Consider the following 66,333-nt stretch of genomic DNA (forward strand, 5'->3'; position numbering starts at 1 on the left):
CATCTACACCTTACACCTAACCCAATCATTCTTCAAAGATGCAGACCAACATCTAGGGTTCCTCTTACATGAGCCTGCTCATCAGCTCACGGCCCAGTCCGTGGTCACTAGATCATCCTTCTGGAAGCTCACAGCTTTCTGATCATGAACTAGTGTAGCGTTCAGAAAATTTTAGCATAACTTTAAAAGAAAAATATTGCAATCGAACTTGAGCTCCCATAAATGAACTGCTTTTTCTGTTAGTGAAGAGGCAGACCTTTGAAGTACTCAGTCTGAGGTTGGCATGGCTACCAGGCTCCAAAATGACTCATAACCAACTCAAGTTCTTGGTTTCAGCTAAGTCCACTGAGATTGGCAGACACTGTCTCATCAGCCACACTCCTCCTCCCGATGAACACTGGAGCATCTGCCTCCAGTAATGTCTGCTGCCCTTACTTAAGAGCCTTCCTCCAGTCCAGTGGTTCTCAACCATCCTAATGATGTGACATTTTAATACAGTTCTTCATATTGTGGTGACCCCCAACTATACAATTATTTTGTTGCTACTTCACAACTGCAATTTTGCTACTATTATGAATCTTAATATAAATATCTGATATGCAAAACCTGTGGAAGAGTCATTCAATCCCCCCGCAAAGGGGTCAGGACACATAGGTTGAGAACTACTACTCCGCTCATTGTCACTGCCCCCATGGAGACAAGATAAAGCTATCCAGTTCTCCCTCAATTACAGATTCTGAACTGAAAGTGATTCAAACCTTCTGACTGTTCCTAATGGCTGGAGACAGACAGAGCATATTCACCAGCCCATGGACCAATATTCTAACAAGCAAATAGATTAGAAGCAGGGAGAATAAGTTCTATGGGTTATCAAGGACAGAATATATTCTTCAAATTCATTATTAAGTACTTACACACTCATATATTAGAATTTTACTATATTTGAGAACACCGTCTTCTGAGAAATAAATCAAAATGAGGCTATCTGTATGGGCCCCATCTGAAACAACAAGAACAACAGGCAGGGACCTGAGGTAGGCAGGGGGCAAATCATATGAAGCCAGAGGAAGCAATGGTCACCTAGAGTCCTCAGAGAAACAAGAAGTGCCAGAATCACAAAGACAAAGACCTTGTTGGGCATCCCTCTGTGGTGCATTGCTATGGCAGAGTTGCACACTCAAATTCTGGTAGACCAGAAGACTGGAACAGTACAGCTTCACAAAAACACTGGGTTTGCTTTGAGAGAATTCTAGACAAACTACAACGTAGAGTCAAGGAAAAACCACAGGCAAGCTAACAAGGTCCTGGTAAGTTCCTATTCACCATCCCAAATGTGAGTACTCAAAGACAGGTCCACCTTAGTGAAGCCATTCTAGACTCTTTCAGACTGACAGATAAAGCCTAACCAGAGAGACTAGGCTGTTTCAGGTCTGACAGTCATGTTGTCATCCCAATGGTGAGAGTGAGTCTGTAGGTTTTCTGTGTGTTTCCCCATCACAATATCCAAACAGCAGAATTCAAGGCTCTGAGTTTTCTGACAGCCATTACAACTGTCCTGCCTCTATGTGAGTGACATCTATAGGCAGCACAAGCTTCAAAGGTATTGTAAATCAGAAACCCAAAATGATCTCTAGACACATATCCAAGGTTTACGAAACTGGGCTGGGAGGCCAGAAGAATTAACGGTCAGGACTGTGCAGTTACAACATCAGCGCTTGGGGTGTGCACACCTCTGTGTGATTTCAAAAGCATCTAGTAGAAACCTGGCTGACTACCCCAACTTTTAGCATGAAGGTTTCCAGTAACCCCAAGAAAAGGACAAAGTCTGTGTTTATGCTAATGTTCAGGATACCAGAGCACATGGAGGAAGTTCCTGAACCTGTGGAATCCTTGGCCATTTCTGAAGATGCCTCAGCTCTGGGAAGCTGGTGCCTAAAGCACACAAATGGCAGAAGTGGACTTTGCTGCTTGCTTGGTATGCAGGAAATGGGCCCACATTTCACAACAGGCCAGACCTTTGAAACTTAATTAGGCAGTGGCTTTTCTTTTTCACTATCATTGTATATTTTACTTTCACAGTGTAACAAAGTTTTTGAGTATTTATATTGATATAATTAACACAGTGTATAATTCACCTTGAAAAGGTGAGAAAGTACAATAAATTAGGGATTTTCTCCAGAAGTTCTGCTGTCATTGTCACAGTTGAGGGAAGATATCTTCATCCTGGGGTGGAGGCTGCCAGACAGTATTACAGGTGGTGCTTTCAAAATGGATGGCACACTGTGAAAAGACCAAATCTGGGAATCATGGGTAGAAAAGGGGGAAAAATTCATTCTAAAGAAAGAGAAAATATTTTTAGTAAAGTCACATCCGTAAGTTTTCTCACATTTGGAAAGTGATAGTTAAGCAAGAGAGGAGTATGAAAACATCAAACAATACCAAACCAACAAAATGATCAATACAAAATCAATACAAAATGATCAGTACAAAATAAATGCATGCCTTTCAGTAATTCCTCTTAATACCAGGGTTCTGAAGTAACCATATTTTAAAAATAGCAATCTCTCCAGTTGGGATAAAGTGGGTTCATAATTTTGCTACCTCAGAGAACATGCATCTTTCAGAAAAAAAAATGGACTCTGCTTTTAGAATGGAAGCATGGAAAGGATGTTCTGGTGTGGGAGGTCCTTCTGTCTATATATTGCTTTTATTGGCTAATGAATAACGAAGCTGCTTTGGGCCAATGTCTTAACAGAATATAGCCAGGCTGGAAAAGACATCTAGAGAGAGCAGGCTGAGTCAGGAGACACCATAAAGCCACCACAGACAGATGTGCTGCAACCTTGCCAGTAAGCCACATCCATATAGCTATACACAGATTAATAGGAATGGGTTACCCAAAGATATAAGAACTAGCTAGCAATGTGCTTAAGTGATTGGCCAAGCAGTGATTTAAATAATATAGTTCCTGTGTGATTATTTTGGAGATGATTAGCTGGGAACAAACTAACAACCTCCCGCCAACAAATTGGTGCCCAACATGTGGTTGACTAAATCCACATAAAACTTGATAAAGCTTGAAAAGAAATTCTAGACACACACACACAAAAAAAAAAAAAACAAACAAACAAACAAAAAACAGAGTTTGATACAGCTTCTTGCTCTGTTTGCTGGCAGCCTGCCACAGCACCTTTAAGAGATGTCTTTAAGATTCAGCGCTAACTAAAAAAGCAACAGCAACAAAAAAAACTGCACAGTTTCTAAACACCAGCTTCCTGGTCCGTGCTGCCAGCACAAACACTGCCTCCATAAGGAGGCCAAACATTTAAATGGGGTTTGTGAGCAGAGTGCTACAACTTGTTTAATGGCAACCGAGACCTGCTGTGTGCCTGAAAATGAAGCTGTGAACATGGCTCACACTGAACAGACCTCCACCATGTTATACTGGGTGGAGTCAAAAGGCAAAGCAGCCTAAGTCCTAGTAAGTATGCTTAGCATTATAAAAAGTGCTCCTGGACAGAAAATTAATTTCAGATATACAATAGGACAGATTCAGACATCAAAGACCTCTAAATGAGACACGGTGTGTTTTTTTTAAAAATGTATGTAGTCTTGGAAGAGAAAAAAAAGAATAAAGTAACATTAAATGTAATATAAAAAGGAAAAAGTAATAGAGCATAAAAATTAAGCCACATAAAGATGGAATATAGCAGAGAGTCTGGATTATGTATGTTATTGTGTTTTCTTTGAATTTTTTTACGCTGAAGGAGCTAAGTACAGAGAGACAATTCATTGTATGGGCTGCTAAGATAAACTGACATATATATTTTTTAAAGGTACCTTGGACTTCAAAATTTGAGTCTAAGGATATGTTGCTTTAGAAAAGGGGGTCTTCTTCTGTTTCTACAGAGGATGAGAATCTGTGAATTGGTCAGGGGACCAAGACCCCCTGACAGGTAACTTTGAACAACCCCCAAAATACTTCACCCAACAAAAAGCAGGAAGCAGTTTGGAGAGAACAATGCCCAAATTCCCCAAATATTGTTTATAAAAGTTTGTTTAGACTTAAAGGGGGATATTATGTAGAGATCAATACTTTGCATTGGTATGAATCTTGTTTTATTGATACAAATTTTAGGTCAGTTGGTTATATGTATATTTCTGCTCTTGATTAATGTATTGTGTTTGTGTAGCTCATTTAAAAATGCAATGTATAATTAAGAAATATAGGTTAATAGATAATCATCTATAATAGTCAAGCTTGTAGTCATGTTAGTTAGCTTTTCTGGATATATAGAGATATATTTTAGTTAGATAATCTTGAAATCTTTCAAAGATTAACAGAATATGACATTTAAAATGTTTTAAGAACTTAGGACGTTTCATTACATTGAGACATATCTACTCCTGGCAATACCAGTCTACTTCAGAGGATGATGGGCATTGAAGAGGCTCCTTACAGAGTATGTTAGGCAATAAGCTGCTGTTGCCTGGACTGCTTCATGTTATACTGTATGAACTGGACATGCAAGAACCACAGAGAGATGACTGCTGAACCTGCCTAAAGTTGAGACTGTCCTTTGGGGTTTCGGCTCCATGAAAGAGTCTGTCAAACAATCTGCAGGACACAGAAGAAAACAACTGATGAACTTTGCCAATACAAGGCATAAGAGATCTTCAAATTTCCTGCTTCACGAAAATGTCTGCTGGATACTATGAGCCTATAGGCTGAAGATGAGTGCCCCAATGTTACAGAAGAACACTGGGTGACTGTCTAGGCAGCAAGATATCTCTGTTGATTCAGGAGTTTTGGAAGTTGCTTATAATGCACTTCTGGTTTAGTTAAGTAATATTATATCCTTCTGGAGATTGTGATGGAGTTGAAAAATAGTCATAATTGTAGTTTTGTTGTGTTATGATAACAGATAAAGCAGATATAACTATTGTAACCATAATTTTGGCTTGATACATGTTAGATGCAATTTTACTATGTTAAAGTTAAAACCTTTCTTTTTATTTACACAAAAATGGGGAAATGGTATGGGGAGTTCTGTCTATGTGTTGCTTTTACTGGCTAATGAATAAAGAAGCTGCTTTTGGCCAATGACTTAACAGACTATAGCCAGCCTGGGAAAGATATATATAGAAAGACCAGCTGAGTCAGGACGTGTCATGTAGCCGCTATCACAGACAGATATGCTGCAATCTTGCCAGTAAGCCACAGCCACGTGGCTATGCACAGATTAATAGAAATTGGTTACCCAAAGATGTAAGAACTAGCTAGCAATGAACTTCAGTTATTGGCCAAGCAGTGATTTAAATAATAAACTTTCTGTGTGATTATTTTGGGGCTGATCAGCTGGAAATGAATAACCAGCCTTCCCTAAAAAATGTTTCGGGCAAATGGAGCTAGGAACCGAGCAGGTGTCTACAAAATAAGCCTCTGACACAACTAATCAGAAGAGAGAAAAGTCACCTCATTCCAACTAAGAAAATGATCCATCAAGAGGGCATTAGAATTCTTAAACACACACTCAACAAACATGCATCTACCTAGCTTTGTAGAACAAATGTTGCACCCTGATCACAAATGAGGTTTCTTTGTTCCTTAACTGTAATTCGGCATCTGTCTCTTTGGTAACAGCCATCCTAACCAAGGCAGCACAAAGTAGCATAAATCCTAATTTCTATGGTGGTTAATCTCTTCTCAGTTTATTAGCCCATTTCTCTCTCTCTCTCTCTCTCTCTCTCTCTCTCTCTCTCTCTCTCTCTCTCTCTCTCTCTCGCCACTTAGTGATAAATTATAAGTGTTAATCCTCTGTCCGATACATAGGTGTAAAAATCTGTCTATAAAGAGGAAGTGTTAGAGGTTCAAAGTCCAGGAAAAGTAATTTGAAAAACTTAATCGCCCCCATGGCTGATAACATAACTGCTTTTGGAGACAGTCTTCCCAGAAGTCGTTAGTATAGATCCTCATTTAACACAGTAGGTGGCCTTGTAAGAAGGCCACCTTGTAAGAACAGAGATTAGGCCAGGTGGTGGGGCATACCTTTTAAACCCAGAACTTGGGGGGACAGAAGCAAGTGGATCTCTGTGAATTTGAGGCAAGCCTGATCTACAGATCACATACCAGGTAAGCAAAAGCTACCTGGAGAAACCCTGCCTTGAAACTCCCAACCAAAAAACAAACAAACAAAGATATTAGTGCCCATGTAATAGATATGCAGCAGGCAGACAACATAAAGATGCAGAAAGATGGTCAGCTAAATCCTGAGGGCAGGATCTTCAGAAAAACTAGCCCTTCTCCCAGGACCAAACCTCACACTGTTCTAGCATTCAGAATTAGGAAATCGTGAGGTCGTGTTTCTGCCATCCATCTGTGGTACTGAAGGGCCCAGACTCTCACCCAGTCTCCCCCACACCCACGTTGGCAGCCATGATAGGCTGCAGAAAAGACCCAGCAAGATGTAGGCCCCTGACTGACTCAGCAGGCTGTGCTGAGTCCCCGACCTTGCCCAACCTTGCCCTGATTACTGGGAAGAAACTGCCAGGTATCCTCCTTGTGGTGCAGAACCAACCAGAAGTTAGCTTGTGGGCTCTGGATGTGCTTTACTGGGAATGGTGGGATGCAGTAACTGCCCACCCCCCATGGCATCCTTTCAGCAGCTGAAGCTGACCAATCAGCTCAGAACAGGTTCCCCCAGCCCAGAGGTGTCCCAATCCTGAGACTGTTACTATGCAGCTAGCAGACCCCCAGATGCCCTGCTTGCTCTACCCCCAATATATGCCTTGCCCCACTGCATCTCCAGGTCCCTGCTACTCAACTCACTGTATTGGATGAATGGAGGAACCGAGTTATCTCATAATTAAGAAGACTCTTTGCTTTTGCATCAGATCTGATCTCTTGGTGGCTTTGAGGGGTTCACACTGTGGGCACAACAGTGCACTGTGGTGACAGTCCCTGCACAGTAGTAATTGAGAAACTCGGAACACTAGCATAGAATAGCTTCAAATACAATCTCCAGAGAGACACGAGGTTTTGGTCAGGGGTATATAACAGGTGGTCGTTCATGTGAGGTTCAGGCCAGCCTAGTCCATAGCTAGCTCTAGGACATCCAGGGCTACATACAGAGACAACTGTCTCAAAAGAAAGGAAAGCAGCATTGTATAAAGGTGTAGCACAGGGTTTGGGGTGATAAAAGGCTGTGGCGTTAATGGCTGTGGAGGCAGCAAACAGTACTGAAGTACCCACTGCTACCCCTACACAGTAACAGTGATGACTATGGTCTGGGCAGCAGCACTTGCTTACTGGTTAGGTTGTATTTTCTCGGGGAATGGAGAAGGGAAGAGTCAGTGTGAGCACAGAACAAGCATGAGGAAGGCCGGAAACCTGACCTTGGGTTCAGCAAAAACCAGCCATGAAAACAGAGATACTTCAGCATTTTCCAGGGTTGATAGATAGTTTATTTTCATGATCAAAGATACAAGTGTGTCTAGGGACACTACAGAAGTCATCATAAATGCTGTTCTAATCCCAAGTCAAAATTCACTTAAGAGTGGGGGGGGGGGCGCGTGCGTGTAAGAGAGAGGGGGGAGGGGGAGAGTGGGAGGGAGGGAAGGAGAGAGGGAGGGAGCAAAGGAGGAAGGGAGGGTGAAGGGGAAGAGAGAGAGAGTTACAACTTTTAAATCTAAAATGCTGATACTGTATAACTGGATCCATCAGCGCCATCTAGTGGAAGTCTTTATGTCTTAAGGGAACAATCTAGTTCCCATAGAATGACTGTTCCTACTTGAGAGGCCCTCTTGCTTCTCTTGTGAGCAACTGCTCCCAATTATGGACTGATCTCACTATGGGGTGGTCCACAAGGTTCTGCTGTTGCTGTAATCCAGGGTGATAACAGGCTCTGTACGTGATGGAGAAGTACCTTTCAGGAGGCAGGAATAAGGTGAAAAAGCTGACCAGCGGAAGTGTCAGTTATTCTTCATGTCTTTCATTAAAAGGGTCAAGGATGGCAGATTAAGAACTGAAAATGTTCAAAACAACTCTGAGATTCTATCTTACACCTGCAAGAATTGCCAAGAACAAAACACTAATGACAACCTATGCTGGAGAGGTTGTGGGGTAAAGGGAACATTGCTACATTGCTGGTGGGAGTGCAAGATGGTACCGCCACTTTGAATATCTGTGTGGAGCTTTCTGAGAAAATTAGAAAACAACCTTCCTCAAGACCCAGTAATACCACTTTTGGGTCTATATCCAAAGGATGCTCAATTGTGCCACAAGGACATGTGCTCAACTATGTTCATAGCAGCATTATTTGTCATAGACAGAACCTGGAAACAACCTAAATGCCCCTAAACAGAAGAATGGATAAGGAAAATGTGGTACATTTACACGATAGAGTACTACAAAGCAGAAAAAAATAACAACATCTTGAAATTTGCAAGCAAATAAATAGAGCTAGAAAACATCATATTGAGTGAAGTAGCTGAGAACCAGAAAGAAAATTTTCATATGTACTCACTCATATGTAGTTTTTAAACATAGAGCAGAGAAATTCAGCCTACAAATCACAATCCAGAGAACCTAGACAACAATGAGGACCCTAAGAGAGACTTACATAGATCTAATCGACATGGTAAATAGAAAAAGACAAGATCTTCTGAGTAAATTGGGAGCATGGGGACCTTGAGAGAGGGTTGAAAGGGAGGGGAAAACCAAGTAAGGAAGCAAAGAAAAATGTAGAGCTCAATAAAAATCAAAAAAAATTAAAAAAGAACTGAAAATGTGTGCTCCCAGTTCTGAGACTCGCAAATGTGACACGCTGAACTGAGCAAGGATATGACCAGCAGACCTGATATCAGGGACACAGAGGCCAACAGAAGAGAAAGCTCAGGTTTATGGTGCTTTTACCTGTGAACTGGGTGTCTGCCAGCTCTGTGAGGTGGCTTTACAAAGTACTGGGGCTCAGCATGATACAAACAAGAGGCTGCTTTCCAGCTTCCAGGCAGATGGTGCAAATGCAGAGACAGACAGACAGACTTCTGGGGTCAGGAGAGGAGAGGAAGGCTAGTTAGCTGAAGAGTCACAAAAGGGACTACAGTGTCTTGTGAGCATGTGCACAGCAGAGATGGGGAGAAGCCAGAGCAGGTGCAGTATTGTCTACCGAAGAACAGAGGATCATCCCATGTCTTCACAGACCCGAGGCTGCTGGTCAGGGGATACTCAGAGGCGGGCATGGTAGCCGCAGAGAACGGGTAGGGGATTCTGCTGTATCGTAGTTAGGATTCCTATTGTTGTAAAGAGAAACTATGGGAAACATGGTACCAGGCAGGCAGACATGATGCTGGAGAGGGGCTGAGAGTCCTACATCCAGAGCAACAGATACACTGAAGAAAATGTTACACTGGGTATGATTTGAGCATCTGAGACCTCAATCCCATCCTCAGTGACAAACTTTCTCCAGCAAGGCCACGCCTACTCCCACAAGGCCTCACCTCCTGGTAGTGCCACTCCCTCTGAGCCTTTGGGAACCATTTTCCTTCAAACACCAACATGGTGTCAGACATGGCTTTGTTAGTGTGGGGCAATAGCTACAGGCGCCAAGGGAGCTTCCCAACTGTGTGCTTCATGTATCATTGATTAGAAGGGTGGGACCGGAGCTGGGAAAATGCCAACCCTTTATTGTAGGAACACACCCAAGAAGGAGTCAGGTGACAAAGAGGTTCCTGATTGCCACTACCCTGTTGCAAAGAAGAAGTGGCAACTACCAGAGAAAATTGCAGGCAGAGAAACTCCTTCCTTGATCCTTAGGCCACAAAAGCAAATTGCTTCTTGGCATGATGGTCTCTGATGTGCACCATAGTGTTTCACTGTTCATCAGGAACCAATGGAGGGAGCTTCTTTGCTTTTGCCAAACCTCACACGGAAGACCGTGTGTCCTGTCCACAGTTCCTTGTAGAAACGCTCCTTCTGTAACTCTGTCAAATGACTGCTCTCACAATTCTCTCATATGCTCTGTGTCAACTGAATTTGCTCCCAAAGATGACCACAGCCCTTAGTTAGGTCCCCAGTACAGGACCATCTGCAGAGCACACTCAGTTTCAACCAGTCTCACTGATGCATACCTTACAGAACGTTGAGATATTTTTAATTGGTAGGTTTTATGATCGGCTGAGTTCTAGTCCATAAATAAGTATACATCTAACCTAGACACAATTTGCTTCATCTTTAGATGGTGGGAGAGACTTTGAAGAAGCAGATAAGGACCCTGAGATGGCAACACTGCCCTGTATTACATGGGCCAGATACCAGGGTCCTCAGAGGAGAAGGAATGGGCATCAGAGGAAGAGGCTGTGAGCCAGACTCAGAGTGGAGGGTGTGTGTAGAAGATGCAGGTGATCCCTGACCACCGCACAGACAGGAAATGGGTCTCTGAGTGATCCACCACAGTGAAATCAGCTCTGCAGACACCTGAACTTTAGTTCAGGTAAACTCGGTTCAGACTCCTCCAGAACTGTGGCTTTGTGCTGTTTCAAGCCACCGGTTTTACTGTGATTTGTTATGGCTGCAATAGAAATCCAAAACCGTCAACAAAATATAAACAAAACATGCTTTTTCTAGATTTTAGTGTAGAAGTCGAGCACACCCCACAGTAGTATAGGAGTTGAGCTCACCCCACATAGTGTAGGAGTCGAAGGCACACCAAAGCACTGTAGGAATCAAGGGCACCCCACAGCAGTGTAGAGTCCAGTGCACCCGCAGTGGCGTAGGAATTAAGCACACCCCACAGCAGTGTTCACCTGAGGGTAGAGGCTAAGACAAGCTTACCCCTTACCTGGGCCAGAACCCAGTGAGTGTGTTTGTTCTACATGCCCCCTGGTTTAATCAAGCTAACAGAAATTCCAGCTTCCTGGCAAAGGACAAGAGTAACCCATAGATTCCTAGGGACATTTAGTGACTGTGGTTCCAGATGGGACCCACTATCTCTGGGCATTCCATTGAAATTCAAGTGGGTCAGTCAAACCATCTAATGGATATAACCTTTCTGTCCACACCATGGTTCACACAATGGACCTTGCTAGTTAAAACAAGTGTACATTCTCCAAACAGAAGTCTAAGCGCTGTTCTTTTCTCATATTCAGACACAGCCCCTTCTGGGGCATAAAATCCACCCCACGAAGATGGGGAGCGTGGACTACAGAGGACTGTAGACTGAGTTTGGAGAAGGCTTGAAGCTGTTACCAGGGAGGAAAGGGAAAGTCTACAGCAGGGGAAATCACAGCAGGGGCTGGTGGATGCAGAGAGACAGTTTTCACATACCAAGTGGCCATTGTGCATGCTTCTCCTTCCTGAAACCTTGGGAGATGTGCTGAACCCTGTTGGAAACCAAATCTGAGAGCTGAGGGTCCATCTGTGCTGTGGGAGTTCCTTCAGCTCCTTCAGCCAACCGCCGCTGAGTTACCAGCCCATTGGGGCGTGGTCTCTCCCTTTAAAAAAAGCAGCGGCTGTCCTCCACTCTCCTTTTGTCTTCCGGCTCCGTTTCCGGCCCCTGGACTCCTTTCCTGTTCGCGCGGAGGGGCTGTTGTCTGGGACGGTAATCTGTAAGTTTTTTCCCCTTTGAATAAATAACCATTCTATTAATCATAATTCCAAACTGGTGTGGGATTGTCTGTGACTTACGCCTTCATCTGGCGCCCCACGTTTGGTTGTAGAACCCCCCCTTCCCCCCCACTCAACTGCTTGCTACCAGCTCGGCTAGTCACGAGACCTCCCTCAGCTGCGGCCTGTGCCCTGTGTGTGGAGCCAGCAGTTCAGTTAAACCCCACGCCTCCCAAACTCCACAGGCTCGGGACAGTCTCTGCCTGCCTGGTTTGCTCTTTTCTGAGTTGTTTTTAAATTTCCCTTGTAAGTGCGGTGCTTTAGTGGCGTGAATCAGAACGACTCGGTCACGTGGAGGCATACGCGGCTTCCGGGTTGCTCTTTTCTACCCCTGGATTCTGGGTTTCTGGTTCCGTGTATGGAATTGATTTAATTAAACTTTCTTTCTTGAGCAACTTATATTTCCTAGTTTTTAACAAATACTAAGGCAGACACTGAAACAGGACCTGTTTAAGTCACCTTTGCAGTGGTTCTAGTCGCAACTTGGCAACAGCGCCGCCAACTAGACAAGAGGTAATATGGCAGTTTTTGTTTCCAACGCCAATTTTACTGTTTTCTTTATTAATACAATGGATTATGTCATACAAGGTTTATATGACTATGGGAATATATTAATTTACTTGTTGCTAGGTTTCAGTTTTCTTTTCAATATTTTATCATTAAGAAAGATACGATTTTTACGGACTAATATTGAACAACTAGTTGAAAGGATTAAAATTATTGAAAATCAGGGGTTATCTGAACAAGTGGATACTATGAGAGACAAAATTGACTCCATGTCCAAGGGTACTAGGAAGTTACCTGAAAGGGTACAGGCTGTTGAATTTGACGTTCAGATGTTACCACAAAGTTTTGATAAGGTAACAGATAGAATGAACCTCCAGAATGGGAACCAAAAAACTGATACCTTAGTGAAATTACTAGAAACACGGGTAGGTCAGGAGATTCAGGATTTAAGGGATACAATGATATGCCATTCTTATGGTGCTAAGGGATTTTAAAGAACCTCTTAATATAGTTACAGATTCACAATATGCAGAAAGAGTTATCTTGCATATTGAAACCGCTTAATTCATACCAGATGACACAGAGTTGACTTCATTGTTTATCGAGGTACAGGACATAATTAGGAATAGGCTTTGTCCAATGTACATAACACACATCCGGTCCCATACCGGTCTGCCTGGGCCTCTAGCACAAGGTAACGCTGAAATTGACCAATTATTGATTGGAAGCGTTCTGCAGGCCTCAGAATTTCATAAAAAACATCATGTCAATAGTAAAGGCTTAAAGAAAGAGTTTTCCATTACATGGCAACAAGCTAAGGACATTATAAAGAGATGTCCTACTTGTTCTTTCTATAATCAAACACCATTACCTGCAGGGAGTAACCCAAAGGGTACTCAAAGGAATGAAATCTGGCAGATGGATGTGTTCCACTTTATGGAATTTGGTAAATTAAAATATGTACACCACACCATAGACACGTATTCAGGTTTTCAATGGGCAACTGCCCTGAGCTCAGAAAAGGCTGATTCGGTAATCACACATTTATTGGAAGTTATGGCCATCATGGGTATACCTGCACAGATAAAGACAGACAATGGTCCAGCATATGTATCTAAGAAAATGAAACGCTTCTTTGCTTATTATAATATAAAACACGTTACAGGTATACCAAATAATCCTACAGGTCAGGCAGTTATAGAAAGATCAAATCGTACTATAAAGGATATGCTAAACAAACAGAAAGGGATGAAAGATACCCCCAGAAATAGATTGCATAATGCTTTATTAACCTTGAATTTTCTTAATGCTAATGAAAAAGGAACAACAGCAGCAGAGAGGCATTGGATAACGGAAAAAACTTCTGAACTAAACCAACCTGTTTATTTCAAAGACGTGCTGACCTCTCAATGGAAGCCAGGAGATGTGCTACGTTGGGGAAGGGGTTTTGCTCTTGTTTCCACAGGAGAAGAAAAATTGTGGATACCATCAAAATTAATAAAGGTTCGATTTGAAGAGGAGAAACCTCTTGGAAAGGAGAAATGACAGCATCTACAATGATGATAACCATACAGGTGGTAAGAAAAGCATATAGAATGGGGGCAGGGTTCTGTTCTTATCTCCACAGGAAAACACTGATCTTTGAAAAGTTCAAGGGACCCTGGATATTTGAATACTGACAGATGGAAAATAACGGCCCAATAGGGACTATCAAGAAAACTGAATAGGTTCTGTAAGTACCATATACTAAATCATATTTCTAAATTTATAGAGCTGGTTTTAAAGTTGGACTCTGGCTCAGTCCCTCTCTAATTCCAAGCCTGTTGTTTAAAGAAAAACCCAGAGTTTCTGGAGTTTCTGTCTCATGTCAAGAGCCATGATATGGGACAGAAAGAAATATGAGTTTAGAAAACATCTTTACTTTTCTTCATATCTATCATACCTTCATTAAATATATCTATCATGTCTCTCATTGAATATAGGTATTCATGTATATGTCTATATAATTAATGTTTAAGTTTTCCACAATGAACAATGAGTTTTTCCTACAGTGACATTTGAAGTTTCCAGGAAGAAGATGGGGCCCCATAACAACAACTCCACCTGGTTGATATGACGTCATGATACTGATAGCGCTACTACAAGACCTGTTTTGGGTACCAGCTGCACAAGACGGTTCCAACGTGCTGAAATGGTGCACATCTTGTACAACATTCTGGCCAGACCTCCACAAAATACTCAGAGACTATTTGCAATTTTAAAAGACATTGATCTTGAAATTTAACCATCATTTTACTTTCACAGGATCCCCCAGAAAGAACGTCGCCCCCATGACAGCTGGAAGTAATTCTAGAGAACGACGTCCCCTCTCCCAATAAAGTTTGTCCTTGGGTTTAGGGACATCATTTAGGGGTTGGTTATAATTAGTATACGGTTGAGGGTTGGGGGAGGAATTTTATAAGCACAGAAATCTTAAAAAAAAAAAAAAAAAAAAAAAAAAAAAAAAAAAGGAGGGATAATTGGATTATGGGATAAATAGATTTGTACTTGTGAGTTATTGCTTTTAGACAAACATATTGGTATCGATTCTTATATATTGATACAAAGTTAAATTATGTTGACTATTTTATGCATGCATGCTTCATGCTTCTACTTCTGTTTAAAACATTTTTATGTATTTGTATATATATATTGTATTGATATATGTATATTTACCATATTGCATTGTACACTTCTACCTCTGATTAAGATACTTATATATTGTTTATGTATTGATATATATTTACCATATTGCAATGTATACTTGCACATTGTTTATATTTGGAGGTCTCATTGTCCTCATTTATTGCACACTTGTTTATTATCTCAGTCTTTAAGTTAGATAGATATTGAGAATTATATAGATCAACAGTCATCTAAGTTTGTCATTTATAATTAGACTAATCAGGTTCTTTAGATATATAGAGATTATATTCAGTATAGATAGATAATCTTCAACCTCTTCAAAGAGCTGTAGAAAATGGCCTTTAATCTAATTCAGAGTTCTATGGTAGGGAGACACAATCACTCCTGGCAACACTGATCTATGCCCGAGAGAATGTTGAGTACCAAAGACACTCCACCTGGAGCCTTTCTTCTTGGCAGAACTGGCCTTTGGGTAAAGAAATGCTCATACCTCAACTACTGACAGAGTTACAGAATATCCGTAAATGGATAAAACAAGACTGTCATATCCTGCCAAGACAGGGTAAGATAGTTTTGAAGTTTCTTGCCTTTAAAAATGGTATGTCAGTTACATCAGGCCTTAGCCAAAGTTGGTTGCTTCAACGCTGCAAATGTGACTTTGGGTGTTTGTCCAGGTAGCCAGTTGTCTCTGCGATTTGGTACATGTTCTGGAAGTTGTTTGATTGCACTTCCTAATTACTCAGATAACATTATTTCCCTTCTCAGATCTTCGATGGGATTGAAGATTATATAAATGTAGTTACTTTCCTTTCATGACTTGGCCAAGTTATTTGTTATACAAGACTTAAGCTAGTTAGAATAGGATATTTGTATTTATTGTATATAATTTTGTAGGTTTGTACTTATTGTATATAATTGCGTAGTAGGCTTAGAACTCTCTTACTTAAACAAAAGGGGGAGATGCTGTGGGAGTTCCTTCAGCTCCTTCAGCCAACCGCCGCTGAGTTACCAGCCCATTGGGGCGTGGTCTCTCCCTTTAAAAAAAGCAGCGGCTGTCCTCCACTCTCCTTTTGTCTTCCGGCTCCGTTTCCGGCCCCTGGACTCCTTTCCTGTTCGCGCGGAGGGGCTGTTGTCTGGGACGGTAATCTGTAAGTTTTTTCCCCTTTGAATAAATAACCATTCTATTAATCATAATTCCAAACTGGTGTGGGATTGTCTGTGACTTACGCCTTCACATCTGTGCAGGGTTATTCTGTTGGAGGTCAGCGCCACAAGAACATGGTAAAGTTTGGTTTCCTTGCAAGCTTTCTTTCTCCTGAAGTCCCCTTGCCTCGCTGGCACACAGGAAGGGCAGTGGGAGCTGGCAAGGGCCCAAACCTTGACCCGAGAGGGGACACCTTTCAGAGATCTTGGAGAAAATATCTTCATAATTTAAAGCGAGTATTTATAACTTCCTTAGCAGACAGCCACTGCCTGTACCCTGGAGCCAATCTCTCTAAGATGCAGAAATATGCAGAATAGATGGAGATGATTCCTCGCTCAGGGTTCTGAGGTGAGAGAGTTTCAGGGGTGCCTGGAACTTCCTCTTTTATTTATATCTTATTTTATTTTTTTTTCTCTGTAGCTTCGGACCCTGTCCTGTAACTAGCTCTCGTAGACCAGACTGGCCTCGAACTAATCGAGATCCACATGCCTCTGTCTCTGAAGTGTAGGGATTGAAGAAGTGCACCACCGTCCGGTAATATCTCATTTTTATTTTATTCTAGTTTTTTTTTAAACAAGGTCTTGCTGTATAGTCTGACCTGCCAGGAAATCACTATAAAGAACACGGTGTCCTCCTACATGCAATAATCCTACTGCCTAAACCTCCTGAGTGCTATGAACTTCAACCTCCTGAGTGCTTATGTATCACTATATCTAGCTAAAAATTTTTTGTGCTGTGTTATGATAAACTGTGGGAAATGGTCCTCCAAAGCCCTGAATTATCCATCCAAATTTATTTTCTTAGCAAGAGTCAATTACAAATATGGATAGAAAATAATAATCAGACATGATTATCATGAATAATCAGATATACAGGATGTATGGCTCAAGGAATGACTGGAGACAACAGTAGGACTAAAGAGAATTTCATGAATGTCATCTCAAACATCTTGGACACGCTATGAAGAGTAAAAGAAGGAGTCATTTCAAAAGGGATCACAGGAGACTGGAGAGATGGCTCTGCAATTAAAATCGTGTTCTTACAGAGAACCAGCATTCAGTTCCTGGCACCCACATCGGGCATCTCACAACACCTGTAACTCCAGCTGAAGGAGATCTGACACCCTCTTCTGGTCTCCACCAGCAACATGCATGCACACACACACATGTGCATACATGCACACACACACATGTACACACACACACAAATTTTGAAATTCAGTAAAATTGAAAATTACCAGCTTTTCATTTCCCCACATTGAAGGATGCCCTCCAAACATGTGTGTAGAACTGTGGGATCTCCCGAGCCTGAATGGTCAAAGCAAGACTTTCAGCAGGAGGAGAACAATCAGCATTGGTACTGTTGAGATGGATGCAGGTCGAAGGCCAGTGCTATCTGGAATGGATGAGTTGGTTGGAAACACAGCGAACTCACTTGAGCAGAAGGTGAGGATATCTGTGCTGTTGAGAACAGTCATACTCTTGTTGCAGGCGCTTTCTGTTGCACAGCCCATTCCAGCCATGACAAAGGCAAAGGGATGACTGCTTCCCACTGCTAAGAAAAAGACTCAAGAGTTAGTCTCCCCTCGTCTCTTCTGCCCTCCTCACCCACAACCATTGGGAAAGGAAACTGTGCTCAGAATGATCCAGAGTCCACAACTTCTACCTCTTGACTAAATGCATGAGTCCCGCTTCATTCCATCCATACACAGGCCCAGCCTTACTGTCCTCTGGTCCCATTGTTTCCCCAGTACAGAAGGAACCATTTAGAGACTGTTGCGTCTCAGACACAAGGCTAATACTGGGCCCTCTGCGTGCCCACTCATGAGAAGAGATGAGTTTGTTGCACATGGAAGAAGGTCAGTGCAGGGTATCAATTATTGGGTAAAAGCCTTCTAAAGTACCTGTCTTCTCTATCCAGGCTCCCTTGAAGAAAATATTGTGATTCCCACCAAAACTGACATCCCTTCTTTGAAGGCACAGGGATCTCTATGAAAATAATTATGGAAAACACTGGATGCCTGTTTCCTGGGGTACACTGAGGTAGAAGTCTGTCCCACTGAGGATGGTTTCAACCGTCCTCTGTATTCTGTGACACCCCATTTTTTTATTCATCTCAACTCATCCAGACACAGGGCCCTTCCCTTGCTCTCCTCCAGACCTCTGTAAAATTCCTTCCATATGAAAACATAGCTTGTCTCCAGACCCGTCAGACTCTCAGTCTGCCGCATAACCCAGCCTAAAATACCACTAATTCCACACTACCTTTCACGTTCTTATGAGGAGCTGCTAGCTCATTCCCATAGCATACAGTCCAGAAGAAAAACCCTACAGTTATTTTTGAAGTTAATCCCTGAAACGCACCTGTGTCCCTCACAACAAATATGTACTTTTCTCTTGCATAGGAAATTATAAATATTTCACTAAAATCAGTGACTTTATCAAAACCTGAGAGCTTATGGATAGGGTCTGAGTCATGACATTAATGATGGCTTCTGGAACTCAAGTGACGTCACTCTGTGCACTTCTGAGTCAAGATCCTATTTCAGAATATCACAGCAACACAGATGCCCAAACTTGACTCTTCCATGGGAAGCAGTTTATTCCCCCCTGCTCCCCTTAGCTCCCATTCCCTATCTCAACGCTTCTTCTGTCACCTCTTTTCTTGGTTCAATCTAAGTTTAGAGGGACAACCCATTGTCCCCCTGCTGCCCTTGCTCTACAGGAGTAACAGTTTCTAAGATATTCTGCCCCCATCACGCCCAACTCCTGGCAGAGGTGCCCAGGCGTTGAATCCTATGTCCCATCTGGGTTCATCTATGTGACTAACAGGGCACAAACTGAAATGGTATGCCATTTCTAAGATGAAGGTTTGAAAAATCTCTGCTCCACTAATTACCCTAGGTCTGTCTCCCATTACTTCTCCCCAGGTCTGTCTCCCATCACTTCTCTGAGGGGGAAACAAGAAGATGTGCTAGGAAAACCCTGGCAACCTACAAAGAGGCCATGGGAAGAGAAAGTGAGACCTGCTAAATGCCAAGAATGAGCTGGGAAGCAGATTCTTTATCTGAAGAACCACAAGACACCCTGGGCATCTGAAGGATCACAGTTGATACCAACAGCAGAATTCACCATGACAAGACACCCTAAGATAGTCACACAGCAATGCTGTTCTCAGTGCACAGACTTTCAGATACTAACTGGTGATAAATAGTTATTGCTTTCACCTGCTAGGTGTGGCATAGGTAGTAATAAATGGCTGATACGCTGTGCCCTTAACAATATGAACATCCTTGCAGAAACAATCATACCTGTGCCAATAACCGCAACACAGTTCGTCTCATTTCCCATGCAGTTGAGGACACTTAGGATGCCCTGAGTGCCTGGCTCCTCATAGAAGGCAAGACATTGAACACCATTGGCTTCTTCTTGAGATACTGAATGGAGAAGAAATGGTTTTTTTCTGGAGGAATGGGCAGGAAACAACAGCTGATAATGTCACTACCTCACCCAATACAAAACCATATAATTCTTTCATGTTTAAGCAATATATATATATATATATATATATATATATATATATATATATATATATACAACTAAAATGCCATAGGAAGAGGGAACAAGACACAGGTATCGGAGATCCTGTGGTGATGGTTGTGGACCCATCTACACCTCTCTTCTGTCTCGCCTCTCTACATGGCAGGAGAAAAATTCCTAGATATTGGGAAATGAGATAATCTGACATCTAAAACTATGCTGACAAAAGGGTGAGGAATTAGTGCCAGCGTGACGTGTGTGTGTGTGTGTGTGTGTGTGTGTGTGTGTGTGTGTGTGTGTGTGTATGTACTTGTTCCTAGATACTTCTGCTTAGGAGACTAAGGATGGAGAATTACTTGGGTAGAGGAATTCAAAACAAGCATGGCAAACACAGAAAGATTCCATGTTCACAACAAAAACAATGATGAGGGACTAAATAGGTGAGAAAAAATCTCTCAGCTGAAGAGTCGGGGCAGAGGAGATATTTAAATCAATAGCCTTAGAGAAACGAGAGAGTACCAATCCATGGCAATCAACTGTCAATCATTCTCCCACCCAGGCAAGAGGTTTGTACCCACCCTTTCGATTCTCAAGGACGGGGCCACAGGCAAAAGGAAAGAGACGACTCAGCTCTGGCACAGCCCAGTGCAGGGAGGGACCCACAGATAGCCAGAGAAACCATGGTGCCGGTATCCATGGTACAGAAATGAGCTTTACTAACATTGTGCCCTAATGATTGAGCTTATCAGTATTATCACAGTATAGATATTATCAGTTGTTATATCTAAATGTCTGTTGGTCCCCAGCGTTGCCTATATAGTTGCTCACACACACTGTACTCCCAGCTGCTCCAAATATGGAGCCTGGGGAAGGAGGATTGCTTGATCTCAGTAATATAATGCAAGCCTGGATATATGCAAGACTCCATCTCAACAATACAAAAATCCAGGATGAGGAATAAAAAAGGTAAGGAAAGTCTCTCAACTGGAGGAGCAGAGCAATGCATTTAAACATATTGAGTCATTGAACCAACTTAGAGAATAGACCCAGGACCAATTATTGCTGCCCGGCTGTCACCCAGTCTATGTATGCAACTGTGTGCACACATACTCAAGAGAGGGGTGTGTATTCAACTCAGACCATTTACAAAGGAAGGCTTCAAACAAAAAGGGAAGGCAAGTGTCCCATGATGGAAGGCTGCAGCTCATCAACAGAGAGATGCACCCAGAGAAAGGCAGAAGAGCCCCGAGCAGGCGCTGGGGCACAGGCCGGAGCTGTACTCACGTGTTACGTCACCTTCGTTGCAGTTATCAGATGTGCAGCAACGGTTCACAAAGCTAAATCTCCGTTGATCCCCCAGCGTGGCTGAGAATTCCAGTTCACTACATGGGTCTCTAGAACAACCTTTTTGCTTAAACATCTGGTTTGTAGCAGAAGCTGCACAAAATTGAACCACTAAGTAAATTTTCCTTCTGAGCTAGTGGTAAAGAACCTGTCCCTTCATGCCCTCTGCCTTGAGTACTGCTCTTCTCCAAGAGTCCCTCCATCCACAATGGTCTGTTTCAGAGAACGAACCAACAGAGGGACCATTTGTTACTAAGGGGGTGACTGGTGGTAGAGTACATGCTTAGAATGCGTGATGCCCTGAGCTTGATCCCCAATAGTGTGAAAGTAAGAAGGGAGTCACACCCGAATGGTCCTCATTATGTAGAACCCAGGTCCTACAACAAGCACATGCTCCATCTCCAACGCCTCCCAGAACCCCAGGTCCCAGTCTCATCCTGGAAAGGAAGCAAAGATAAACTGGAGGACACTCGAGGTGTGAGGGTTGGCTTACACGGTGTGTCAAATCTCTGTATTTCAGTGAAGCAGCCTTTAGTGGTTTCACAAACACTTGCACTTTCAGGACACGTTGTACCTTCACATTGTTGTACTGCACATTGGTAACTCTCTGCAAGAAGGAAATACACATCACTTAAAAGGTAATCGGAGTCATGCAGCTAACATTTCCTAGGACAAGAAGCTGTGAGGAGCTAGACAGACCACTGGAGTCTCATCTGGCGGGTTACTTCCTCAAGGCTCTTGACTGCTCGCCTGACCTCTCCCTTCTTCAGGAGAAAGAAATGCCAAGTTTAGTCTTACCCACAGAGGTGACAGCCAAGGTGGTAAAGACAAAGACTGTGAGGACGCTCTTCAGGCTGGAGGACCAGGCCATGGTGACTCCTGTGAACACTGAATGAGATGCAAGAGAGGACAATGGGGTCAGAGCTACGGGGCTCAGACCTGTCATCCAGCAACCCGCACACCCGACTGTGTTGTTTATCTATATATCCATTCATTCAGTCATTTCTTTGTTCATTGACGCATTCTTTCTGGAAGCCAAAATTAACAAACACTGGCTTTATGCTAGATGTGGCCATTTGGAAGGATACAAAACTGGAAAAGATACCATATCCTCTACCAAGGCATGGGAAAGAGAAAGGGTCTTCCCAGGGAAGAAATTTCACTCTTCTTGCACGGGTGTGGAGGGCACTAGATCTTCCTGCACAATTGATATGGCTGGGTCAAGAACGACTCCTTGGGGAGCAGGTGCAGGCTTTCTATGTGGTAGAAGGTTCTGGGCCATGGTGCTCAAAAACAATCAGCCCCTAAGCTAAGGACATGGATTCACCACCTCCAAAGTCACCTTTCCCCGACCAGCTGGCCTCCCTCACCAGGCATCACAGCCCACACTGGAAATGCTCACCAAGAAGGATCCTGCTCTTCTGAAAGGACTGTTGAGATGGAGAGGAAGGCGGTGATCTCACCAGAGAGGGGAGGAAAGAAACACTCGCTCTGTCCTCACTATCACTGACTTTTATAGCCCAGATGACCTTTGCCTGGCGATTAAGGCACAGTAAATAGTATCTTGACAGGAAATCAAGTGTGCTAAATTTCGTGAGCTTCTAGAGAGAGAGATACCATGAGAACAGCTCTTCCTGACCTCTGTCTGGTAGGAGGAGGCTTGGATGGTCCTGGACCTCCACTCAATTACAGAAGAGGAGTAGGCTATGAGGGTCCTGGACCTCCACTGAGCTGCAGAAGAGACTCTAGGGGCTTGAAAGTTACAGCACGCAAGATCTTGGCTCCACACCATCCTCCACTTTCCTTCAGTGGAAAAAAATCTCAATATTCCCTCTCACCAACTCCATTCTTCCTACCCAGATCCAAACCCCAGGACCCAGAAGCTTTTCTGCTAAAGAGGAACTGAGTATATTCCTTTACAATATATTCTTTGTCATTCTTCCCTGTTTTTACCCAAACTCTTGCTAGCTCTTTGTCAGCGTATTTAATTGCAGAAGAGAGAAAAACAAGAGAGAGTCACAATTTCCCTTCTGCAATTGCCCCGATATGATTACATTTTTCTCAAAACCAGGACTGTGTGACAGACATGGAGATCAGGGAGAACCCACCTAGGAACCCACTATGTCAAGTTTTGAAGAATGCTGAGGCTACAGGAAAGGGAAAACATGGCTGTTCAGACGCCCTGAGGCTCAGGGATGGAAGTATGGAACGAGTCATTTTGACACGGGCAGCTCAGTTGGGGAAATATGGAAGGGAACATCTGACAGACACAGAGATCAGCAGAGCCTTGGCTGTAACATCTACAAAAGCATGGAAACCAAGGAGAAAGGAGAGCTGAGCTTTGTCCTTGAGGGTCAGGAGTGTTATCCACCATGTCCAAGAAAGAGAGGGATGGAGGCAGAATACAAATATAGCAGGGCAATGAGGACAGTGGCAGGACATCAGTCAGTACCCTGACCTAACAAGTGACACGAGCAAGGACCACGGCAATCATATTCTTAAGGCCTTCAGATGCCTGGGATGGTGGCCCATCTGTCCAAAATATCCTTTGAGCACCATAGCAAGAGTTCACTCAGGAAGACAATGGCCTCAAGCACAAAGTCCCCGGTTTGATTCTCAGCACTTCAAAAGTCTGAGCCTGGTGACACGCACTCACAATCCCAGCACTCAGGAGGCAGAGACAGGAGGACCACAAGTTCAAGGTTATTCTCAGATACTCAGCAAGGTTTAGACCAGGTTGGATTGCATGGGACAAAGTCTCAAGAAAGGGAGAGTGGAAAGGGAATCCTTGACTTTATCTAGGAGATACTTTCACCAATTTTAAAAATTTAAGTAATCAAACAAGATTTGAATACTTTGAAAAGGCATGAGGTTGATCAGCAAGTACTGTAGGTTACACAAAAGCAAATCCTGAGGCCCCTTAGGTAACAAAAGACATGTGTGAGGCGGGGACGCCCTGCTCCGCAGGAAAACATCTGGTGTGTTCCTGGGAAAACATCACATCTCAGATGATGCTCTAATTTCTGACCTACACTGTCACACAAACCCGCTCCAACTGTATGTGCAGTTCCAAAGTGTTGTGCACCACTGACAAGAATAGTGATAAAGAGGCAGGACCCAAAGAGACAGGAACAACAGAGACAACCATAAGGTATCACGCACTCCCTGTGACATCATCAGAAGACACAGGTATCTGGTCATCTTCCACAGGCTGTCACTTGAGTGGGATCACTGGGTCATCCAATACATACAGTTCAGCACCACAGCCTGGACTGCTAGCCCACTTCAGGAAATTCCCATATTGAAAATTGTTACAGTCACCTCAGCCTAAATGCCTGGATGACAGAAATGCTCTCACACTTTCTCACATAGATTCTCTCTCTCTCTCTCTCTCTCTCTCTCTCTCTCTCTCTCTCTCTCTCTCCCTCTCTCTCTCTCTCTCCATCTGTATAAGGAGCTGGAGGGAAGTTTGCTCTCTTTTCTGCACCAGTGTAGGCAGTTGCAAGCAAAATGATACCTCAGTTTAGCCCCAGGAACATCAGAGACCTGTTTCCCTTCAAAGCCTGGTCCACAGACCCTTCATCTACACCTTACACCTAACCCAATCATTCTTCAAAGATGCAGACCAACATCTAGGGTTCCTCTTACATGAGCCTGCTCATCAGCTCACGGCCCAGTCCGTGGTCACTAGATCATCCTTCTGGAAGCTCACAGCTTTCTGATCATGAACTAGTGTAGCGTTCAGAAAATTTTAGCATAGCTTTAAAAGAAAAACATTGCAATCAAACTTGAGCCCCCATAAATGAACTGCTTTTTCTGTTAGTGAAGAGGCAGACCTTTGAAGTACTCAGTCTGAGTTTGGCATGGCTACCAGGCTCCAAAATGACTCATAACCAACTCAAGTTCTTGGTTTCAGCTAAGTCCACTGAGATGGGCAGGCACTCCTCATCAGCCACACTCCTACTCCCGATGAACACTGGAGCATCTGCCTCCAGTAATGTCTGTAGTCCTGACGTAAGAGCCTTCCTCCCTTTCAGTGGATCTCAACCATCCTAATGATGCAGATTCTGAACTGAAAGTGGTGTCCCCTGTCTTGAGCTTTCAAACCTTTGACTGTTCCTAATGGCTGTGGACAGACAGAGCATATTCACCAGCCCATGGACCAATGTTCTAACTTGTGAACAGACTAGAAGCAGAGAGAATAAGATTTATTGGTTATCAGAGACAGAGTACATTCTCCAAATTCATTATTAAGTACTTAAACATTCATATATTAGAATATAACTGTATTTGAGAACACTGTCTTCTGAGAAATAAATCAAAATGAGGCTATCTGTGTGGGCCCCATCCAAAACAGCAAGAACAACAGGCAGGGACCTGAGGTAGGCAGGGGACAAACCATATGAAGCCAGAGGAAGCAATGGTCACCTACAGTCCTCAGAGAAGCAAGAAGTGCTAGAATCACAAAGACAAAGACCTTGTTGGGCATCCCTCTGTGGTGCATTGCTATGGCAGAGTTGCACACTCAAATTCTGGTAGACCAGAAGACTGGAATAGTACAGCTTCACAAAAACACTGGGTTTTATTTAAGCCAATTCTAGACAGACTATAATGTGAAATCAAGGAAAGGACCACAGGCAAGCTCACAGGGTCCTGGTAAGTTCCTGTTCACCATCCCAAATGTGAGTACTCAAAGACAGGTCCACCTTAGTGAAGCCATTCTAGACTATTCCAGACTGACAGATAAAGCCTTACCAGAGAGACTAGGCTGTTTCAAGTCTGACAGTCATGTTGTCATCCCAATGGTGAGAGTGAGTCTGTAGGTTTTCTGTGTGTTTCCCCATCACAATATCCAAACAGCAGAATTCAAGGCTCTGAGTTTGCTGGCAGCCATTACAACTGCCCTGCCTCTATGCGAGTGACCTCTGTAGGCAGCACAAGCTTCAAAGGTATTGTAAATCACAAAACCCAAAATGATCTCTAGACACATATCCAAGGTTTACGAAACTGGGCTGGGAGGCCAGAAGAATTAACGGTCAGGACTGTGCAGTTACAACATCAGCGCTTGGGGCTGTGCACACCTCTGTGTGATTTCAAAAGCATCTAGTAGAAACTTGGCTGACTACCCCAACTTTCAGCATGAAGGTTTCAAGTTAAACCCCACACATACAAAGAAAAGGTCAAGTTCCTGTGTTTACGCTAATGTTCAGGATACCAGTGTTGTGATCTGGCTGACTGACAGCAGAACTTCCTTGTACTCTGTAATTGACAAGGATGTTTGTGTTTTTTTCTGGGTGGTGGTTTTCCCTAGAAGTGATCTCAGTACACAATGCGCTAATCTTGACATCTGGCTGCTCAGTATCTCTGGAGACAGCTGCTTACAGGTATAAAAGACTTTATCTGGGGCCAAATAAAGGTTGCTGTTCTTCCATCTGAAAAGAAGCCTCCATGTCTCAATCCTAGCACACACACCCCCACGCCAGTCTCTGCATCCAAGCTGTGCTGGCACGACATACGAGCACACGTGGAAAAAGTTCCTGAACCTGTGAAATCCTTGGCCATTCCTGAAGATGCCTCAGCTCTGGGACGCTGGTGCCTAAAACACACAAATAGCAGAAGTGGCCTTTGCTGCTTCTACAGTAGCAAATGGGCTCCCATTTCACAGACAGGCCAGGTCTTGGAAACCTGCTTAAGCAGTGGTTTTTCTTTTTCACTATCATTGTACATTTTACTGCCACAGTCTAACAAAGTTTTTTAAATATTTTTATTGATATAATTTACATACTGTATAATTCACCCTTAAAAGGTGAGAAAGTACAATAAATTGGGTTTTTTTTCTCAGAAGTTCTGCCGTCATTGTCACAGTTGAGGGAAGATACCTTCATCCTGGGGTGGAGGCTGCCAGACACTATTACAGGCGGTGCTTTCAGAATGGATGACACACTGTGAAAAGACCAAATCTGGGAATCGCGGTAGAAAGGGGAAAAAATTATTCTAAAGAAAGAGAAAATATTTTTAGTAAAGTCACATCTGAAAGTTTCCTCACGTTTGGAAAGTGAAGTTAAGCAAGAGAGGAGTAAGGAAACATCAAATAATACTAAACCGACAAAATGATCAATACAGAATCAATACATACAAAATGATCAAATACAAAATCAATGCATGTCTTTCAGTAATTCCTCTTAATACCATTACTCTTAATTAACTATATGTTTAGCATTTTAAGAAGTGCTCCTGGGCAGAAAATTTATTTCAGATATACAATAGGACAGAATCAGACATCAAGACCTCTAAATGAGACACAATGTGGTTTGTTTTTTTTTAAAAAAAAAAGTGTATGGGCCAAGGCCAGTTCAGGCACCCTCTCCTCTGTCCAGAGAACAATCTGGGGATCTCTCCTTGGACCTGGGATCCCATTTACAGTCAAGTCTCTAGTAAACCCTAAACTGCCTTCCATAGTTGAGATATATTCTTCCCTGAACCCATACCTATCCTTCCTCCCTCCCCCCCTCCCAGTCTCCCCAGCATTTCCCATTCCTCCCCTGCTCCCTTCTCTCTAACCTCCTCCCCTTCCAACTACCCTCCCAACCCCCCTTGCACCCTTGGTTACCTGGAACTCTTGTCTATTTCCAATCTCCAGGAGGAAAACTACCTGAATTTTCTTCAGGTTCACGTTCTTATTTAGCTTCTCTAGGATCACGAATAATAGGCTCAAAGACCTTTAATTATGGCTAGAATCCACTTATGAGTGAATACATACCTTATTCCTCTTTTTGGGTCTGGCTTACCTGACTCAGTAAAGCGTTTTCTTTTTCTTTTTTTTATTTTTCTTTTTATTTATTTATTTTTTTATTTAATTTTTACTGGGAACCCCTCAAGAATCAAGTCTCTTGCAAACCCTAGAATGGCTCTCTTAGTTGCGATATAAACTTCCCTGCTCCCATAACCATCCTTCCTCCCTCCCCCTCTCCCATTCCCCCAAGCCATCCCCAGTTCTTGCCCTCTCCCCTCTCGCTAACCATCTTCCCTTACTTCCACCCTCCCCACCCCCCATGCACCCGACTTTGCTTGGCAATCTTGCCTAGTTCTATTATCCAGGAGGATAACTATATAATATTTTGCTTATCACCATAGATCCTTCATTTGACAATAGATGGAGATAGAGACGGGGACCCACGTTGGAACACTGGACTTAACACCCTAGGTCCAACCGAGAAGCAGAAGGAAGAAGAACGTGAGCAAGGAGGGCAAGATCAGAGGGAACCTTCATCCGGCGATGGATGGCGATGCAGACGGAGACCCACATTGGAGCACCGGACTGAGCCCCCCAAGGTCCAAAGGAGGAGCAGAAAGAGGAAGAACATGAAAAAGGAAATCAGAACCGCAAGGGGAGCGATCACCCACTGATACAAGGCGACTGATCTAATGAGAGTTCACCAAGGCCAGTTGACTGGGACTGAAGGAGCGCTTGATCCAACCAGATTCTCTGGTGGAGTCTGGATTCTCTGAATGTGGCTGGCCCGAAGTCTTTCTAAAAAGCCATTGACAATGACTCTGGGACTTGTTTCCTCTGCATATTCTGGATTTTTGGGGATCCAGTCTGATTGAATACTCACCTTCCTGGACCTGGAGGGAGCGGGGAGGAACTTGAATTACCCACAGGGCAGGAAACCCTGACTGCTCTTAGGGATGGAGAGGGAAGAGGAGAGGGAGTAGGGGGAGTGGGAGGGTGTTGGGAGGAGGGGCGAAAATGGTAACTTTTATATTTTAATAAACTTTAAAAAAATTATAGGACATATACAATCATTGGAAGTTCATAGAATTAATAAAAATATTCATTTTTGAAGTGGAAAAAAATGTATGTAGGCTTGGAAGAGAAAAGAAGAAGAATAAAGAGACATTAAATATAATATAAAAAGTATAAATAAATTGAGTAAGAAAAATAAGCCATGTAAAGATGAAATATACACAGAGAGTCTGGATTATGTATATTATTGTGTTTTCTTTGAATTTTTTGAGTGTGAAGGAGCTAAGTAAAGGCAGACATTTCATTGTATGGGCTGCTAAGATACTAACATATATATTTTAAAGGTATCTTGACTACAAAATTTGAGTCTAAGGATATATTGCTTTGGAAAAGGGATCTTCTTTAGTTTCCACAAAGATGAGAACTGTGGCTGCTTCCAGACTAATGTGGTTTAGTCGCTGGTTTTTCCTGGCTGCCTGGCTAGCTTACACCTGAAATAACCATGCAGAATATGTATTAATTAAATCACTGCTTGGCCTATTAGTTATAGTTTCTTATTGGCTAATACTTACATCTTAATTTAACCCATTTCTGTTAATCTGTGTATCAACACATGGCAGTGGCTTACTAGGTAAATTTTCCAGTGTCTGTCTCCATTGGATCCATGGTGTCTCTCTTATTCTGCTTTCTTTTTCCCAGAATTCCTTTTAATTTTCCCCACCTACCTAAGTTCAGCCCTATCAACAGGCCCAAAGCAGTTTCTTTATTAACCAATGAAAGCAATACAAAGACAGAGGGACCTCCTACATCATGTTCCCTTTTCTGTTTAAACAAAAAGGAAGGCTTTAACTTTATCATAGTAAAATTACATATAACAAGAGAGTTATCAAGCAAGAATTACAGTTACAATATTTATATCTACTTTATTTTTATCATAAACAAGTAAAACTATAACTATCTATCTATTTTTCAAGTATATCAAAGACTCCAGAAAGATATAATATTACCTAAGTAAATATGAAGTACATTATAAGCAACTTCCAAAACTCTAGAACTGACAGAGACAACTCACTGCCTGGACAGTCACCAAAGTTTTTTTGTGCCATTGGGGCATCCATCTTCAGCCTACAGGCCCAGAGTCTCCAGCAGACTTTTCCATGAAGCAGGAAATTTTAAAGACAGTTTAGTCACTTTCTTTTGTATCCTCTTGAATGTCTTGCAGACTCTTTTATGAAGCACGAACCCCAAAGGATCATCTCACCTTTAAGTAAGTTTAGTACTCATTTCTCTGTGCAGTCTTGCATGTCCAGTGAAGTAGTTCAGGCAAGAGCAGGTTCTTGCCCAAATAGCTAACCAACTTCATAAGGAACCTCTTCAATGCCCATCATCCTTTTGAAGTAGCTTGGTGCTGCCCGGAGCAGATGTGTTTCATTGTCATAAAAAGTTATAAATTTTTAAAACATTTACATGTCATATTCTGAAGGTCTCTGAAAGACTTGAAGAATACCTAACTAACTGAAATATATCTCTGTTTATCTAGAAAACCTAACTAACATGACCACAATCTTAACTATTATAGATGACTATCTATTAACCTATATTTTTAATTATACATTACATTTTTAAATGAATTATAGAAACATAATACCTTAAGCAAGACAAGAAATACATATTCATATAACAAAGTTGGCCTTAAATTTGTATCAATAAACCAAGATTTATACCAAAACAAATTATTCATCTTTATAGCATGGTTTGATGAATTAAGATCCCCTGACAGGTTGCTGTGAACATCTTCAAAAATATTTTACCCAACAAAAAGCAGGAAGCAGTTTGGACAGAACTATGCCCAAATTTTCCAAATATTGTTTACAGATATTTGTTTACATTTAAAGGGGGTATTTTATAGAGTTCAATACTTTGCATTGGTATGAATTTTATTTTATTGATACAAATTTTAGGTCAATTGTGTCATATGTATATTTCTGCTCTTGATTAAGGTATTGTGTTTGTGCAGCTCAGTTAAAAATGCAATGTATAATTAAGAAATACAGGTTAATAGATAATCATCTATAATAATCAAGCTTGTAGTCATGTTAGATAGGTTTTCTGGATATATAGAGATATATTTTAGTTAGATAGATAATCTTCAAATCTTTCAAAGATTAACAGAATATGACATTTAAAATTTTTTAAGAACTTAGGACTTTTCATTACATTGAGACATATCTACTCCTGGCAATACCAGTCTACTTCAGAGGATGATGGGCATTGAAGAGGCTCCTTACAGGTATGCTAGCTGTTTGGGCAAGAAACTGCTTTTGCCTGGACTGCTTCATGTTATACTGTATGAACTGGACATGCAGGAACCACAGAGAGATGACTGCTGAACCTGCCTAAAGCTGAGACTGTCCTTCGGGGTTCCGGCTCCATGAAAGAGTCTGCCAAACAATCTGCAGGACACAGAAGAAAACAACTGATGAACTTTGCCAATACAAGGCAGAAAAGATCTTCAAATTTCCTGCTTCATGGAAAAGTCTTCCAGTACTATGGGCCTATAGGCTGAAGATGGGTGCCCCAATGTTACAGAAGAATACTGGGTGACTGTCCAGGCGGCAAGATGTCTCTGTCAGTTCTAGAGTTTTGGAAGTTGCTTACTGTGGGGGTCGCTCCACGCCACGGGGTCAGCATCACCACCCACCTCCCACGAGTTCTATATTGTCCTAGGGGTTGAAACACAGACACACACACACAGACAGAGTTTTCGAGTCATCCTCAAGAAGAGAATGCTCAATTTATTCAGCTTAATCTGGGGTTAATATACTCTTTTGCCCCAGTAAAGAAAAACTCCTCCCACCCAGAGGGTGCTGGGGAAACTGGCGCCTGTGAGAGCTTCTCCGCAGGCAGGTGGTCGAGGGTGCAAGGCAGTGTCAGACAGGTAAGACGGACCTTGGCGCCTGGGCTCTTCCAGGAAGGTTGAGAAATTACCATTTTAAAGTGATACAGAGCCCTATGCTATTATACCAGGCTACAGCAGAGCAAGCATGGAACTTAGCAGGAAGCTTAGCTGGTTAGCATAAACATTTCTTGCATCCTGTGCTTTGGCATTGAGGAACAGGGAAGACAGGGCCTCACAGCTTATAATGCATTTCCTGTTTACTTAAGCAATATTATATCCTTCTGCAGTCTTTGATGGAGTAAAGGAATAGATAGTCATAATTATAATTTTCCTGAGTTATGATAAAAGATAAAGTAGATATCAATATTGTAACTATAATTATTGCTTGATATGTGTTTTGTTAGATGTAATTATATTGTGTTAAATTTAAAATGTTCTTTTTATTTAAAGAGAAAAGAAGAAATGGTATGGGAAGTCCTTTTGTCTATGTGTTGCCTTTATTGGTTAATGAATAAAGAAGCCACTTTTGGCCAATGGCTTAACAGAATATAGCCAGGCTGGAAAAGATATATAGAAAGACCAGCTGAGTCAGGAGACAACATGTAGCCGTCGCTGCAGACAGATTTGCTGCAATCTTGCCGGTAAGCCACAGCCCCACGGCTATACACAGATTAATAAAAATGGATTAACCAAAGATGTAAGAGCTAGCTAGCAATGCACTTCAGTGATTGGCCAAGCAGTGATTTAAATAATCAACTTTCTGTGTAATTATTTGGGGGCTGATCAACTGAGAATGAACAACCAGCCTTCCCTAAAAAAATGTTTCAGGCAAATGGAGCTAGGAACCGAGCAGGTGTCTGTCACTATTTCAATATCTGACAAAATAAGCCTCGGACACAACATATCAGAAAAGAAAAAAGTCACCTAATTCCAACTAAAAAAAATGATCCATCATGAGGACATTAGAATTCTTAAACACACACTCAGGAAACACTCATCTAGCTTTGAAGAGCAAATGTTCCACCCTGATGATCAGAAATGAGGTTTCTTCTTTCCTTGACTGCACTCCAGCATTTGTTTCCTTGGTAACAGCCATCCTAACCAAGATAGCCCAAAGTAGCATAAATTCTAATTTCTACTGCTTAAGGGTATTGAATGCCATTTGCATTTCTTCTCAGTTTATTAGCCCATTTCTCTCTCTCTCTCTCTCTCTCTCTCTCTCTCTCTCTCTCTCTCTCTCTCTCTTTCTCCACATCTTTGTAAATTATAAGTGTTAATCCTCTGTCAGATATATAGGTGTAAAAATCTATCTATAAAGAGGAAGTGTTAGAGGTTCAAAGTCCAGGAAAAGTAATTTGAAAACTTAATCACCGCCATGGCTGATAACATAACTGCTTTTGGAGACAGTCTTCCCAGAAGTCATTAGTATAGATCCTCATTTAACACAGTAGGTGGCCTTGTAAGAAGGCCACCTTGTAAGAACAGAGATTAGGCCAGGTGGTGGGACACACCTTTTAAACCCAGAACTTGGAAGGCAGAAGCAGGTGGATCTCTGTGAATTTGAGGCAAGCCTGGTCTACAGATCACACTCCAGGTCAGCAAAAGCTACATGGAGAAACCCTGTCTTGAACCTCCCACCCCAAAAAACAAACAAACAAACAAAGAGATTAGTGCCCATGTAATAGATATGCAGCAGGCAGGCAACATAAAGATGCAGAAGCTCAGCTAAATCCTGAGGGCAGGATCTTCAGGGAAACTAGCCCTTCTCCCAGGACCAAACCTCACACTGTTCTAGCATTCAGAATTAGGAGAACATGAGGTCGTGTTTCTACCATCCATCTGTGGTACTGAAGGGCCCAGACTCTCACCCAGTCTCCTCCACACCTGCGTTGGCAGCCATGACAGGCTGCAGAAAAGACCCAGCAAGATGTATGCCCCTGACTCAGCAGGATGTGCTGAGTCCCCGACCTTGCCCGACCTTGCCCTAATGACTGGGAAGAAACTGCCAGGCATCCTCCTTGTGGTACAGAACCAACGAGAAGTTAGCTGGTGGGCTCTGGATGTGCTTTACTGAGAATGGTGGGATGCAGTAACTGCCCACCCCCCATGGCATCCTTTCAGCAGCTGCAGCTGACCAACCAGCTCAGGACAGGTTCTCCCAGCCCAGAAGTGTCCCAACCCTGAGACTGTTACTATGCAACTAGCAGACCCCCAGATGCCCTGCTTGCTCTACCCCCAATATATGCCCTGCCCCACTGCATCTCCAAGTCCCTGCTACTCAACCCACTTTGTTGGACAGACAGAGAAACCAAGTTATCTCATAATTAAGAAGACTCTTTGCTTTTGCATCAGATCTGATCTCTTGGTGGCTTTGAGAGGTTCACACTCTGGGCACAACAGTGCCCTGGTTTGACAGTCTCTGCACACTCGTAATTGAGAAACTCGGAACACTAGCATAGAATAGCTTCAAATACAATCTCCAGAGAGACACGAGGTTTTAGTCAGGGGTATATAACAGGTGGTCGTTCATATGAGGTTCAGGCCAGCCTAGTCTATAGCTAGTTCTAGGACATCCAGGGCTACATACAGAGACCCTGTCTCAAAAGAAAGGAAAGCAGCATTGTATAATGGTGTAGCACAGGGTTTGGGGTGATAAAAGGCTGTGTGTGGCGTTAATGACTGTGGAGGCAGCAAACAGTACTGAAGTACCCACTGCTACCCCTACACAGTAACAGTGATGACTATGGTCTGGGCAGCACTGCCTGCTTACTGGTTAGGTTGTATTTTCTCGGGGAATGGAGAAGGGAAGAGTCAGTGTGAGCACAGAACAAGCATGAGGAAGGCCAGAAACCTGACCTTGGGTGCAGCATAAACAAGCCATGGAAACAGAGCGGCTTCAGAGCTTTCCAGAGTTTGTAGATATTTTATTTTCATGATCAAAGATACAAATGTGTCTAGGGACACTACAGAAGCCATCATAAATGCTGTTGTAATCCCAAGTCAAAATTCACTTAAGAGTGGGGGAGGCACGTGCGTGTAAGAGAGAGGGGGAAGGGGGAGAGTGGAAGGGAGGGAAGGAGAGAGGGAAGGAGCAAAGGAGGAAGGGAGGGTGAAGGGGAAGAGAGAGAGAGTCAGCAACTTTTAAATCTAAAATGCTGATACTGTTTAATTGGATCCATCAGCGCCATCTAGTGGAAGTCTTTATGTCTTAAAGGAACAATCTAGTTCCCATGGAATGACTGTTCCTACTTGAGAGGCCCTCTTGCTTCTCTTGTGAGCAACTGCTCCCAATTATGGACTGATCTCACTGTGGGGTGGTCCACAAGGTTCTGCTGTTGCAGTAATCAAGTGATAACAGGCTTTGGACAATGTACCTTTCAGGAGGCCTTAATAAGATGGAAAAACCGACCAACAGAAGCCTCAGATATTCTTCGCGTCTTTCAGTTGAAGGATGGCAAATTAAGAACTGAAAATATGTGCTCCCAGTTCTGAGACGCCCAAATGTGACATGCTGAACTGAGCAAGAGTATGACCAGCAGACCTGATATCAGGGACACAGGCGCCAACAGAAGACTGAAAGCCCAGGTTTACGCTGTTCTTACCTGTGAACTGGGTGTCTGTGAGCTCTGTGAGGTGACTTTACAAAGTACTGGGGCTCAGCATGATACAAACAAGAGGCTGTTTTCCAGCTTCCAGGCAGATGGTGCAAATGCAGAGACAGACAGACAGACTTCTGGGGTCAGGAGAGGAGAGGAAGGCTAGTTAGCTGAAGAGTCACAAAAGGGACTACAGTGTCTTGTGAGCATGTGCACAGCAGAGATGGGGAGAAGCCAGAGCAGGTGCAGTATTGTCTCCCGAAGAACAGAGGATCATCCCATGTCTTCACAGACCCGAGGCTGCTGGTCAGGGGATACTCAGAGGCGGGCATGGTAGCCACAGAGAATGGGTAGGGGATTCTGCTGTATCGTAGTTAGGATTCCTATTGTTGTAAAGAGACACTATGGTCACACTTATAAAGGAAAACATTTCATTGGGTCTGGTTTACAGTTTCACAGATTTAGTTTCACAGTTATTGTCATGGTGGGAAACATGGTACCAGGCAGGCAGACACGATGCCGGAGAGGGGCTGAGAGTCCTACATCCAGAGCAGCAGATACACTGAAGAAAATGTTACCCTGGGCATGGTTTGAGCATCTGAGACCTCAAGCCCATCCTCAGTGACACACTTTCTCTGGCAAGGCCACACCTACTCCCACAAGGCCTCACCTCCTGATAGTGCCACTCCTTCTGAGCCTATGGGGTCCATTTTCCTTCAAACACCCACATGGTGCCAGACATGGGTTTGTTAGTGTGGGGCAATAGCTACAGGCAGCAAGGGAGCTTCCCAACTGTGTGCTTCATGTATCATTGATTAGAAGGGTGGGATCAGAGCTGGGAAAACACCAACCCTTTATTGTAGGAACACACCCAAGTGGCAAAGAGGTTCCTGATTGCCATTACCATGTTGTCGCTCTGAGTGCAGAGAGGAAGGAGTGGCAACTACCAGAGAAAATTGTAGGCAGAGAAACTCCTTCCTTGATCCTAAGGCCACCAAAGCAAACTGTGCTTCTTGGCTTGATGGTCTGTGATGTGCGCCATGGTGTTTCACTGTTCATCAGGAGGCAATGGAGGGAGCTTCTTTGCTTTTGCCAAACCTCACACGGAAGACCGTGTGTCCTGTCCACAGTTCCTTGTAGAAACGCTCCTTCTGTAACTCTGTCAAATGACTGCTCTCACAATTCTCTCATATGCTCTGTGTCAACTGAATTGCTCCCAAAGATGGCCACAGCTCTTCGTTAGGTCCCCAGTACAGGACCATCTGCAGAGCACACTCTGCAGTCTCACTGATGCATACCTTACAGAAGGTTGAGACATTTTTAATTGGTAGGTTTTATGATCAACTGAGTTCTAGTCCATAAATAAGTATACATCTAACCCAGACACAATTTGCTTCATCTTTAGATGGTGGGAGACACTTTGCAGAAGCAGGTAAGGACCCTGAGATGGCAACACTGCCCTGTATTACATGGGCCAGATACCAGGGTCCTCAGAGGAGAATGAATGGGCACCAGAGGAAGAGGCTGTGAGCCAGACTCAGAGTGGAGGGTGTGTGTAGAAGATGCAGGTGATCCCTGACCACCGCACAGACAGGAAATGGGTCTCTGAGTGATCCACCACAGTGAAATCAGCTCTGCAGACACCTGAACTTTAGTTCAAGAAAACTCAATTCAGACTCCTCCAGAACTGTGGCTTTGTGCTGTTTCAAGCCACCAGTTCTACTGTGATTTGTTATGACTGCAACAGAAATCCAATACAGTAAACAAAAGATAAACAAAAAATGCTCGTCCAAGATTTTACATTCTACAACTAATAGAGTGGGTCCCTTGATTCTTTTCCCTAATGATAGATTGGGTTGAGCCCTCAGTTCTATGTTTACTAGCAAAACAGCTCAACCCACCTCTACGGACTGCTTTCTTTCTTGCCATTTGGGGATGAGGACAGTACACATATTGAAACAACTGTGCAAGGATTAGCTGAGTTCATGCTTAGAAATTGCTGAGAACGGTGGCCAGATCATCAAATGCCTCCACAATGCATCAGGAAATTTCACTATTAACAAAATTTAGCTCTCTGGTCATGAAAAAGAGGGGCAATTGATGCTCAGGAACCAAGTGGAAAACTAGGAGAACCCACACACCACTTCTGCTTCCTCAACTTTGAGCCTAAAACAATTGAAAACAAAATTCAAGTTATTTTGTTGTGGTCATTGTTTCAAGACAGCATTTCTCTGTGTAATCCTGGCTGTCCTGGAACTCACTCTGTAGACCAGACTGACCTCGAACTCAGAGATTCACCTGCCTCTTTCTCCTGAGTGCTGGGATTAAAGATGTGCAACCCCACTGTCTGACCAATATACAAGTTTTTAAAAGTTCAATGTTAAGCTTTTCTGGCCTTGCAGTGGGGTGTGTGCCCGCTGATAGCCCTCCCACCCTGGCCCCAAGCCTGCCTTTTTGTCTGCAAGGTCCTTGGAACCCCCATCACAGCCTACTTCAGGGCTGAGGGGACTGGAGAGCCAGCGGGGAGTTTTCCTGCCCCTGGGTCTTCTTTCTCCCATCCCATCCTAGCCCCAAGCCTGCTTTTTCATCTGCAAAGTCCTTGGAACCCTGCAAGAGACCCTGCTCCCAAGCTGAGGGGGCCAAAGTGTGTCTGTGGCCACACGACCTGACACTCGGAAGTCCCACTCTTTGGAACTTCCCCAGGGGGACAGATTCCAGGCTCCCCCCAACAATTCCCTAAGCTTTTCTGGTCATAGGTAGGGTGTGTTCCTGCTGCTGACTTTCTTTACCCCATCCCACCCTATCCCCAAACCTGCCTTTTCACCTGTGAGGTCCTTGGAACACTGAGACACAGCCTGTGTCAGTGCTGAGGGGATCTGAGAGGTGAGTAAGCACCCACAAGCATAGACAGCCGGACGCCCCACTCTCCAGGACCTTACCAGTGTACCAGAACCTAGAGGCCCCTTCACAACTCCATAGCTTTTCTTGCCAGCCAGCTGGGACTGACCCTGCTGCTGGGCTTTCCTCCAACCTACCCCCAAGCCCGCCTTTTCCTGTGAGGTCCTTAGAATCCTCAAACACAGCTTGCTCCAGTGTTGAGGGGACACAAGAGAGGGCAGACCAAGAAAAACTCCCAAGAACTCAGTGAGCCACATCAAAGATGGGACCAAGATGCCAAGGCTCTGCTGGCCTCATTTGAAAGAAGAGATGGGTAGGCGCCAATGCAAGAATTCCTCCAAATTCCTGAAAAGCAACATGGTAACACCAGAATCTAGCAAACACGCAACAGGAAGACTTGAGTACCCTAACCCAGAAGAAGGAGAAGAAAACGACTTTAAATGCAACCTTATGAAAATGATGGAGACCTTTAAACAGGAAGTAAAAAGCTCCCTAAAAGAAATGAAAGAGAAGATAAACAAAAAGTTAAAAGGAATTAATAAATCCCTCAAAGATACCTAAGAAAACCAAGAAAAAGCAATCAAACAGGCAAAGCAAACAATTCAAGACTTTAAGACTGAAATGGAGGTAATAAAGAAAACACAAATTAAGGAAAAGCTGGATATGGGAAATCTCGGTAAACGAACAGGAACTACAGAGCCAACTATAATCAAAAGAATACAAGAGAAAGAAGAAAGAATCTCAGATGCTAAAGATACTATAGAGGAAATAGACTCATTGATCAAGGAAAGCATCAAATCCAGCAAATTTTTAACACAAAACATCCAGGAAATCTGGGACACCACGAAAAGACCAAACCTAAAAATTATAGGGGTAAAAGAAGGAGAAGAACTCCAGCTCAAAGGTCCAGAATATATATTCAACAAACTTATAGAAGAAAACTTTCCTAACCTAAAGAAGGATATCCCTATGAAGGTACAAGAAACTTACAGAACACCAAACAGACTGGATCAAAAACAAAAAAGTCCCCTCACCATATAATAATCAAAACACAAAACATACAGAATAAAGAAAGAATATTAAGAGCTGAAAAGGAAAAATGTCAAGTAATATATAAAGGTAAACCTATCAAAATTACACCTGACTTCTCAATGGAAACCATGAATAGATAGATGTGCTTCAGACACTAAGAGACCATGGATATAAGCCCAGACTACTATACCCAGCAAAGCTTTCTTTCACCATCGATGGAGAAAGCAAGATATTCCATGACAAAAACAGATTTAAACAACACTTATCCATAGACTCAACCTTACAGAAGTACTATAAGGAAAACCTCAACCCAAGGAAGCTGACAACACCCACAATAACACAGACATCTGATAATACTACACCAACACAACTCAAAGAAGGGAAACACACAAACACTACCACCAAAAATAACCAGAGTTAACAACCAATGGTTATTAATATGACTTAATATCAATGAACTCAGTTCACCTATAAAAAGGCACAGGTTAAGATAATGGATACAAAAACAGGATCCAGCATTCTGCTGTTTACAAGAAACACACCTCAACCTCAAAGACAAACACTACCTCAGAGTAAAGGGTTGGGGAAATTTTTCCAATCAAATGGACTTAAAAAACAAATTGATTTCAAACTAAAATCAATCAGAAGAGATGGAGAAGGACACTTTATACTCATAACAGGAAAAATTCATCAAGATGAAGTCTCAGTCCTGAATATCTATGCCCCTAATATAAATATACCCACATATGTAAAAGAAACATTACTAGAACTCAAATCACACATCAAACCCCACACACTAATAGTAGGAGATTTCAACACTCCTCTCTTGCCAATGGACAGATCAATCAGACAGAAACTTAACAGAGAAATAAGAGAACTAACAGATGTAATGAATCAAATGGACTTAACAGACATCTATAGAACATTCCACCCAAACAGGAAAGAATATACCTTCTTCTCAGCATCTCATGGAACCTTCTCAAAAATTGATCACATACTCGGTAACAAAACAAATATCTACAGATACAAAAAATTGTAGTAACGACCTGTGTCTTATCGGATCACAATGGAGTAAAGCTAGAATTTAGCAACAATACTACCCCTAGAAAGCCTACAAAATCATGGAAGCTTAACATTCAACTATTAAACCACCCCTGGGTCAAGGAAGAAATAAAGAAAAAAATTAAAGTCTTCCTTGAATTCAACGAAAATGAAGACACAACATACCCAAACCTATGGAACACTATGAAAGCAGTTTGCTAAGAGGAAAGTTCATAGCACTAAGTGCCCACATAAAAAAAATGGAGAAAGTTCACATTAGAGACTTAAAAGCACATCTGAAAGCTCTAGAAAAAAAAGAGGCAGACTCACCCAGGAGGACTAGAAGACTGGAAATAATCAAACTGAGGGCTGAAATCAACAAAATAGAAGCACAGAAAACAATTCAAAGAATCAATGAAACAAAGAGCTGGTTCTTTGAGAAAACAAGATTGACAAACCCCTATCCAGACTAATCAAAAGGTGGAGAGAGAACACCCAAATTAACAAAATCAGAAATGAAAAAGGGGACATAACAACAGATACTGAGGAAATTCAGAGAATCATTAGGTCTTACTACAAAAACATGTACTCCACAAAACTGGAAAATGTAAAAAAATTTGACAATTTTTTAGATAGATACCATATACCAAAATTAAATCAAGACCAGGTGAGCAATTTAAATAGACCTATAAGTCACGAGGAATTAGAAGCTGTCATCAAAAACTTCCCAACCTAAAAAGGCCCAGAGACGGATGGTTTTAGTGCAGAATTCTATCAGAACTCCAAGAAGAGCTTATACCTATACTGCTCAATGTGTTCTACATTATAGAAACAGAAGGGTCATTGCCAAACTCTTTTTATGAAGCTACAGTTACCATGATACCAAAACCACACAAAGACACAACCAAGAAAGAGAATTACAGACCAATCTCACTCATGAACATCAATGCAAAAATTTGCAATAAAATACTGGTAAACCGAATCCAAGAACACATCAAAAAAATCATCCATTATGGCCAAGTAGGCTTCATCCCAGAAATACAGGGCTGGTTCAATATATGAAAATCTATCATATTTTCATATATTGTAATCCATCATATAAATAAACTGAAAGAAAAAACATATGATCATTTTTTCCTTAGATGCTGAAAAAGCATTTGACAAAATTCAACACCCCTTCATGATAAAGGTATTGGAGAGATTAGGGATACAATGATGATATCTAAATATAATAAAAGCAATATAGAGTAAGCCAACAGATGACATAAAATTAAATGGAGAGAGTGCCTAGGAGTTCTACCCAGAGAGGTGAGTGGGTGCTAGCCTGGGCAGCCAGTCCAGGAAGAGAGCACAGCCCCTCCCCCCTCAGCTTCTGCGGCAGGGTCTTCCGTGATTCACCAGACCCCTCCCTGCCCCCACTGCCACTGCACTCTTGTCTCCTGGGCCCTGGGAAGGCCAGCTATTCCAGCTGCAGTGCTGAGGAGCTCTATCCAGAGAGTGCTGAGGAGTTCTATCCAGAGAGTGCAAAGGAGTTTCATCCAGAGAGGTGGAGATGGGCATACGCCAATGCAAAAATTCCTCCAACAACCTGAAAGGCAACATGACATCTCCAGAATCCAGGGAGCACGAAATGAGAAGAATTGAACACCCTACTCCAGAAGAAATAGAAGAAATCGACTCTAAGCGGATCTATTTGAAAATAATAGAGGAACTTAAATAGGAGGTGAAAATCTGTCGTAAAGAAATGGAAGATAAGTATAACAAAAAGATTGAGGAAATGAGTAAAGAAATGGAAGAGAAATATACCAAAAAGTTTGAAGAAATGAGTAAATCTGTAAATGAAATTCTGGGAAACCAAGAAAAAACAATCAAACCGGTAATGGAAACAGTTCAAGATTTGAAAACTGAAATAGAATCAATGAAGAAATCACAAACCGAGGGCCAGCTGGCTATGGAAAATCTAGGTAAACGAACAGAGACTTCAGAAACAAGCATAACCAACAGAATACAAGAGATAGAAGAAAGAATCTCAGACTCTGAGGACACCATAGAGAAATTAAACACTCTGACCAAAGAAAACAGCAAATCCAACAAATTCTCATCACAAACATTCAGGAATTGTGGGACACAATAAAAAAAACCAAATCTAAGAATACTAGGGATTGAAGAAGGAGAAAAACGGCAGATCAAAGGCCCAGAAAATATATTCAACAAAATTATAGAAGAAAACTTTCCCAATGTAAAGAACAATATTCCTATGAAGGTGCAAGAAGCATACAGAACACCAAATAGACTGGATCAGAAAAAAAAATCCCCTCGCCATATAATAATCAAAACACAAAGCATACAGATTAAAGAAAGAATATTAAGAGCTGCAAAGGAAAAAGGTCAAGTAACTTATAAAGGTAAACCTATCAGGCTTACACCGGACTTCTCTATGGAAACCATGAAAGCCAGAAGATCCTGGATAGAGGTACTGCAGAAACTAAGAGACCATGGATGCAAGCCCAGACTGCATACCCAGCCAAGCTATCGTTCACTATCAATGGAGAAAACAAAATATTCCAGGATAAAAATAAATTTAAACAATTTGTAGCCACAAATCCAGCCTTACAGAAATTAATAGAAGGAAAATCGCAACCCAAGGAATCCAACATTGCCATCACTGCCTACAATAACCCAGACATCTAGCGACCCTTCACAACCACAACTCAAAGAAGAGAAACACACAAACTCTACTACACACACACACACACACACACACACACACACACACACACACACAAAGTAATAACCGGAATCAACAACCACTGGTCATTAATATCACTTAATATTAATGGACTCAACTCACCTATAAAAAGGCAAAGACTAAGAGATTGGATACGAAAACAGGATCCAACATTCTGCTGTTTACAAGAAACACACCTCAAACACAAAGATAGACATCTACTCAGAGTAAAGGGTTGGGAAAAGGTTTTCCAAGCAAACAGACCTAAGAAACAAGCTGGTGTGGCCATTCTAATATCTAACAAAATTGACTTCAAACTAAAATCAATCAGAAGAGATGGAGATGGACATTTCATACTCTTAACAGGAACAATTCATCAGGAGGAAGTCTCAATCCTGAATATCTATGCCCCTAATATAAAAGCACCCACTTATGTAAAATAAAAACTTTTAGAACTCAAGGCAGTCATCAAACCACACACACTAATAGTAGGAGACTTCAACACACCTCTCTCACCGAAGGACAAGTCAATCAGACAGAAACCTAACAGAGAAATAAGAGAATGAATAGAGGTAATGAATCAAATGGACTTAACAGATATCTATAGAACATTCCACCCATATAGGAAAGAATATACCTTCTTGTCTGCAGCTCATGGAACCTTCTCAAAAATTGATCATATACTCGGTAACAAAGCAAACTTCCACAGATACAAAAAAATTTTAGTAACCACCTGTGTCTTGTCGGATGACCACGGTATAAAGTTAGAATTCAATAACAATTTGAACACCAGAAAGCCTACAAACGCATGGAAGTTGAACAGTCAACTGTTAAATCACCCCTGGGTCAAGGAAGAAATAAAGAAAGAAATTAAAGTCTTCCTTGAATTTAATGAAAATAAAGACACAACATACTCAAACCTATGGGACACAATGAAAGCAGTGCTAAGAGGAAAGTTCATAGCACTAAGTGCCCATTTAAAGAAAACGGAGAAAGCACATATTGGAGTCTTAACAGCACACCTGAAAACTCTGGAAAAAAGAGAAGCAGACTCTCCCAGGAGGAGTAGAAGACTGGAAATAATCAAACTGAGGGCTGAAATCAACAAAATAGAAACACAGAAAACAATCCAAAAAATCAACGAAACAAAAAGTTGGTTCTTGGAGAAAATCAACAAGATTGACAAACCCCTAGCCAAACTAATCAAAAGGCAGAGAGAGAACACTCAAATTAATAAGATCAGAAATGAAAAGGGGGACATAACAACAGACACAGAGGAAATTCAGAGAATCATTAGATCTTACTACGAAAGTTTATATGCCACAAAGTTGGAAAATGTACAAGAAATGCATTGGTTTTTAGATAAATACCGTTTACCAAAGTTAAATCAAGACCAGGTGAACAATCTAAATAGACCTGTTAGTCGCAAAGAATTAGAAGCTGTTATCAAAAACCTCCCGACCAAAAAAAGCCCAGGGCCAGATGGTTTCAATGCAGAATTCTACCAGAACTTCCAAGAAGAGCTGATGCCTATACTCCTTAAGGTATTTCACAATATAGAAACAGAAGAGTCATAGCCAAACTCTTTTTATGAAGCTACAGTTACCCTGATACCAAAACCACATAAGGACACAACCAAGAAAGAGAATTACAGGCCAATCTCACTCATGAACATTGATGCAAAAATCCTCAACAAAATCCTGGCAAACCGATTCCAAGAACACATTAGAAAAATTATCCATTATGATCAAGTAGGCTTCATTCCAGAGATTCAGGGTTGGTTCAACATAGGCAAATCTATCAATGTAATCCATCATATAAATAAACTGAAAGAAAAAACCATATGATCATTTCATTAGATGCTGAAAAAGCATTTGACAAAATCCAACATCCCTTTATGATAAAGGTGTTGAAGAGATTGGGAATACAAGGATCATACCTAAATATAATAAAAGCTATTTACAGCAAGCCAACAGCTAACATCAAACTGAACGGAGAGAAACTCAAAGCCATTCCATTGAAATCAGGAACAAGACAAGGCTGTCCACTCTCCCCATACCTCTTCAATATAGTGCTAGAAGTTCTAGCAATAGCAATACGGCAACATAAGGGGATCAAGGGGATTCAAATTGGAAAAGAAGAAGTTAAACTCTCATTATTTGCAGATGATATGATAGTATACATGAGCGACCCCAAAAACTCTACCAAAGAACTCCTACAGCTGATAAACACCTTTAGTAATGTGGCAGGATACAAGATCAACTCCAAAAAATCAGTGGCCCTCCTATACACAAAGGATAAAGAAGCAGGGAGGGAAATCAGAGAAACTTCACCTTTCACAATAGCCACAAATAGCATAAGATATCTTGGGATAACTCTGACCAAGGAAGTGAAAGATCTATTTGACAAGAACTTTAAGTCTTTGAAGAAAGAAATAGAGGAGGATACCAGAAAATGGAAAGATCTCCCTTGCTCTTGGATTGGGAGGATCAACATAGTAAAAATGGCAATTCTACCAAAAGCAATCTATAGATCCAATGCAATCCCCATCAAAATCCCATCAAACTTCTTCACAGACCTTGAGAGAACAATAATCAAGTTTATATGGAAAAACAAAAAACCCAGGATAGCCAAAACAATCTTATATAATAAAGGAACTTCTGGAGGTATAACCATCCCTGACTTCAAAATCTATTACACAGCTACAGTATTGAAAACAGCTTGGTACTGGCATAAGAACAGAGAAGTCGACCTATGGAATCGAATAGAAGACCCAGATATTAACCCACAAACCTATGAACACTTGATTTTCGACAAGGGGGCTAAAGGTATGCAATGGAAGAAGGAAAGCATCTTTAACAAATGGTGCTGGCATAACTGGATGTCAACCTGTAGAAGAATGAAAGTAGATCTATATCTATCACCATGCACAAAAATCAAGTCCAAATGGGTTAAAGACCTCAACATTAATCGGACCACTTTGAAACAGATAGAAGAGAAAGTGAGAAATAGTCTACAAGATATAGGCACAGGAGGCCACTTCCTAAGTAGAAACCCAGTAGCACAGACAATAAGAGAATCAATGAATAAATGGGACCTCCTGAAACTGAGAAGCTTCTGTAAAGCAAAGGACACTGTCATTAAGACAAAAAGGCTACCTTCTGACTGGGAGAAGATCTTCACCAACCCCTCATCAGATAAAGGCCTGATCTCCAAAATATACAAAGAACTCAAGAAACTAGACACTAAAACTCTAATTAACCCAATTGAAAAATGGGGTGCTGATCTGGACAGAGAATTCTCAACAGAAGAACTTCGAATGGCCAAAAGACACTTAAGGTCATGCTCAACATCCTTAGCGATCAGGAAAATGCAAATCAAAACAACTATGAGATACCATTTTACACCAGTCAGATTAGCTAAAGTCAAAAACACCAATGATAATCTATGCTGGAGAGGATGTGGAGAGAGGGGAACTCTCATCCATTGTTGGTGGGAATGCAAACTTGTGCAGCTACTGTGGAAATCAGTGTGGTGGTTTCTCAGGAAACTGGGAGTCAACCTCCCTCAAGACCCAACAATTTCACTCTTGGAAATGTACCCAAGAGATGCCCTATCATACCACAAAAGCATTTGTTCAACTATGTTCATAGCAGCACTATTTGTAATAGCCAGAACCTGGAAATAACCTAGGTGCCCCTCAATAGAAGAATGGTTAAAAAAGGTGTGGAACATATATACATTAGAGTTTTACTCAGTGGTAAAAAACAATGACATCTTGAATTTTGCATGCAAATGGATGGACATAGAAAACGCTTTACTGAGTGAGGTAAGCCAGACCCAAAGAGAGGAATATGGTATGTATTCACTCATAAGTGGATTCTAGCCATAATTAAAGGTCTTTGAGCCTATTATTCGTGATTCTAGAGAAGCTAAATAAGAAAGTGAACCTGAAGAAAATCATGTAGTTATCCGCCTGGAGAATGGAAATAGACGAGAGTGTCAGGTAACCTCGGGTGCATGGGGGGTTGGGGGGGTTGTTGGAAGGGGAGAGGGTTAGAGAGAAAGGAGTAGGGAAGGAATGGGGAAAGATCGGGGGACTGGTATGGGGGGGAGGGAGGAAGGATGGATATGGGATCAGGGAAGTATATATCTCAACTAAGGGAGTCATTTTAGGGTTTACAAGAGATTTGATTATAAAGGGGATCCCAGGTCCAAGGAGAGATTCCCAGATTGTTCTCTGGACAGAGGAGAGGGTGCCTGAACCGACCTTGGCCCACAACCATACTGATGAATATTTTGCATTTCACCATAGAACCCTCATCTGGCGATGGATGGAGATAGAGACAGAGACCCACATTGGAACACTGGACTTAACTACCTAGGTCCAAACGAGAAGCAGAAGGAATGAGAACGTGAGCAAAGAAGGCAAGACCAGAGGGAACCTTCATCTGACGATGGATGGCGATACAGATGGAGACCCACATTGGAACACCGGACTGAGTCCCCCAAGGTCCAAATGAGGAGCAGAAGGAGGAAAAAAATGAAAAATGAAATCAGCCCACGAGGGGTGCCATCACCCACTGAAAAAAGGGGACTGATCTAATGAGAGTTCACCAAGGCCAGTTGGACTGGGACTGAACGAGCACGTGATCCAACCAGATTCACTGAATGTGGCCGGATTCTCGGAATGTGACTGGCCCGGAGTCTTTCTGAAAAGCCATTGACAATGACACTGGGACTTGTTTCCTCTGCATATACTGGATTTTGGGGATCCAGTCTGTTTGGATACTCACCTTCCTGGACCTGGAGGGAGGGGGGAGGAACTTGAACTTCCCACAGGGCAGAAAAGCCTGACTGCTCTTTGGGATGGAGAGGAAGGAGGAGAGGGAGTGGGGGAGTGGAAGGGTGTTGGGAGGAGGGGCAGTAATGGAAACGTTTATAATTTAATGAACTTTGAATAAAAAAAATTAAATGGAGAGAAAATCAAAGCAATTCCATCTAAAATCAGAAACAAGACAAGGCTGTCCACTCTTTCCATATCTCATCAACGTATTGCTTAAAGATCTAGCAATAACAATAAGACAGCATAAAGAGATCAAGGGGATTTGAATTCGAAAGGAAGAAGTCAAACTTTCATTATTTGCAGATGATATTATAGTGTACTTAAGTGACCCCAAAAATTCTACCAGAGAACTTCTACAGCTGATAAATACCTTCAGTGATGTGGCAGGTTACAAGATCAACTCAAAAAAGAAAAAAAAAAAAAACCTCCCATACACAAAGGATAAAGAAGCTGAGAGGAAAATCAGAGAAACTTCACCTTTCACAGTAGCCACAAATAGCATAAAGTATCTTGAGGTAATACTAACCAAGGAAGTAAAAAACCTATTTGACAAGAACTTTAAGTCTTTGAAGAAAGAAATTGAAGAAGATACCAGAAAATGGAAAGCTCTCCCATGCTCTTGAATTTGTAGGATCAACATAGTAAAAATGGCAGTCCTACCAAAGGCAATCTATAGATTCAATGCAATCTCCATCAAAATCTCAACAAAATTCTTCACAGACCTTGAGAGAACAATAATCAACTTAATATGGAAAAAACAAAAAACCCGGGATAGCCAAAACAATCCCATACAAGAAAGGAACTTCCAGAGGCATTACCATACCCTGACATCAAACTCTTATACAGAGCTGCAGTAATGAAAACAGCTTGGCATTGGCATAAACAGAGACGTTGACCAATGGAATCACATTGAAGACCCAGATATCAATCCACACATCTATGAACACCTGATTTTTGACAAAGAAGCTAAAATCATACAACTGAAGAAAGAAAGCATCTTTAACAAATGGTGCTGGCATAACTGGATGTCAGCCTGTAGAAGAATGAAAATAGATCCATATCTACCACCATGCACAAAACTCAAGTCTAAATGTATTAAATACCTCAATATAAATCTGACCACACTGAACCTGATAGAAGAGAAAGTAGGAAGCAGCCTGCAATGCATGAGCACAGGAGACCACTTCCTAAGTATAACCCCAGTAGCACAGACAATAAAAGCAATAATGAATGAATGGGACCTCCTGAAACTAAGAAACTTCTGTAAAGCAAAGAACACAGTCATTAAGACAAAAAGGCAACCTACTGAATGGGAGAAGATCTTCACCAACCCTCACATCAGACAAATGACTGATCTCCAAAAGATCTCAAGATCAAAAGAACTCAAGAAACTAGACATTAAAATTCTTAAATAACCCAATTAAAAAATTGGGCACTGAACTAAACAGAGAATTTTCAACAGAAGAATTTCAAATGGCCAAAAGATACATAAGGACATGTTCAACTTTGTTAGCTATCAGGGAAATGCAAATCAAAACAACTTTGGGATATCATCTAACACCTGTCAGAATGGCTAAAATCAAAAACACCAATGATAACCTATGCTGGAGAGGATGCGGAGTAAGGGAAACACTCATCCATTGTTGGTGGGAATGCAAACTTGTACAATCACTTTGGAAATCAGTGTGGCTGTTTCTCAGAAAATTGGGAGTCAACCTACCTCAGGATCCAGCAATACCACTCTTGGGAATATGCCCAAAAGATGCCCAATCATACTACAAAAACATTTGTTCAACTATGTTCATAGCAGCATTATTTGTAATAGCCAGAACCTGGAAAAACTTAGATGCCCCTCAACGGAAGAATGGATAAAGAAAGTGTGACACATCTACACATTAGAGTACTACTCAGTTGTAAAAAACACTGACATCTTGAATTATGCACACAAATGGATGGAAGTAGAAAACAATGTACTGAGTGAGATAACACAGACCCAAAAACATGAATATGGTATGTACTCACTCATTAGTGGATTCTAGCCATAAACAAAGGGCATTGAGTCTATAGTTCGCGATCCTAGAGAAGCTAAGTATTAAGGTGAACCCAAAGAAAAACATATATAGATCCTCCTAGAAACTGGAAGCAGACATGAACCAGACAAAGTTGGGAGCATATGGACAAGGGGGTAGAGGGAAGGGGAGAGGGGAAGAAAGAGAGAGAAGGGAAGGGTTAGGGAGAACTTGAGGGAGGCGGATGGTTGTGTGGAGGAAGGATAGATATGGGAGTAGGGAAGGAGATATCTTAATTGAGGGGGCCATTTTGGGGTGGGCAAGAGGCTTGGCTCTGGAGGAGTTCAAAGAGTCCATGGGGATGACCCCACCTAGGACCCTGGGCAGTGGGGGAGAGGGTGCCTGGACTGACCCTGTCCCGTAGTCAAACTGATGACTATCTTGAATATTACCACAGAACCTTCGTCAGGCAACGGATGAAGACAGAGACAGAGACCCATATCGGAGCGCTGGAATGAGCTACCAAGGTCCAGTTGAAGAGCAGAAGTAGGGAGAATATGAGCAAGGAAATCAGGACCACAAGGGGTTGGTTCACCCACTGAGACAGTGTGCCTAAGCTAATGGGAGCTCACAAACTCCAGATGAACTGGGAATGAATTGCATGGGGTCAAACTGGACCCTCTGAATATGGTTGACAATTGAGGTACACTGAAGGGCCAATGATAATGGCACTGGGATTTGTCTCTACTGCATGTACTGGCTTTTTGGGATCCTATTCTCTTTGGATGCATACCTTCCTAAGCCTGGATGTAGAGGGGAGGGCCTTGGACTTTCCACAGGGCAGGGTGTCTTGCCCTCTCTTAGGACTGGAGTGGGGGAGAGTGTGGGGGGAAGCAGGAGGGATGTGGGAGGGGGAGGAATTGGGAGTATTGATTGGTATTATTTATAAAGTAATAAAAAAAATTCTGTGTCTTAAAAACCATTTATGTATTTTACGTGTATGAGTGTTTTTGTTGCATGCATGTACACACACCACATGCATGTGTGACACCCAGAGAAGTCAGAAGGGGAATATTTTCCTTTGTAACTGGAGTTTCGGGCAGTTGTGAACCACTATGTAGGTGCTTGGAATCTACCCTGGGTCCTCTAAGAGCAACCCGCTCTTCATCCGGATTCGTTCCTCAAGCCTTCCTGTGTCCGTCTCTGTGTTTGCGTTGCTTCTTATTTCCAGCAAATAATGGGTGCAATTGCCCTACCCTAGTCCAAGCAAGAGAAGAAAGTTGGCTTTTGTTGCTCCGTGGATGTGTAAATTCTGTACTGGGGGGTGGGGATCACAGAGAGGAGTCAAGCACATCCCACAGCAGTATAGGTGTCAAGTGGACCCCACAATAGTATAGGAGTCCAGCACACCCTACGGCAGTGTAGGATCCAGTGCACCCCATGGCAATGTAGGAGCCTAGAGCACCCCCTGCAGTGTAGGAGTCCGGAACACCCAATGGAAATGTAGGAGTCAAGCACACCCCACAGCAGTGTAAGAATGAAGTGTACCCCACAGCCGTGTAGGAGTTAAGTGCAACTCACAGCAGTGTTCACACAGCCCCGAGGGTAGAGGCTAAAAATCGCTTACCCCCTTACCTAGGCCAGAACCCAATGAGTGTTCTCTTCAATTTACAGAGAACTATAGACTGAGCTTAGAGAATCCATGAAACTGGTGCCAGGAGGGAAAGAGGATTCTACTGCAGGGGAATCACAGTAGGGCCTGGTGGATGCAGAGAGACAGTTCTCACACACCAAATAGGCATCGACACGCTTCTCCTTCCTGAAACCTTGGGAGATGTGCTGGACCCTGTTGGAAACCGAATCTGAGAGCTGAGCGTCCATCTGTGCAGGGTTATTCTGTTGGAGGTCAGCGCCACAAGAACATGGTAAAATTTGGGTTCCTTGCAAGCTTTCTTTCTCCTGAAGTTCCCTTGCCTCGCTGGCACACAGGAAGGGCAGCGGGAGCTGACAATGGCCCAAACTCTGCTGTGAGAGGGGACACCTTTCAGAGGTCTTGGGGAAAATATCTTCATAATTTGAAGCGAGTATTTATAACTTCCTTAACAGACAGCCACTGCCTGTACCCTGGGGCCGATCCCCCTAAAATGCAGAAATATGCAGAAGAGATGGAGATGATTCCTCGCTCAGGGTTCTGAGGTGAGAGAGTTTCAGGGGTGCCTGGAACTTCCTCTTTTATTTATATCTTACTTAATTTATTCTATTTTTTTTTTGAAACAAGGTCTTGCTGTGACGTCCAGCTAACCAAGAAATCACTATAAAGCACACAATGTCCTCAGACATGCAGTAATCCTCCTGCCTCAACCTCCTGGGAGCTATGAGCTTATTTACCACAATAACTGGCTATATAATATTTGAGCTGTACTATGATAAATTGTGGGAAATGATCCTCCAAGGCCCAGAATTATCCATTCAAATTTATTTTTCTTAACAAGAATCAATTACACATATAAATAGAAATTAACATTCAGAAAAGATGCATGGCTAAAGAGATGTTTGGAAACCACAGTAGGACTAAAGAGAATCACACGAATGCCACCTCAAACATCTTGGACACGCTATGAAGAGTAAAAGAAGGGGTCATTTCAAAAGGGATCACAGGGGACTGGAGAGATGGCTCGGCAACTAAAATTGTGTCCGTATAGAACCAGAGTTCTGTTCCCAGCTCCCACATTGGGCATCTCACAACACCTGTAACTCCAGCTGAAGGAGATCTGACACCCTCTTCTGGACTCCACCAGCAATACACACATGCATACACGCAGGCTTGCACCCATACACACACACACATGCACATACTCACACAAATTTTGAAATTAAGTAAAACGGAAAATGAATTGGAGTTTTTACACTGAAATACAAACAAGCCAAGCAATCACCAGCTTTTCATTCCCCCACATTGAAGGAATCAGTCCAAACGTGTGTGCAGAACTGTGGGATCTCCCGAGCCTGAATGATCAAAGCAAGACTTTCAGCAGGAGGAGAACAATCAGCATTGGTACTGTTGAGATGGATGCAGGTCGAAGGCCAGTGCTATCCGGCGTTGATGGGTTGGTTGGAACTGGAACTGATGAGTTTGTTGGAACCGGTTCTGATGGGTTGGTTGGAACCGGAACTGATGGGTTGGTTGGAAACACCAACTTACTCAAGCAGAAGGTAAGGATATTTGTGCTGTTGAGAACAGTCATCCTCCTGTTACAGGCACTTTCTGTCACACAGCCCATCCCAGACATCACTGTGGAAAAGGAATGATCACTTCCCACTACTAAGAAAAAAAAAACAAGAGTTAGTCTCCTCTCACCCGTGCCCTCCTCACCCACATCCATTGGGAAAGGAAACTGTGCTCAGAATGGTCCAGAGTTCACGACTTCTACCTCTTAACTAAGATGTGTGAGCCCTGCTCCATTCCATCCAAACAGAGGCCCAGTCTTACTGTCCTCTGGTTCTACTATCTCCTCAATATAAAAGGAACCGTATAGGGACCATTGCCTCTCAACACAAGGCTAACACTTGGGCCTCTGAATGCCCATTCACTAGGAGACATGAGCTTATTGCACAAGGAAGAAGGCCAAATGCAGGATGTCAATTGTTGGCTAAAACCCTTCTAAGGTACTTGTCTTCTCTACCCAGGCTCCCTTGAAGAAAATATTGTGTCTCCACGAAAAAAATGACATCCCTTCTTCAGGGGGCTCTCTAAGAGAATAATTATGGAACACACTGAATGCCTGTTTCTTGGGGTACACTGAGGTAGAAGCCTGTCCCACTGAGGATGGTTTCAACCGTCCTCTGTATTCTGTGACACCCCATTTTTTTATTCATCTCAACTCATCCAGACACAGGGCCCTTCCCTTGCTCTCCTCCAGACCTCTGTAAAATTCCTTCCATATGAAAATATAGCTTGTCTCCAGACCCATCAGACTCTCAGTCTGCCGCGTAACCCAGCCTAAAACACCACTAATTCCACACTACCTTTCACGTTCTTAGGAGGAGCTGCTAGCTCATCCCCATAGCATACAGTCCAGAAGAAAAACCCTACAGTTATATTTGAAGTTAATCCCTGAAACGCACCTGTTTCCCTCACAACAAATATATACTTTTCTCTTGCATAGGAAATTATAAATATTTCACTAAAATCAGTGACTTTATCAAAACCTGAGAGCTTATGGATAGGGTCTGAGTCATGACATTAATGATGGCTTCTGGAACTCAACTGACGTCACTCTGTGCACTTCTGACCAAGGTTCTATTCCAGAATATCACAGCAACACAGATGCCCAAACTTGACTCTTCCATGGGAAGCAGTTTATTCCCCCCTGCTCCCCTCAGCTCCAATCCCCTATCTCAACGCTTCTTCTGTCCCCTCTTTTCTTGGTTCAATCTGAGTTTAGAGGGACAACCCATTGTCCCCCTGCTGCCCTTGCTCTACAGGAGTAACAGTTTCTAAGATGTTCTGCCCCCATCACGCCCAACTCCTGGCAGAGGTGCCCAGGCGTTGAATCCTATGTCCCATCTGGGTTCATCTATGTGACTAACAGGGCACAAACTGAAATGGTATGTCATTTCTAAGATGAGGGCTTGAAAAATCTCTGCTCCACTAATTACCCTAGGTCTGTCTCCCATTACTTCTCCCCAAGTCTGTCTCCCATCACTTCTCCGAGGGGGAAACAAGAAGATGTGCTAGGAAAACCCTGGCAACCTACGAAGAGGCCATGGGAAGAGAAAGTGAGGCCCGCCAAATGCCAAGAATGAGCTGGGAAGCAGATTCTTTGTCTGAAAAACCACAAGACACCCTGGGCATCTGAAGGATCACAGTTTATACCAACAGCAGGACTCAGCCTGATCAGACACCCTGAGATAGTCACACAGCGATGCTGTTCTCAGTGTACAGACTTTCACTGTGTACAGACTCAGTGTACAGTTATTGCCTTTACCTGTTAGGTGTGGTGTTGGTAGTGATAAAGGACTGATATGCTGAGCCCTTAACAATATGAACTTCGCAATCCTCTAGAAAACAATCATACCTGTGCCAATAACGAAACCGCATTTTGTCTCATTTCCCGTGCATTTTAGGAGAGTTGGGAAACTCAGCTTGCCTGGCTCCACATAGTAGGCAAGACACTGAATACCATTGGCTTCTTCAGATGCCTGAGGTGCTGAATGGAGAGAAAAAGGGTTTTATCTCAAGAAACGGACAGGAAATAATAGCTGAGAATATCACTACCTAGCCCAATCCAAAACCATCTAGTTCTTTCATGATCGAAGAACAAAAAGTACAACTAAAATGCCACAGGAAGAGAGTACAAGACACAGGTATCGGAGATCCTGTGGTGATGGTTGTGGACCCATCTACACCTCTCTTCAGTCACTCGCCTGTGTACATGGCAGGAGAAAAATTCCTAGATACTGGGAAAGGAGATAATCTGCCATCTAAAACTATGCTGACAAAACGGTGAGGAATCAGTGCCAGCATCAGGATTACTTGAATATAGGAATTCAACACAAGCATGGGAAACACAACAAGATTCCATGTCCACAACAAAAACAAAGATGAGGAACTAAATAGGTGAGAAAAATATCTCAGCTGAAGGCTGGGGGGTACACATTTAAATCAATAGTCTCAGAGAAAAGAGTGAGTGCCAATCCATGGCAATCAACTGTCACTCATTCTCCCACCCAGGCAAGGGGCTTGCATCTACCCTTTCGTGTGTCCTCATGATTGTGTTTATCAGTGTTATAGCAATATAGATATTATCACTTGTTATAGCTAAATGTCCATTGGTCCCCAGCGTTGCCTATACAGCTGGTCGAACACACTGTACTCCCAGCTGCTCCAACTTTGAAGACTGAGGAAGGAGGTTTGCTTGATCCCAGTAATTCAATGCAAGCCTGGATACAGGCAGAATTCCATCTCAACAATACAAAAATCCAGGATGAGGAATAAAATAGGTGAGGAAAGTCTCTCAACTGGAGAAGCAGAGCAAAGTGTTTAAACCTAGAGATTCATTGAACCTACTTAGAAAATAGACCCAGGACCAGTTACTGCTGCCCAGTTGTCACCCAGTCTATGTATGCAACTGTGTGCACACATACTCAAGAGAGGAGCGTGTATTCAACCCAGACCCTTTACAAAGGAAAGCTTCAAGCAAAAAGGGAAGGCAAGTGTCACGGCTGCAGCCCATCAGCAGAGAGATGCACCCAGGGAAAGGCAGAAGAGCCCCAAGCAGGTGGTGGGGCACAGGCCGGAGCTGTACTCACGTGTTAAGTCACCTTCGTTGCAGTTATCAGATGTGCAGCAACGGTTCACAAAGCTAAATCTCCGTTGATCCCCCAACGTGGCTGAGAATTCCAGTTCACTACATGGGTCTTTAGAACAACCTTTTTGCTTAAACGTTTGGTTTGTAGCAGGAGCTGCAAAAAATTAAACGACTAAGTAAATTTTCCTCCGGAGTTAGTGGTAAAGAACCTGTCCCTTCATGCCCTTTGCCTTGAGTACTACGCTTCTCCAAGAGTCTCTCCATCCGAATGATCTGTTTCAGAGAAAGAACCAACAGAGGGACCATTTGTTACTAGGGAGTGACTGGTGGTAGAGTACATGCTTAAAATGTGTGATGCCCTGAGTTTGATCCCTGATAGTGTGAAAGTAAGAAGGGAGTCACACCCGAATGGTCCTCATTATGTAAAACCCAGGTCCTACAACAAGCACATGCTCCATCTACACCACCTCCCAGAACCCCAGGCCCCCAGTCTCATCCTGGAAAGGAAGCAAAGATAAACAGGAGATTGCTCAAGGTGTGAGGTTTGACTTACATGGTGTTTCAAATCTCTGTATTTGATTGAAGCAACCATTAGAGTCTAGACAATCATCTGTATCCTCAGTACATTGTTCGTTTTCACATGTATATACCATACACTGTTTACTCTCTGCAAGGAGGAAATATACATCATTTTAAGGGTAACCCAAGAGCCTTGTAGTTGATGTTTTCCTGGAGTTAAGAAGTCATAAGGGGCTAGACAGACCACTGGAGTCTCGTCTGGTTGGTTACTTCCCCAAGGTTCTTAACTGCTCACCTCCCTCTTCCCATTTTTAGGAGAAAGGAATACCATGTTTATTCTTACCCTCAGAGCTGACAACTAAGCTGGTAAAGACAAAGACTGTGAGGAGGCTGCAAGACCAGGCCATGGTGAATCCTGTGAACACTGAATGAGATGCAAGAGAGGACAATGGGGTCAGAGCTACGGGGCTCAGACCTGTCATCCAGCAACCCGCACACCCGACTGTGTTGTTTATCTATATATCCATTCATTCAGTCATTTCTTTGTTCATTCACGCATTCTTTCTGGAAGCCAAAATTAACAAACACTGGCTTTATGCTACATGTGGCCATTTGGAAGGATACAAAACTGGAAAAGATACCATATCCTCTACCAAGGCATGGGAAAGAGAAAGGGTCTTCCCAGGGAAGAAATTTCACTCTTCTTGCACGGGTGTGGAGGGCACTAGATCTCCCTCCACAGTTGACTTGGTTGAGTCAAGAATGGCTCCGTTGTGGAGCAGGTGCAGGCTTTCTATGTGGTAGAAGGTTTTGGGCCATGGTGCTCAAAAACAATCAGCCCCTCAGCTAAGGACATGGATTCATCACTTCCAAAGTCACCTTTCCCCAACCAGCTGGCCTCCCTCACCAGGCATCACAGCCCATGCTGGAAATGCTCACCAAGAAGGAGCCTGCTCTTCTGAAAGGACTGTTGAGATGGAGAGGAAGGCAGTGATCTCACCAGAGAGGGGAGGAAAGAAATACTCACTCTGTCCTCACTATCACTGACTTTTATAGCCCAGATGATTATTGCCTAGCCATTAAGGCACAGTAAAGAGTATCTTGACATGAAGCCAAGTGCACTTCCTGATCTTCTAGATAGACAAAAAGATACTGTGAGAACAGCTCTTCCTGGCCTCTGTCTGGTGGGAACAGGGAGGAGGCTATGAGGGTCCTCTGCCTCTACTGAATTACAGAAGAGGAGGAGACTGTGAGGGTCCTGGGCCTCCAATGAGCTGCAGAAGAGGAAGAGACTTGGATGGTCCTGGACCTCCACTGAATTACAGAAGAGACCCTAGGCATTTTAAAGTTGCAGCATGCTGGATCTTGGCCCCACACCATCCCCCACTTTTCCTCATTCCAGCATTTCCTCTCACAGACTCCCTTCTTCCTACCCAGAACCAGACCTTAGGACACAAAAGCTTCTCTGCTGGAGAGGAACTGGGTATGTCCCTCTACAACATATTCTTTGTCAGTCTTCCTGGTTTTATGCCAAACTCTTGCTGGCTTTTACCAGCCTACCTGATTACAAGAAGAGATAAACAAGGAGAGTCACAATTCATCTGACCTTCTGCAATTGTCCAGATCTTGATTGCATTTTTTCAACATCCAGGACTGTGTGGCAGGCATGGAGATCAGGGAGAACCCACCTAGGAACCCACTACGTTGAGTGTTGAAAAATGCTGGGGCTACCGGAAAGGGACAACATGGTTGTCCAGACTCCCTGAGGCTAGGGTGTGGACGTATGGAATGAGTCATTTTGACAGGAGCAGCTAGGGTGGGAAGGTATAGGAGGAGACATTTTGCCAGACAAAGAGATCAGCAGAGCCTTGACTGTAACTTCTACAGGGACGTGGAAGCCTAGGGGAGAGGAGAGATGAGCTTTGTCCTTGGGGATCAAGCATGTTTTCCACCATGCCCAAGAAAGAGGGAGACGGAGGCAGAACACAAATATAGCAGGGCAATGAGGACAGTGGCAGGGCATCAGTCAGTACCCTGACCTAACAAGTGACACCAGCAAGGACCACAGCAATCAAAGGTTCATATTCTTCAAGCCTTCAGATGCCTAAGATGGTGGCCCATCTGTCCAAAATATCCATTGGACTTCACATCTGGGCATTCACTCAGGCAGGCAAGGACCACTTGCTCTTCTCAGCAAACTCCCAGATTAGGATTACCCCAATAACCTGGACTCTAAATGCCCTGGCCGTCTGGCATGATCTTACATGATCACACATAGATACTCCCATTCAACCTGTTTAATGGGCTGTGGGAAGGTTTGATCTCCAGTCCATACAATGATAGCCCGTGCTATGTTGGCTGGTGCCTCAGTTTAAGCCCATGCACACCAAGGAGCCTCTCTACCTCCCAAACTGGTCCTCTTCCTACATCTAACCCAACCATCGAGGAGTGGACAACAATACCAGCATTTTCACATCTAAGCAATTTGTCTACACATGGCCAGGTCAGGAAGCATCCGCTCATCCTTCTGGAAGCTCAGGCTTTGTGTGCATTGGCTAGCAGAACACTTCAGCCAAACTTGGAGGGGGGGTGACATAATGGTGCTCACCTTTAATTCCCAGCACTCAGGATGCAGAGGCAGGCAGATCCTTGTGAATTCCAGACCCACCTGGTCTACATAAAGACTTCCAGGTCAGGCAGAGCTACATAATAAAACCTATCTTAGAGAGAGAGAGAGAGAGAGAGAGAGAGAGAGAGAGAGAGACAGAGAGACAGAGAGACAGAGAGACAGAGAGAGAGAAACTTCAACTTTCATAAAAAGATAATCATTTCTACTGGTGTTTTCTGGACTTTCGATCTCAACACTTATTCTTTGTGTAACAGCTAGGACTTCACGGACCTCAGCCCACTGTTTACAGAACTGCCGGGTCCCAGACAGTAAAGAGGGGATGTCCCACAGCCAACTCAAGTTCTGGTCTCAACTACATCCATAAAGTAGAAGAACAAATAATGCAAAATCGGCTCACATGCTTCATCTCCAGATGCTGGCACATTCTCTTCTCTTTATAGAAATATCCATTTGAGTGCCTTGCAACCTTTCCTCTACTTACGTCACCACCCTGGTATCAGGAAACAAGCAAGAGCTCTCCAGCTCTTCCTCAATTACAGGTTCTAACCCAAGGGTAATATCCTAGTTTTGAACTTTCGAACCTTCTGACCCTCCCCGATCTGTGCGCAGGGCATGGTCACCAGCCCACGGGCTTGTGTGAGTAAACTAACAGAAGACAAAGACTGAGTTAAGCTTGTTGTTAGCAACAAAACGAGTCTCCAAAATTAACACATAGAAGACAGAATCCCTGCACCTCAGAATGTAACTTTATTTAAAAGCACAATCTTTCTAGAAAGGGGTCAAGACAAGGTCATTCCTGTGGGCCCTTAATCCAACTAGAGGTCAGGACTCAACATATTTCAAGTACAGGTCATATAAAGACAGGGGAAGATGCTCACTACAGTCTAAGAACAGAGCCTCAGAGAAACCAGACTTGTGGGCCCTGGATGCCACCCTTCCAGCCTCTGGGGTCAAAGGAACTGTGTGCTGTGTGTCATCCCGCTGTGGTGCATTGTTGTGACGGTGCTTTCAGGGTCATGCTTAGGTAGACTAGAAGATGAGTAGAATAGCTTCCAAGAAACACTGGCTTTCTTAAAGAGAATTCTGGACAAGCTACAGTGTGGGATCCAGAACCACAGGCTAGCTCACAAGGTCTTATTAAATTCCTATTCTATGTCACAAACGGAGTACTCAAACATGACGATCTTTGAGAAGCTGACAGTTATGGCCTTGTCAAAGAAACTGGTCTTTTTCAAATCTGGGAGTCAACATTCTCACTCAAAGTGAGTGTGAGTCTCTAAGTCTGTGACACAAGATCTCATCATTCAAACAGCAGAACTCCTGGTGCAGTTTGTCAAAAGCTCTCACATCTGTCCTGCCTCCTCAGGAGCAACCACTGTTAGCTCTGTAAATGATGAAGGTGTTTTGAGTCATGAAATCTCGTATGTTCTTGAGAAACACACCCAAGGTTTAAGAAACTGGGATGGGAGAGGCAGGTTGCTTAGCTGAAGAAAAAAAAGTCAGACAAGTCTGTGTAGCAGCAGCCGCCGCCCTTGGGACTGCACACACCCTAGTGTGATTCACAGTCTCTAGTAGAGACCCTACTGACTTGGCAGATTCCAGCAAGGAAACGTTAAACTATCCAGACAAAGGAACTACATAGAGATGCCATCACGCCCCACTTGAATGCTAGCCATCCAAAAAACAAATAACTAATAATGATTAGCATGTGGACCAAAGGGAATCCTTCTAGAGGGTTGAGGGGAATGTAAGATAGCCTAGTCTCTAGGGAAATCAGTGTAGATCTTCCTCAAAAAACTAAAGCTAGAACTACCATATGTCCCAGCTGTGGCATTCTTGTGGGACCCAGAGGTATCTGTGCATCATGCTCACTGCAGCACTGTTCACAATGGCTAAGTCTAAGAACCAACCTAGATCTCCCAAATCAGAAGAAAGGATAAAAAGAACGTGGCCAGAACTTTCTCAGCCGTTAAGAAGAATGAAGTTATATTATCCACAAGAAAACAGATTTGCTGGAGATGATCACACTCAATGCGATAGCAGCCTCAGAAAGACAAATATCACGTATTTTCTTCATTGTGGACCAAATATTTTATAGCTAATTAAAATTGTATATGTACAACTGACATATACACGTCACGTCTCAACTGACGTGAGAGCAGAAGATAAAGTATGTAGAGGAACAAATGATCAGTGAGAGAGGGTAGTGTGGTGTGGAGGGAATGCTGAAAGATCATTACATGCTTGCATGGAAATGGCCTGATGTAAGCCTAGAACATAAGATGAAGCAGATCCAATTATTCAAACATGTTATTAGGATTAAAATGTGACACTTAGATGGGCCTCATGGCATACATCTTTAATCCAAGACGGGAGACTGAAGCAAGGGGTTGCCACAAGTGTGAGGAAAAACTACACCACATAGCCAAGTACCAGGGCTGACAGGATTTGATAACAAAACCCGATCTCAAAATAAAACTCCCTCCAAAACTGTGACAATCAGATCTGAAAAAGCCCAGTCCCTTTGACTGATCCTTAGCTGTCACTCTGGAAGAGTCTTACACAGTTTCAACCAAGACAGACATGTCCAAGAATTGGTGTTTATGGTGTAGAACTGGACTTATCGGAAGACTATGGGCTAGCCTATGGTTCTTTCATTCATGTCATTCTTTTACAGAAATACTTCTAAGAACTTTGACTTTTGTTGGCAGCTGGTCTGTTCTAGTCTCCTGGTCCATTAAAGCATGAGTTTACAAGAACTATCGTCAACAACATCATTCAAAGGGATGGCGAAATGAACAGAACTTATATCCTGTTCTGTTATATATATATCCTTATATCTCTTGATCCTGGAAGATGGAACTCTGAGATCTAGCGCTGACTGATTCTGCAACACCTTCCCAATGCCTAAAAGCTTTAGTTAAACTGAAGAACTTTAGTTTACTATGAAGCATAGCCTCAATACTATTTGAGGACTGATAATCATGTCAGCAGCAGGCTGAGCTCTACGAAGACCAGGTTAAAGAGGAAATGCTGGAGATTCCAAGTAGATACTATATGAAAGAATTGTTCCTTTGTTTGCTTTCAACTTGATTGGTTGGACTGATTGGTTGGTTAGTTTGTTGGTTGGTTTAATGCTGTTGAACACAGTTAATAGACTGTGAGCTCCCAGGTGAATGAGATGGTAGCTATGGTCCAGGACATGGGATAATGAACAGATAAATGTGGGCAGAATGTTGGAAGCTGATTGCTAGGTTAAATGGAGGATAAGAAGGCTGTGGACCAGGTTGGGAAGGTAGACAGGCTCACTGCAATGAATGGGATTAAACTGGGGTGTCATCCAGCTCCACCACTACCTAGAGTTGTGCAGACTAGAGATTCAACTTTCCCACAATCCCTTAAACAGGTGGAAGGAGAGCATCTATGTGCAAACATGTAAGAGCATTTCAGCCCACCCTAAACATTTAGGTCTAAAGCTACCGCAGTAACCTTGAACTTGTGAATTTGGATGCTGAAGTGAACTCCAGACTGAAGTTCCAAACTATATGTATTTGATGAATGGACAATTATCCAAGGCATCTGAAGGCTTGGAGAACATGAACTTCTGATGCCTGTGGTGCCACCTGATGTCATCTTCTGGGAGCCAGCAGTTGGCTTTGCAACCCCATTGCTCCTTCACATTCAGGTCCCGCCTCCGTTTCTCTATGTCTTTCTTGCCCATGGTAGACATCGTTGGAATGGCACATGCAATGGAGAGGCCTCAAAAGACTGTGTAGGGTGAAAACTCCGGTCAGCTGAGATACAGAATCTTTTCCAGGTACGTGACAGATGTTCGCCTGAGGAGCCAAAGGACAGCCAGCACATTGTCACCTGTCACATGTTCTTGATTGCAACAGCCTCACATGCTTCAGGGCATTTTCTTGTTTGACCTGTAAGAACTGAAGATTAAGTTTGTGACTTTTGAGATGATTTACATATTATCTCATTGAACCTATTTTTTATGGTGGGTACTTAGCTTTGGTGGGACCAACATAATCTTTTGTTATGTGTACTATAGGAATTTCTTACACATCTAGCGGTAAGTAACCTCTGACTGAGTTGGCATGTCTCTGAGTATGAAGAAAAGGCAAAGTCCCACTGTTTAAATTGTTAGTGCAGGTACCATCAGGCACTAGGAACTTCCTGAATCTGTAAAGCAACCAGGGAGGGAGAAGATATTACGTCATAAAGAAATAGGTTCAAAGTCAGGTGACATTGTTCACTAGACTAAGACATGTATGTCTTCTTGTAGTTCTGATTAATGTCAGTGTACAAAAGTCCCAAAGACATCCCTGGGCAAGTGTATCCTAGTCAGTGTGAGATACGACAGTGGTCACTTGTCTTGCCTATAGTCTTTCCCCATATAGGGTTTTGTTATCTGGAAGGACTCGTGGGTAGGTCACACTGGCCCTCTGAGAAGAGATAGAGACTACAGCTGGAGGGTCTGGGTTCTAACAATGAACTCTTTTATTTTTATATAAAAGTTAAATAAGGCTGGTAAGATGGTTCGTGGGATAAGAGTGCCTGTCACACAAGCCTGACCACTTGGGTTCAATCCCCAGAACCCATATGAAAAAACAGATACAGTGATTTGCATCTATATCCCCAGCACTCCGAAAGGCAAGATGGGAGACAGAGATAAGGAGTCACCCAGAGCCTCACAGGCCACCTAATGGAGTGCTCAGCATAGCCTCCACAAGAGACACCCTGGCTCAACGTGATAGAAGGGGAGAACCAGCTTCCAAAAGTTACCGCTGACTTTGTCTTTGTTGTTGTTCTACTGCTGTGAAGAGACACCATGACCAAGACAACTCTTAGAGAAGAAACATTTAACTGGAGTTGGCTTACAGTCATTTTGGCAGGAAACATGGTGGCACACAGGCAGACATGATACGAGAAGTAGCTGAGAGTTCAACATCTGGATCCACAGTCAGCAGGAAGAGAGAGACCCGGGGCCTGACTTGGACTCTTGAAACCTCAAAGCCACCCCAAGCAACACACTTTCTCCAACAAGGTCATGCTTTCTAATCTTTCTCAAACAGTGCCATTCCCTGATGATTAAACATTCAAATATAGAAGTCTCATTCAAACCACCACAGAACCGTAAACAACCATCATGGCATACATGCACTCATATGAACATACATACAATAATAATTTTTTGTTTTTTAAGATTTATATCTTTAAGGAATAGTGCAGGCCATATAGCATCTTCAATACACAAAGAAATATTTTATAATCACAAGTTCTGAGAAGACTGCTTTCTCATAAATCCATATGTTTAGGGGCATTTCAGAAATTATTGGACATTATGCCCTACTCCAAACCAAAGTTCACTTGATGGTCTTTTTTCCTGTGAAACTTAAACAGTGATCTTTTTAGACTTAAGCATTGTGATACAATATAGTCAAGGAATGACTATCTTAATAGTTGCAAACTTGTGGATGATTCTAGAAAATACTAAAAGTCTCGCCTCTGTAATTAAACAATTTTGTTTCTGTAGGAGTGGGAACCTTGATGTGTATTTAAAAAAAACACCACAATTCATAATATACAGTCAACTCAAATCTGAGCCGATGTGTTTCAGGCAGGGTTTGTTAGTGTCACGTGGTGTGACAGCAGGAGGGGAACACGTATGTGCTCAGAACCAAGGTGGCAACGAAGATGCGGGATGCAACACAGACAAGTAAGAACTCTGACAAACAACTCAGACTCATGGCGTTCTAGATTTAGAATTAGGTTTTGGTCATTATATAATGAGAAGCCTTTACAGCTGTGTGTGTGTGTGTGTGTGTGTGTGTGTGTGTGTGTGTGTTTTACAAACCTCAGATTCAGTTACACAACTGCATTGGGGTCATGACTGGTGACTTAAGAAGTTATGGTTTAGACTAATTTCCAATCTCCCAGCAGGAATTCACATCAGCCCATAAAATTCAGCTTTAATTAACAAAAATGGCACAGTTAATAATAGGCTATGCACTCTAAACAGATATGCTCACTGTGCTGAAAAAAATAACCACAAGGTCTGTGTTGTATAGACTGGAGCTGCTCCCAGCCTCTCAGCACTCTGTCCCAAGATCATCCAAGAAGTAGGCAGGCTTTCCCTGAGAGCTGGAGAGCTTATGGGCCTGTAGGGAACATGAGGCCACCATAGGTTGACACTTTGACAGAGCTGGAATGGAAGCTTGCATTCCTCAGCATGGTGGCAGATACTGCAGAAGTGGTTCCATACATCTCTCTTGCATCTGTACATCTGTGTGCTTCCTCTCACTCCCAAGATGTAACAGAACACCTCAACTTGTGCAAGGACACCATAGACTCCAGGCCCTTGACACAGTCCTTAGAGATGAAAGCCACTACCTCAACCTCCATTCTCTCCAGAAGCCCTTCATGATCAACTTAGTCTATGCAGTAGATGTAGATGTGGGTGGTTGTAAGGAGCCACCTGGAGAAATCGCCATTACAAGATGGCACAGGTGGTCCTGCAGCTTGGAGGTAATCAAGTCCATATTTGGTATTGCCACGTGGGGCTGAGCACCCTTTGCCTGCACATGTGCAATTGAGCTTTGTCCCTGGCCAATCCCGAGGCTCCGGGCATCAGCAGACTGGTATTCACCAATCAGGGCAGTGCCCGAATCCCTCCACCCTATATAAGCAGCTGCTGCTTAGCTTTCTCTCTCTCTCACTTCCTGCTCTCCCTCTCTCTCTCTCTCTCTCTCTCTCTCTCTCTCTCTCTCGCTTCCTGCTCTCCCTCTCTCTGTCTTTCTGTCTGTCTGTCTGTCTCTCTCTCTCTCTCCCTCTTGCTTCCCGCTCTCCCTTCAACCAAGAGGCTCCAATAAAGTGTGATTTGAGAAGATTCCTCAACTCGTGGTCGTTCTTCCTTGCTGGTCAAGGGGCTGGCCACAGGTGGTGGTCAAGCACCATTCTGGGCTGGGCAGTAGTGAACAAGAAACTGAACCCTCTCTACTCACTGAACCCCTTCTAAATGCAGATACCGCAAAGCAGCTACAGCTACTCTGCCTCCCCAAGCCAGGCTGCTACCCCGCTGCAGCCATCAGAAGATCAGACACCAAAACCCATGGTGGACATCTTAACCTG

General features: G+C 42.9%; 2 protein-coding genes and 1 long non-coding RNA gene across 4 annotated transcripts; all 3 read right to left on the bottom strand.

Moving 5' to 3' along the window:
• Positions 1–9,664: 9,664 nt before the first annotated feature.
• On the bottom strand, positions 9,665–51,817 carry LOC148120953 (uncharacterized). Its single transcript, XR_015738866.1, has 2 exons — positions 51,564–51,817; positions 9,665–11,359 (listed from the first exon to the last, which is right to left on the bottom strand). It is a non-coding gene; the product is annotated as an uncharacterized LOC148120953 (long non-coding RNA).
• Positions 16,833–22,413, bottom strand: LOC125402704 (protein RoBo-1-like). Its single transcript, XM_048437581.3, has 6 exons — positions 22,344–22,413; positions 21,740–21,829; positions 21,435–21,548; positions 20,882–21,034; positions 19,369–19,494; positions 16,833–17,612 (listed from the first exon to the last, which is right to left on the bottom strand). The coding sequence occupies exons 2-6, from the start codon at positions 21,810–21,812 to the stop codon at positions 17,374–17,376; spliced, it is 705 nt and encodes a 234-aa protein (XP_048293538.3). The 5' UTR covers positions 21,813–21,829; positions 22,344–22,413; the 3' UTR covers positions 16,833–17,373.
• A 381-nt stretch (positions 51,818–52,198) lies between the features above and the next one.
• Positions 52,199–58,288, bottom strand: LOC148120954 (protein RoBo-1-like). 2 transcript variants are annotated; one of them, XM_087910611.1, is made up of 6 exons: positions 58,174–58,288; positions 56,911–56,991; positions 56,602–56,715; positions 56,050–56,202; positions 54,816–54,947; positions 52,199–53,059 (listed from the first exon to the last, which is right to left on the bottom strand). In XM_087910611.1, exons 2-6 carry the CDS (start codon positions 56,972–56,974, stop codon positions 52,752–52,754), a joined length of 771 nt encoding a protein of 256 aa, XP_087766737.1. In that variant the 5' UTR covers positions 56,975–56,991; positions 58,174–58,288; the 3' UTR covers positions 52,199–52,751. The 2 variants fall into 2 exon arrangements, with proteins under 2 accessions (XP_087766737.1, XP_087766736.1); XM_087910610.1 differs by lacking the exon at positions 58,174–58,288 and adding an exon at positions 57,507–57,612.
• Between the last annotated feature and the right edge of the window lie 8,045 nt (positions 58,289–66,333).

The sequence above is a fragment of the Myodes glareolus genome, chromosome 9 (genome assembly GCF_982192425.1).
Source record: "Myodes glareolus chromosome 9, mMyoGla1.1, whole genome shotgun sequence".
In the NCBI taxonomy this organism is placed as follows: domain Eukaryota; kingdom Metazoa; phylum Chordata; class Mammalia; order Rodentia; family Cricetidae; genus Myodes; species Myodes glareolus.

Coding starts and splice junctions, on each gene's coding strand:
- LOC125402704 (XM_048437581.3), bottom strand. CDS start 21,812: ATGGCCTGGTCCTCCAGCCTGAAGAGCGTCCTCACAGTCTTTGTCTTT. Junction 19,495..20,881: donor CAACGAAGGTGACGTAACAC/GTGAGTACAGCT, acceptor TTCTCCATTCAG/TATCTCAAGAAGAAGCCAAT. Junction 17,613..19,368: donor TGTTGCGGTTATTGGCACAG/GTATGATTGTTT, acceptor TCTTTTTCTTAG/CAGTGGGAAGCAGTCATCCC.
- LOC148120954 (XM_087910611.1), bottom strand. CDS start 56,974: ATGGCCTGGTCTTGCAGCCTCCTCACAGTCTTTGTCTTTACCAGCTTA. Junction 56,716..56,910: donor CTTAGTTGTCAGCTCTGAGG/GTAAGAATAAAC, acceptor TCCTCCTTGCAG/AGAGTAAACAGTGTATGGTA. Junction 54,948..56,049: donor CAACGAAGGTGACTTAACAC/GTGAGTACAGCT, acceptor CTCTCCATTCAG/CACCTCAGGCATCTGAAGAA.